Consider the following 72,089-nt stretch of genomic DNA (forward strand, 5'->3'; position numbering starts at 1 on the left):
CTTCCTGTTTAAAGGATGACATAGTGAAAGGCAGTGTTTCCAATGAGCATTGGGTGGCAGATTAATGTTATCCCTGTTGAAAATACTTGGGCTAGGGACTCCCTCTTTCTGCATGGTGCAAAGGATTGTTGTTTCTGATCCAACTCTCTGGGCATTATTGTGATACAAATATTTTAATTATCATAATGTATGGATTGGAGAAGCTGAAACCGAATTTAAGTGATTTCCGCGTTTTAATGACGTAAAATTAATGAGACTCAAACCTATGCTTTCAGCACTAGACTTACTCAGTAGCTGTATTCTGAAACCTAATGAAAACATTCTGTTTTCAAGAGAATATTGTTTTACAAGGAAGTTCTTAGTGATAAACCATTTGAAATAGCATTTTTTAACTTACTGTACTCTTATTACCCTGAAGTTTATTATAATTTTCTCATTCTTTTTGATGAAAATGGCATTTTATGTCTTAGCAGTTTATCTATATGTACAGTCCATAAACCCCTTCACGTTCCAAGTTCATAGTAGATTTGGTGAGATACCATGTGCCTTGGGGAACCTGAACAATTTAGTAACATCTTCACCCTTCATCCCCTTCCAAATCCGACAGTCAGAATTCAAAGTGAGAATAATTACAGAGATGCAGTTACAGCAGTTCTGAAAGACAGGGTAATATGAAGACTCCAGAGGAAATGTTAACAATTCTAATAGTTTCTCATAAAAGACAGAGAGACACTGTCAAACCAGAGGTTCAAACAAAGAGTAGGTTAAAATTTAAAAAAAGCAAGCAAGATTTAAAGGCCAGCAAGGGTCAGTTGAGCCATAGTACTGAGGATAAGCAGCCAAAAACTTGTTGTCTTAAATACTGATATCTTTCTAGCAAAAACAGACACATCTATTATCTGCCCCACTAGATAAGTCACAGGGGGACACAGAGGAATGAAATAAATATCTTTCACTGCTACCCTCTGAAATACTAAATTAAGGTTAGTGGCTACGTTTGACAAAGTATTTCATCTGTGCTACACATAGTGAACTACTAGTGTGACTGCTGCATTTATACAAATTGAATGGCATGCTATTGTCCATCATCTTTTTCTTTTCCTTTTTTTATTCTCATTTTGAATAATTCATGGAAAAAATGATAACTTCATAATGCCACAAACTCACAGCAGGCAAAACTAATTTTACATGATATGAAAACAGATTTTTATTTATTTAAGAGTAATATTTAAAGAAAACAACAACTTTTTTGACACCAGCTGCTGGGAAATAAATAGAGTATTTTATGACAGAAAAAACTCCAAATGCGTTAAAAGCTGTTCCTGAGAGATGGATTAAAAAATAAAATATAGAGGTTGGGCAGATTAAATTTAAACTTGCTGGTCACTGATGTAACTCTACTCCGTAGGGGAGTGAAGGCTAGTTTTATGGAGGAAAGGAAACTTCAGAGTAGTGTGAAGCTGTGCACAAGAAGTTCTCTGAATAGCTGGTGTCTGTGACTGGGGACAACCTGGGTGACAGCTCCGCAAGACCTTTCACATCCTCTAGACCAGATGGTTTCTTCCCCTCAAGAGTCTGTTGTGTGAGAAGCAAGCCTCCTTTTTTTGCTAGTTTTTCCATATCCAACCTCAGCAATTTAGCAGGAGGAAACATGGAAGAGCTAGGATGCGGTGTTAAACTACAGCAGATATGTATATATATATATATGAAAAGATATATATTTTTATATATATATATATAATATATAGAATTATTTTTTTTCTTGAGGTGGCTTGATGAGTGCTGCAAGAGGTATTTTGGAGGGGGGAAAAATATATGTATATATAAAATAAAATATGTCTGTTAATGGTGCTGTGCACTGCTTTTCCTTTGCGTTCTGAAGCAAGAGGAGGGGGAGCTGCCCCTCAGCACAGGGGGAACTCAGGCGGGCAGTGCTCAGGGTGCAATCATCTCCCCTGGATACTGGCAGCTGGTGTGGGGCTGAGCTGGGGCCACCGGGCTTCCTCACAGCTGCCTGAGGCTCCCAGGAGCAAGGGGGTCTGTGCCCAGTTTGGGCAGGGTGGGGAGGAGAAGATGGAGAGCAGGAGGAAAGCTGCGTGGTCTTTTAGCATAAGAGCAGTTGGAACAAATGCCATCAGTAATATAAATGTTGTTTATTGCATTTTCATGTAAAATTGTTTAACTTAAAAACTCCTAGTGACAGAGGGAATGTAAATCTGAGGCTGAGAGCCTGAGTCACCAGCAGAAGTTTATTATTATCCCTGATAACAGCTGAATTCCAGCCTTCCTGTGTGCTATAAAATGGGGCAGTTTTGTCTATTATTGGCGCTGGGTGCACTGCTATAGTTAAGGGTTTGCCAACAGTTCAACTCTAAGCCCCTATTTTCATGGGTTTATAACTCTCCTGTTCAAAATTCACTCCAGGCTGAAACTTGGCATACGAGATGAAGGCTCTAGAAGTTATGGTGAAACTTAGGCTGTCCTCAGGCAGCTTCCTGATAGTGTTGAAAGACAAAGTGTGTGTATGGCTTCTTTCAAAAGACAAGAGAGAGAGCAAGAACAAGGACACTCAGCATTTTGTGCCTTTCCTTAAAAAAGACGTTGTGGTTGGATTCTGGCTTAGAAGGAGCACCCCGATACCCCTTGGTGTTCTTGCATGTCTTAAATTGGAAAGACTTTTATTTAAATTCTGCATAACTTATCTGTCATCTTCCTTATTAGTTTTCCATGGAGAAAAATCCATCAAGCCATTTGTATGTGTTTATTTAAATAGGAATTAAATGTGCTGTTATTTTGCTATGCTTTAATGGTTAAACACTATTTAAGATTTCCATTTAACTAGCTGCCATTAATCAGTTAATATTTGTTCAGAGTATGGACAATATAACATGCTTTAACTTTATGAAGTATATTTTTAAGACTTCTAGTAATATATTCCGAGAGATGGATTTGAAGGCCGCAATACAGTTGCAACTGCTGAGTAGTTGTAATGATACAACATTTGCTCTGGCCGAACATGATCTGGTACAAGGCATGCTAGAATCATATGAAGAGTGTGTGCCTCGGTGTATTTATACACTCTAGTTCATCAGGGTATGAGGATCATCACTTTTCTTTTTTGAAGGGACGTTCATTTTTCAAATTGCTTGGATGCTTTTATGGGATTGTCATCTTGAAAGTTATGCCATCAGGTTACTTTTGATTTTGTAGCTGGTTATGGTGATCAGGAAGTGCCTTTGCTGCTGTAGACTGGCTGGAATCCTTTAAAGAAAGGAAGGGAATAGTGGTGACTCTTCATGTGATTATGCAGATTTATAAGTAGATTGGCCCAGCTGTGAAATCTGATGCTGACCTCAGAAAATTAAGCTTTCTGTACATTAGAATCAAAAGCATGGGCAAAAAATTGCAAGATAGAAGGTCTGTTTGAGGTGTACCAAGAAGCAAAGTCTAAAAAAACCCCAAAGAAGTGGGTTAAAAATCATTCTCTGATATATATAGACAGACGGTGCTTGTCTTGTTATCCTTAATAAATATAAAGTATGTATTTGAAATAAATGTGTCTGTACTTAGCACATAGAATTTTGTTTAGATTTTTTCAGCACTTGACCAGTTAAGAATCTAATTCTTCGCTCATATCTGTTGATGAAAGAACAGCACTAGAAATGAAACTGACCCAGTGAAACAAACTCTCTTATGCAGTCATAAATCAGAAGTAACCCCAGATTTACAGGTGTCAGTATTCTGGATTTACACTAGCACATATCTAAAATAAAAATTTAGCTAGCTATCTAAAATTTGGGAGTTTCAGTTCGTGTCATGGGGTAGCAGTTGGTTGGCATAGGCCTCCTTTTGTTGAGGTCATCTGGTGTGTCTGCCAACAACCGCGCCTGCAAAAAAATGTCATTATCTTAATATCCAACATTCTTGATGGATGACTCTCATACCTAACCTTGATTATCTCTGGAGAAAATAGTTAAATACAGTCTTCTGGGATTTGCTACCAAATATTTAAACATCTTATTGCATTGGAAATAGTAAATCCATGCAAAGAATTGTTACTGGCAGTGGGGCTGAGTGCACCTTCTGGATCTAGCGTTTTGCTAAACTTTGTTCAAATTCAGGCACTGTTGGCAGAGCATGTGAAAGGGCTTGAGGTCAAGGGGGTTCTGTGTGATCAGTCTTTGAGGTCTCAGTTTAAAAAGCATCATTAACTCAGTGTTACCTTTCAGTGCCTTTCTAAAATCTTTCATTTTAGACGAGAGGCCTGCGTGCAGAATTTAAGAGGCTTATTCTCTAACACAGAAATAATGCTGCTAAGCTGCTAGAAATCTCAGCAGCTTAATATAAATGTTCAAATAAAAAAGTTAGTATTTTAACTGTATAACCTTCAAATATAATTAATAATGAAATCCTAAGCAGGAGCCTGGGGAAAGCGTTTGGATTCTTTCTATTTGTGGAATAGGTGCAGGTCTCTAGTGTACAGTTGAAAATAGGGACTAAATATTAGCTGATGATTTGGAAACCACTAATGTGTGCTGCTGAATACAGTCATAGTTTGGAATATAAAGTAGAGCACAAGAGAAAACGAAAACAGAGGGACCTGGGCCACCAGCTTCATGCTCAGATAAAATAACAAACTTGCATAATAGGTGGAGGTATTCAGATGCAGAGTTTTTTCATTTGACCTTAGGATTAAATTATGTTATCCTGCCAGTGCAGGAATTAGTATATTATTCTTTTCTTCCTTCCCTTACCAGTGCCACCCAAGTTATAATTTGGGAGCATAATTATGGGAAACAAAAATCACAGTAAGAAGGTGTGTCATGGCCACCTGTATGATGAACCTGTTAAGATTTCTTGCACAGCCAGATGCGTTCCAGAAACATTGCCTTCCAGAGAAATAAGATGATGTCAAGAGTTCATTCGAAGGTAGTGGTCATATTCTAAGTTGCAAAAAGCAGAAAGAAGCTGTCAAGGTAATTAAGGGCATTCTCAAAAGCTGCATATGTTCTCCAGCGTGGCTGGAATTTGTTGCTCTTTCTGTGCTCTACTCTTTTCAGAACCTTTGTACCACTGGGGTGCTTGAAGGATGAACAGGAAGGCCACCAGTTTGCTCCTTGATGTAGTGTGTAAGCTCTGCAGTAGTATTAGCTGTAAACAGGAACTCTCTGATTGTGATAGAATTTCAGCGTCAATAATGAAATACACAGGGAGGAAAACTGTCTGTGGGTACCTCAAGCATAAGGGATGTCCAGACAATACTCTTCCAGAGTGCAAGTAGAAAAGGCAGGAGCCCTGAAAATGACTGGTTGCTTCTTATTTTCCAGCTCTGTAAGCAGCTTGCAGCATGTGCTGCAGGTCTGGTTAAGGTATGAATGAGGGTCAGGTTGGGCGTTACTACATTAAAGTCATGATTGGGAAGAAAAAAAATATGCAAGTGGAAAATGAAGTTTGGTGTATGCAGTAGTCAGTATTTACACATCACTATCACACTGTGTGACCTAAGGTATTGCAGTTATTTCCTATGTAGATATCAGTTGCCACTTTACTGACAGTTTCTGGAAGAGTGATGGTATTGGCTAATGGAGCAATCATACTGCTTTTTAGAGAAGAAAAAAATATTTTTAGACTTGTCTTTTATAACAACACCCTGAAATGGTTGATGGTACCTAAAAGGAACAACATAGAAGTCAAACTGTTACTTCACATAGCCTGTTTTTCAAACAGGAAGAAGCAAAAATCTCATAGAATGTGGAAAAGGACACTCTGCATTCACTCCTCGTCTGCTCTTCTAGACCCCCGTCCCCACCATGGCAGCTACCAGGGCTGCATTTCAGTCCAGGACCAACTCTTGTGTTTCGGGCTATGTGGTGGAGTACCCTATCTGTTCTCTTACAGTGGCTCAGTCATCCCTCCTGGTGCTCTCAGCAGCAATAACTCTTCGCTGCAGGAGCCGTAACCTGGGTTTTTGTGACTGACTGTGGTGGTTCTAAGAGAATCTCTGTTCTGTGCTGCCTTCTCCTTGGAAAAAAAAAAAGACCAATTCATTAATGCTTTCAGATGATACCAAATCCTTCTCCCACCTTGAGCAACTGAATGACTATTTAGCAACCTCAGATTGCTTATGTAGTCTTGAAGTCTTTTATGTAACCCTTTGCGTCGTGTCTAAATGTGCCTTGCACAATTAACACAGATAACTTGTTTGCTGAAGCCAGAAGCTGACTGGTTTGACGTTGCAAAAATTGAAATAAAGCAGAAATTAACTTTTACCTTACTCTGGATTCAGAAGAATGTTCTGGATATCTTAAAGCATTAGCGGATGAAGATACCAGATTTCTAAAATATTAGCAGATTCCTCTAACAAGGTGTTTTAGAGTTTTGTTTGAGACCCTCATTTTGTTTAGCAATGTTTGTTAAACCTCATATCTCCATAGGACATACAAATTGTTCATATTAGCCAAAATCAGATATTAAGCACTTAATATATCTGGAATGCAGGTCTAGTCTTCAGGACTTATATAGCTGTCAATTACAAGCAGAAGACTTTTTAATCAGAGTGGTGGTTCTCGATCATATGTAGTTTTTCTTCCACTTGAAAAGTTAATGAGAAGACTTCTTGTCATAGGGTTCATTTTTATCAGCACTGCTGACGGTAGCAGAGAAGAATGCACTTCCAGTAATTTTCAAGAAATAATTCACTCAGTGAGCACTGGAATTCATGAATCTAGATTTTCTGTGGATTAGTGTTATGGCTGATTGACTTGCTGCTTAAGAAGGTATGACCTCTCATTGAAGTATTTTCTGTTTTTTGAGGTGTTTATAAATCCAGTTCTGTGGTGCTTAAGGTATGAACTTGTACTGTTGGCTCTGCCTGAAGGGAATTTATGGTGTCTCTCTCTACCCTTGCCTTTATTTGTGGAGCTTGTAGGAATCATCTTTTTTATTCAGGATTATACCCCTCTAGTAAATTTGGTTGAAATGGCTAAAGTGAAAGAGTATTAGGGAGAGGATGTGTCCAGACAGCACAGTTTTACCCTTAAGGAGACCAAGAGAAAAAACTGGTATCCAGAGACAGAATATTCTTAGTTATTCCAGGTTTAACCAATGATTTGCTCTATGACCTTTGGCAAACCACTTGTCTCTTTATGTAGTAAGAAAATATTGATTGATTGAATCGATCTCTGCATGGGATGAGGACCATTTTCAGATTCCTGATAGAGGATCTCAGGGTTCTTTATTGCCAAATACTGAGAAAGACGAAGGTAATGGTAAACAGGCTGTCAGTATTTTCTTAAGATATGCTGACATATGTCTTGGTAATGATTCATACTGAAAGGTTTGAGCAGGTTCTGCTGGTTGAATAGTGAGGTGAAAATGTTTCTCTGAATTGAGAGCAGTTATGGTATGGGCTGTACAGCCTGAAGAAAGGCGAGCTAAGAGCATTTATAGGTTTGAGCGGTTTACCTGACCATTATCATTAAGAAAAAGATCTCCCCAAAATTAGGAGAGATTTGTTTAACTCTGCATGTACTGTCTATGATTTATTGCCAATTGAAACTTGCCATAAGAGAAACAGACTGCATAAGTTTACTTGCTTGGGTTTTTTTGGTCATACACTGGCAAATCTCTGAAAAGTGAAGAATCAAGGCTTCTTTTTCATTCCTTCACCTGTCTGTAATGCATTCTAAAGCAAATTCCCTCCTTAGTTTCTTATTTGATCATGTGACATAACATGTGAGTCATGCAGTGGGAAGCTGGGTATCAGCATCACTTAGAACAAATGAGTGTCTGGAAGACTGGTAAGTTAGGCCAGCTTTAAGCTTAAAAGCAAATCTTTACATTAACAATACAAAAGCCAGTAGTTCTTAATCTCTATTCGTTATTATCACTGCATATTCAAACAGTTGATTCTTAACAATCCCATTCTACATTAGCTGTGAGTGTACAACAGCAGTGATGCCTTGTGGTTGTCCTGCAGTCCCAGGTGGTCTTAGTCACCAAGGTTGAGGTCATCAGTCAAGAGCTTTTTTGTATGAGGGAAGTGACTTCTATATTCTACATTTCATTTGCTCTTCTTTGAGGTTTTTATGTTTCTCATTCCTCTTCCCCCACCAAAAGAGGGATAATCTCATCTTCTCCCAACATTGTCTTAAAGACAAGCACTTGCCCTAGTTCTACCAGGCAGTTTTCCAGCTTAATTTTCAGGATTATTGTGGTTCCAGCAGATACCTTTCCTGCTTGTTCTGTGTCCTTTTTCTTATCCTGCAGATTTTAGTACTTCTCACATTTTTTCCTGTACCCCCTTTTCTGCAGCAATAACACAAGTATCCATTTGCCCTTTTGAGATCGTATGTTACTTACATACTGGTGCTTAGCTGTATTACAAAATGTTTCTGCTTTTTTGTCCAGTTATGGTGTTAGTATTATGATCTTACAAAATATTATACACTCATGTAAGTGACCAATTGCAGTGTACTTATGTTTGGGTTCAAGGCAAGCAAGTATCAATTACATCCAGCCTAGCGTACTTCTCCTTTACGTGTGCAACAGCCTCTGCTTTGGCCACACTGTGGGATTTCCAAAAAAAAAAGAACTTTCTGCTTGGGTCAAGCTCTTGCACAGAATTTGTTTGATTTCTCTGTGGTGCTGTGGGAATCTTCTACGATGCTCCTTAACTAGGCAGGGTAGTGAGAACAACAGGTAAAGCTCTGCGTAGAAGATTGCTGGCCTTTAGTTGGCTATTGTGTAACCTTCAAGAGCCCCACATGGTTCTGATTAACTGAGTTTGTTATCCCTGTGGTCCTTAAACTTTGATTACTTCATGTGCACAGAGTTTAAGCTGTCTGTCAGGCATGAGGCTGATCGTTTGATGTCATACATTTCACGTTTCTTGATTGTATAATGAAATAAATGGTTCATGTTCTCAGAATTTGTTATAGTACTTCATAAAAGAGGGTGTTTGGTGTTAGTTTTGGGGTGTTGTTTTTCAGTTGTGTTGTTGTTCTGTGGTATGGAAAGCTGAGATGAAACTGCTTCCTCTACAGGGGTCTGTGACGTTACCAAATTTTTCACAATTACTACTGCCACATATGGTTTTCTGTACTCTCTGGTCTACAAGTCTTTTTTTTTTTTTCTATTCTGTGGGGAGTCTTCAGTGAACATCAGCCAGCAGGCATAATGCAAGAAATCTCAGGGGTCATCAGTCAGAAGTTACATTACACTATGCCAAATTATATCTATTTATTTTATTACTTTATTTATTTTATTTTTTTTTTACTCAGGACCTTACTTTATTTTTACCAACAGTTATTAAAAGAGGGCCAACTTGTCCAAGTTGTGAAAAAATGACGAGAAACTGTGTGTGACAAAGACCACATTAGGATGTCTCTACAAATGAGATGGGAAATCTTGAGCTATGTAGCCCTTACATATAGCGGAGAAAAATAGAAGGTTTCTTCTGGGCATCTCTGTAGACAGGGCTGGGAGGTGGTGCTGTAACAGATTAGTTTATCACCGTGTTGTTCCCGTGGCGTTGCTTATGCAGTGTCGGTGTAGCATGACACCTTTCTCAAATACAGAATAAAGTACTGATTATGAAGAGTTGATTAAAAACTATACATGTTGTAGTTTGGAAGGGAGGATCCTAGATGTTCTCTGATGTCCTTATTTTGTTTAGACCAAGTAGAAAGGACTGCTGCTTTGATTCTCAATGTACAACCCAGCTGACATCGTGTGACAGCATGAAGAACCATGCTACTCATAAGAGGGATCTGCAATGATGATCCACTTCATCATGTTATTGCTTTCCTTCACCCTTGGCACTAACCATGTGGTGTATTGTTTTAGCTTTTAATCTTCCACTAATGGCATTGACATTCTAGGGTGAGTGATACTTAACAGACTTATCTGTAGGAGTTTCACTGGCAGTAGCACTCATTTAATTCTTCTTGGATAGATACAAGCTCAGTTTTGGATCTTTGCACTTCGGTCTCCTTTTGAGAGAGTTCAGTATGATCAGAAAAAAAAGGAACAGATTATCGCTCGCCTCAAAATACTTGTCCAGTCTGGTTTGTGTGTCTGTGCCTCTTTCTTTCAAGTAATGATGGTGACAGAAATTATTTTGCTCTACTTTACTAGAGGACTTCTTAAAATCCTTAGATGATTACACATAGTTGCAACTCTATATTGGAAGTTCAGTTGGTTCTTTTAGCAAGATATGTATTTTTCCAAGTATTACTTAATAACTTGCATTAAGAAATTTAACAAACAGTATTTTGAACACCTGGAAGAATAAACATCGCTTTTCTGCTTAATGACTCCAACTTTAATATTCACTATAATCACCCAATGTTCTGTAACCACCAATCCAGAAGTTGTCCACCATACCTTTCAAGAAAATAGCATTGTACCATTCAAAGTGCAAAGGGAAGTTACAACAAAAAAGAAATATAAGGAATCTTAAAAAGTAGTTTTTAGTAAAGGAAACTATGACAGCATTGTATTTATAACCTGAACTGTGTGGATTTTAAGTTGTCTTTTATGAGCTGTATCTGATTAAATGAAAACATGAAATTTACATAAAACGTGACAAAATTTGGGATTGTTACAAGTCATGTCCCTCAGAGATGCATGCAAGGTTATGAAAAGAACACTTGCATTTCTTTTATATATGTACATATGTATCTATGTGTGTGTAAATAAAAATCTTTCAAAGCAAAAGTGCAGACGTTTCTTTTTAGTCTCCTTCCTCCCCCATCCCTACCGTACTTAGGCTTCTTTTTTACAGAAAAAAGGCACAGATTTCAATTTTTAGGGTTGCAAACTATTTTTAAAGATCCCTTCCACTTTAATATTTCTGGCTTCTGGCTTTCAAACAATTGCCATTTTACCTAAAAGGGCAATGTGTTTACATATTGTGTGTGAAATAACTGTTTAGAGTAGTGTTTCCTGAATGTCTCTATTTTTAGCATGGTGATAGCTCAAAGCTAAAGAACCCTATTTGTAACGGTAGTGGTGAGAACTTAAAGATAGTGTTCTTAATCTTTTTCCTTATATAGACACATCTTAATGTGTGATGCATCTTAGGAAATCTGGACAATCCTCCTCTTATTAATGGTTGCAAGGCTTCTATCCCCTCCAGGTTGGAATTACGTAGTTTTCTCTTTGAGTACTAACTGTGGTTGCTTCCAGTACAAAGTTAAATGTTGAAAGTATTTTCAGCTGTCCTTTTTTTTTTAAATGCAATTTGGCAACTGGGAGTAGGGTGAGCCAAAGCAATGTGACTTTCTGCAGGCCATCAGCAAGAGCCTCACCAGTGGTATATGGACTGTCATGCTACTTGAAGAGGAATGATGGTAGTGCATGACTCTTCAGGAGTCCTACAGATAAACTCTGGCCTGGAATGTTTTGTTAGTATTTTAAGAAGAATAAGGAAACACAGATTTTATAGGCTAATGTGTTTAAGTGGCCTTGGTATCATCAACACGGTGGGATTTTCTGCAGCATGCAGAGGTAGGAAATAGCTCTGTACACGTTTACTGTGTAAGACTTCCTCCTTTTGGACTTAATGTGGCTTAGAACAAAGGAGAAACAACTTTTCACCTGTAATTCACCAGTGGAAGAATCTTTTTTAAAAACATTAGAGAGATCTTACTTTGTCTCTGTGAATATCAGGGCCCTGCTGTACTGGTTATTTTTTATTAATACAGACTTCCAGTCAATGAGGGCAGAAAGGAGATCGCTGACTACATAAAATTCCGGGCTGGTTTGAGTTATAGCTCAGGATATGAAAAGTTCCTCTTTTGCCCCAGATATGAGGTTCAGTCACAGTTAGGAAATAAAAGGCCATAGGGCATTGTTAAAGAGAGCTAAAAGAGAGAAAAGCATGAGGGAGAGTTGTGTCAGATGGCTGCAGCAGCAGATCTGGTGGCTGGATTTCTGAGTGCCCCTCTAGCATCTACAGGTCTGCTGGGGAAATAGTGTAGCTGGTGTTGGCATCATGGTATCTCTTCATGGAAAAGAAAGTGTGTTGCTAAATAATTTTGAGAGTGAAAGAGGAAAGGCTGAATATGTTTGGGAATTTCTGTCAAGGTACTTTACCAACTAATTACAGGGACATTTGAATACATGGAGTTGAAAGCAAACCTCCATTCAATTGATGTTAATTAATACAGAATTTTACATAATAGTCTTTGTTAGTACACACAGATGCATAATGAGAATGTATAGGTGTATATAAACCCTAGAATCTTTTTCTTGTAAACTGTTGCCCTAAAGTTTGGCTTCTTATTTTATATCTATCTATCTATATATATGGGGGTTTTTTTAGAGAAAATGGGTAACAGAGTGGGATAGCTGTTGCTTCCTGGCAGGCTTAATATATTTTGCGAGTGCCTTTACTGTGCAAGATGCAGGTTCAAGTTCTGTTCCTTATGCATTGGTTAGTATTGGGGTGGAGGAAGAATGAGATGGTGCTGGCCTTCATTATTGCAAAAAGAGTCCCTCAGAATACAAAAACAAACTAAGCAGCTTCCTTTGTGTGGTATTTGTAGAGAACATAACTCAAGAGTGCTGAGCTCTTTCTGAGGGAGGTGCAGAGGAGGGAAGGAGGAGGCTTTTAGATCTTCCCTGCAAATGACAGACAGGTTCATCTTTGATAAATGTACATGCATCTCAGTTGTGATGTCAAAAAGTCTTGAAGGATCTCTGCTTTTCAATCCATCGTGGCATATTGAAGAATTAAATAGTTTAGTTGTATAATATGTAAATGATCCTTTTTCTTATTTGTGAATATTATTTTCACTGTCTTAGGAATTGGGCCTGAAATATTTTTCTGGGCTTAGTGGCAACACAAAGGCATTAGATCAAGAATGTTCCAAGATTCAGATTGGCTGGTATTTGCTTATATCACCATGACTGAATGTTACCAGTTTCAAAATGCTTTTTTGTTGTTCAGGAAATTTTAAAACAGCTTTGATTTCAAACATGAAACTTGGCAAGTGACTGGTCCATAATGTGTTCTAATCACTTCTGGTATTTTGGAAAAGACTTGAAAAAGATTGAAGTTGTTATGTTATTAGAAATCTAGTTTAAAAATGCATATTTGAACTTCTCTTCTTTACCTGGAACATAATTAGCTTTGGTCTTGTAGTCCTTTGCCCAGGATGAGTGGTAATGTGATGGAATTTAATTTTGTATTTTGCTGTACACAGTTTGTGTTAGATTTTACTACTAAAAATATATATACCAGTTTCAATTCTGTAGTTGAGTTGACCACCAGGGGGGTGCATTTGTTGTCATTTGTTTTGTTTAAACATATGTTATGGAACCAGTTGAATACCTTATTTTCCCAATAATAATAATAATTTATTGTATATTAGGGGTGGTTTGGGTTTTGTAGTGCAAATGGAGCTAGAGTGAATTTTAGTCTTGGTACTTTGAACAATTCAATAATGCAGAAGCCCTACTAGCCTGAGCTCATACCTAGCATGTAATCTTCTTATGTATTTGAAGCAGAGAATAAATATTGCATAGATTTAAGTGTGTGCACAGTATAGTTCAGGGTCCCTGGAATAACCACAAATATTGTTTCTATTCGATCAGGTGGGCAGGATGCTGAGGTCTCTGAATCCAGTCCTGCAACATATTTAGATATAATTTGCCTCCAGCAAAAGTAGCAATTCTTTTTAAAAATCCATTTTAAACTTATCTAGTAAATATGCTGTTGCTTTATTAGCTAGATTTTGCAGGATGTGGCTGCAGTATTAAAACCTTTTTGTTGTTTTTACTAATATTGCAAGTAAATGGAAGATTTTTTTTCTCCTTTTTTCCCCCCTGATATTATTTCCTGTTCTGACGCAGTGATCAGTTTGAATTGTTGCTGATATATTCTCTTTTTCTGTATTGTTTCCGGGGGAAAAAATGACAATAGAGCTTTGCCAAATCATAATGCAGGACCTGAACTTCCCTGAACTTTTGTATAGTTCCACCTTGGACTGAATTTCACTTCTTGTAGGATGATGTCTAATTAAATGAGAATGATATATCTGGACTTTACTGGGAAATATTTGAGAGCTCACGTTGGTGTTACATTAAAAGTTTAAGCAGCAGATTTACAATAAAGTCCAAAGGTCTCAAAGTACTCTGGTATAAAATTTCCAAAGATTTCTGAGATGAATGAAATTATGGGGTGGCTGGTAGCTTTGTCCCTGTAATATTGAATCTCAATAGCCTGTACAATAAGATATTGTTCAGTATCCTCCTTGGGCCTTGAGCTTAATATGGCAGTTACATAAACTGAAAGAATGTGAAACTTCTGGGCATGATTTGTGCATGACATTGTGCAAGATGAAGCTGGTTTTGGACTTCAGGTTAATGGCCAACTGGCAAAAGAAAAATGTGCTTAAATAAAAGGACACATCCATTTGTGCATCTGCACATGGTAGGATAAGTTAAGTCCATGCATAATCTGGAAGAGTCCTGTTGCCATGTGAGATGTACCTCCTTATATGAGGTCCAAACTTAGGCTGTAGTCTTAACTTTACTTTCTGTTAACTGTACTTTCTCTTAAAATGTAGCATGTCCCTTCTTCCACATCAAAATCTCAAGTTCCTTCCAAGGTCCTGAGTAGGTCTGTAGAGGTAAGTTCCAAAGGAAGTGGACGAAAGGCCTTTTTAAAAACTGCTTTACTTGGATGAAGTAGGTGGCTCCCTGGGGTAGAAAAAGTGATGGAACTCCTGTCCATCTAGTGTGTTCTGGGACGCTGAAGCCACACTTGCTGCTGCTCCTCTGGAAGGCTGCAGGGGGTATTGCCACCCCTTGTTCTTTCCACTCTTCTGGCATCAACTAAAACTACAAATTTAGGCCTCTGTGCTGATGCTGCTTCCCACCTTGTCTTTTTCTTCTATGAGAGGTGTGCTACACCTTCATCCTAATCCCTTCTCTCTCTAAAGCAAAGGATGCATGTATGAACATGAGAAGGCAGATTCTTGCGGTGCAGTCGGGGGATGGAGATGTGTGTCAAGGAGGCGGGGTTAGGTTGCTTTATTATAGATCCCGGGACAAGATCAAAGGTCCCAAAAATGAAGATCACAAAAGGAGCTGAATTACTAGGTATAGTCTCCTGAAGTCAGATTGCAAGGCAATGGACCATTAATGAGAAGTCAAGAAAGAGTTGTGACAACTCTCCAAAGTTTCTTACACTGAAAACTTGCAGCCTTTACTTACTTGTTCAGTTTGCTTTTGCCATCTCAAGAAAGAGGACAATAAAAGTTATTTTGTCCTTATTCTTGGAGCAGCATGATTAAGCTGAGGCTGTGGTGCTGGGGATATGTTCTCTGTACAAGGAATAAGAAAGCCTCTGTCGTAGTAACAGAGAAAGGGGCAGGATATAGTGAACTTCCTATCTTGCTGATATTGCTAGTTTATTCCTGAAATATTCAACTTCCATGTTTAATTGCTCAACAATTAAAGTGATATTTAGAATTCAAAATAAAGATTTATCACTTTGCTCTTCTCTGCCATGTGTCCCGTGAAATGTGTGTGCATTGCAATATGGTTTTTCATTTCACCTCAATATATGGTTTTTCATCTAAAGGCCATATCATCAATATACGGCCTTTCATCTATACGACCTTCATCATATTGCCTTTCGTAGACTAGGGTTGGGTTGAACTTCTTCAGGGCAGATCTGCGAAGGAAGGAGAGAGGGGAGTACCCATTAAACTGCAGGTATTGCATGCACACAGTGGCTTTGTGGGGAGTACTCGGTGTCATCTCCTGTAGTAGTAATCAGCAGTGAAAAGGATTTAACTAATATCCTTGCTCCAAGAAAAGAAGCCACAGGATCTTCCCTGATGATAATAGCTGCAATTTTGATTTTAGTTTGCTTTACAAGGGACCAAATTTCACAACTAGACCATATTGCTGCAGAGTAACATGACGAAGTCATATACTCACATAGTGAAAACCTTGTGTTTCTGAGCTCAGAACCAAGTTCTATGTCAGTATTCAGTTAACTTTTTTTTACATTTTAAGATTGAAATACTACATTGTTTTGGCTCATGCTCATCTCTGTTATATGGGTTTCACAATTTTGATTCTTTTTGCATTTCTTATTTCTAAATCATCAGTTTTGAATGCTGTCAACATTTACATTCATTTTCTCATCCTTAATGAATCTGTTTAATGATAATAATCCTAGCACCTGTTGCTCAGCATTGGAGTAGATTCATCTTTCTATTCTTATCTAATACCATTGATTAATAACTCATTGCTTCCTATCTGTCAGACAGTTTTTATCCACCTTATTGTATTATATCCAGACCATAATTTTCTAGTCTCTCTATGAGCTTCCTGTGTGGTACTGTGTCAAAGGCCTTGCTAAAATCCAAACAAATGATATCTGCCACATCTCCTTTATCCTCCCAGTTTGTCACTGCGCTGAAATACCCATCACAATGAAAAATTTATTGATGTAAGTTTCTGTGTTAAACCAGAATAAATGTGAAGGTTCTGCTGTGATTATATGATAGAGCCTACTTCTTAACAGGTATTATCATTTTATGCACTAAAGATAATTTGAGCCATGGGAGATGATACCATTCAACAGGAGCAGTGAGGCTGTGAAGATCAAAGCATTATGAACCTTGAAAAGAAGTGGGAGAAGCTTATATGCTACAGTAACTTGTAAAAGGCATAAGCAAAGTCCTCAAGCTTATTCCAGGAGATACTCAGAGAGTATCAGCTGTAGAGCTGCTTCACAAGATAGAAAAAAACCTGTCTTCAGGGAAAGAATTGTTTGGGCAAGGCCTCGTGAAAGCTGCATGCTGTCACTGTTCCTGTTCCTTGGGAACATAAACAGGATCTGGGGACAGCTTGTACAAGAAAACAGTTGGAATAGGGAATATCATGGTTTTCAGCAGCCAACTTGATTACCATCATCGCCCCCGTGTAGGAGGAAAGCTTCAAGAAGTATTTAGAGGAATGCTGGGTCCCACCTGGCTATAGCAGAACTACCAGTTAAACTGCACTTTAGGAGTCCAGATCAGGTCTTAAGTGCAGTTGTAACAAGACTAACTCTTCAGTGGGTTGAGAAGTTCAGCTTCTACTGTGCTTTCACAGCTGGGCTTCTCAAATGCTTGTTGCTTACTCTGTTAACAGTAGGAATAAATGAGAGGGGTGGACCATGCTGTTAAGAGATCCAACACCTTTAACAGGTATGAGGGCCCTTGTGGTGAAATTCCATCCAGTACCTGTTTTGGAGTGACTGTTAGGGTGGATTGTGCATTGCAGCTTTTATTCGGTTGAGTGTCTCTAACTTCTTGAAACCCAGATTTCAAGGAGTGTTAGTCTTTGCCCATTTTTTTCATATTTAAATGAAAATAGTTCAAACACTATTGGGAGTGGGGTGGGGTGCATGAAAAGTAACCCAAAATACACCTTTTTCCTGACTAAAATGCTTCTCTAGCTGAAACAGCCATGGTTTGGAAATTACAATTTGTAATGGATACAGTCTTCACTGGAAAAGTAAACTCAAAAGGTGAATGCCATAAGGAAGACAAAGTCTCTGTGGGCACAGAGCTTTGTGGTGAACTAATAACAGATGGAGATTTACGATTTTGACCATGAAACCTTTGGTCTCCTGTTGTCCATTACTGCAATGGCAGGAACCCTCAATCCCAGCACAGTGCTGTAGGTTGTCCTCTGCTCCTGTTCTACTAAATCATGAAAACCCCTAGGTTTCTCCCATCAGCCACCCTGTGACCCCAGTTAGAGTCACAGTCCTGGGATTTGGAAGAAACCCAGTTCAGCACTGCTATACCATACAAATGGCTGCAAGTTCAAAGGCAGAACTGGAAATGACCACAACTCCTGTGTGCTTTTGAAAGTGTGTAAAGGGCTCCAATTCAGAAAGACATTCCGTTTTGGAAGGATTGTTTAGGCACAGGCATTTTTTTATTGTTGTTTTACATTCTGTCCCCTCAAGACAGGAAACCGGTGACAAACCTGCTTATAGAGAACTACTACCAACTAAAGTACGTTCACCCTAAAAAAGAAGTAGTAGCGTAACACTATATCCATGTTAATAAGGCTTGTTCTTTTGCATTACCAATGAGCCTAGACAGAGCATTGTGCTGATGTGTTTATACTGGTTGCAATTTCAAACTTTGCTTATTTTTTTGTTAAATGAGGAGCCTGTGCAGCATCGACCTTCCTCTCTGATTTCTGTGACATAATTAGTCCATGGCCCTGCTTATGTTTTCAAACATAAAATGCCAAAAAGTAATCTGGGTTATATCCTGTGTCATTATTTGGGTTCTGAAGTGGGAACAATGTCTCTTGACTGGCCTCTGAGCTTATTTGAAAATTCTCTTCAAAGTAATGGGCTTGATTTTTTTTAGTTGTTGTTATTTTTCTGTGTATGTGTATGGTGTTTGCTTGTTGTGATTTTTCTTTGTTTTGTTTGTTTGTTTTTGTTTTCTCCCCCTTTCCCTGGTTGTTGCAAAGGGCTTTCTTGATGTAATCAATTAGTTCCTGAGTAAGAGCATCAGTATTTTACTTTCTGTGAACAGTTGTTTGTTGTAGTTCCTTCATCAGTGATTTGCAGTTCCAGAAGTTAGAGCAATGATATGAGCAAGAACTTCGAAAGTGGTCAGTTGACTGATCTTGTAAATTCTATGTAGGAAATTCAAAAGACATCAGTGAGTTTTGTGCTATATTCTCTCCTAGCCTTCCCTTTCCTCATAACTGATCAAGTGTATATGATTCTTATTCACCTGCTTCAGCTGTCTTCAGGTATTCAAGGAAAATCAAACCTTCACAGATACAGAATTTCCTTATTGCTAAGAGGCTGCTGAAGGTTGACATCTTCTGAAATGTTTTCCAGTAACAAATGATGCTGTATTTTCTTCTCTTTGATTTTTAGATAGAATGATCGTGGTTCTTATGAAAGGCTCTGCATAAACTTTATGGCAAGCAAGAATCATAAGAAAGCAAAGTGAAAGCCATTTCCCTTCTGATATTTGTTTTTAAAGCTTTTATGGAGCGCTAACACTTGCTCTCCTGTTGGCACTCCACTCATGTATCTCTTCCCGGACCTGCCATACTCCTCATTCTTGCAATTCCAGTGCTTGTGCCTCTCTCAAGCAAAAGTTCACTGGCTGTTCTCCAGCCACATGTCTTGCTTTCCACTAAGGGGTTTGGGCACTTGGATGAGACAGCACTCTCCTGCCCCACACTGCTAAGCACGCTCACCCATGCACAGAAATGCAGGCATCGTGCTTAAGAAGCTGCCTCCGTTGCCACCTTTTGCTCCTACATACCTACCTAAATTGTTTCCTCTTGAGGTCACAAGTTTCTCAGTGGCAACAGCTAGTATTCTGAGCTTAATAAGGCTTTCTGTAGGTTTTGCTCTGGGTTTAACTCCAACTTGTAGCTAAAACAGCTCTTTAAGATGCGCTATCTGTGTGTGTTTTATGTCAGGTGCTCTGTTAACTATGGCCATTTAACTGAAGCTTTTCAAGATGGGAGCAAACATGCTGACACAGTGAGCTGCTTCTGAGGCTCCATTTCTTTTAATGGGTGAATTTAAGTTCTTGTTGAATGTCAGGAAGTAAACTGCAGTTGCATGGTACCATCTCCCATGGTTCAAATTATCTTTAGTGCATAAAATTATAATACCTATTAAGAAGTGTGCTCTATCATACAATCACATCAGAACCTTCACATTTATTCTGGTTTAACACAGAAATTTCAGTCAACCAGCATGTGCCGGTTAGACCTGCCTTGAGGAGACGGGCAGCTTCATCTGCAGGCACAGTGCTCCAGTGTTTAACTCCCAGAGAAACACTAGATGTTGCCTTTCCTCCTGTTTCTTTCCAGTCAGAAGAATGCATGGAGCAGGAAGGACTTCACATTAAAGCTACTAGGAAAATAAAGTGAAAAGCAGTTCTCAGAATGGTGCCCAGCATGGGAAGGGGATGCTGTATCTTTGTGCTTTGATAGGAGAGAGCTAAATGTTTCCTCATTCTCTACAATAAAATTGGGGTTTTGGACAAAATTCATTGTGATGAAGTCCATGCAGCGATTTATTCCTATTTAGGTCATCAGAATAGGGCTTCAGTCTGTATGCTGGCTCCCTATACAGGGATACATTTCACCCTGAGTGAATGCTCTTTGTTTTGTCGGTTGAGGTCAGTTTTTCATTGCATTCATTAAAAGAAATAGCTTTGGATTGCAAATACTGCTGCCCCTCTCCTTCCCTGCCAGCAAGCCAGCATTATAGTCCTGGAGATGTTAGAAAACGTGTAAATTTGGAAGGGAAAGGAAGGGGAAAAAATGGAAGTTCAGAGGATGAAGCTGTTATCACTTACTTGGCAGTTGTGCTGTTGCCTACTTCTGACAGGCTTACAATTTTTTGGCCTAGATTTCTACACTGTCCATCTATCTGACTAGATGCCAATCAGAAGAAGGCATATATATATATATATATATATATATATATATATATGCACACCTATATATATGTATCTTGATATACAGATTATCTAAAGGATGAGGAACACGTTTCTCAAATGGTTCCTTCAATAAAAGCTTCATCCAAGCCTATAAAGATTATCCTGTGGCAGCATCATCATAATGCCTCTGTCTGGGGACTCTTGTTCCTGTCATTCAAATGTTCTAGAATCGGCTCTGTGTAAGTTTTGATAATTCCTGCTGTGGTATCCTGTTCCCTTCCATGCTCTCTGCTTTTCCTCCTGCTTTTCAGTACCTCTTATCCTGACCAAGTGGAAATGCTCAGCCTGAAAATAAGTTCTGAGCTTGTTCCCGTTTGCGGTGTACATGTGTGTCTGGACATGTCTGTGTGACGGTGTATCATCTGATACAGTGCATTTCTTTTTAAACATCTGCAGGGACAGATTTGGAAGGCTCATATAGCACTGAGGTCTGAAGAACTGGATTTTTACTCATGGGAGAACAAAAGAAAGATTTCACTTAACAATTGCCCAAACCTGTGTGACATCCAAAATCAGTATTAGATTCACACCCGGGATTTATTTGCAGATCTCTGTCATTGTGCTGCTCGTGAAGAGAATGGCTTTGACTTAGAATGGGGTAAATTAGGCAAGTTCTGCTGTCACCTTTAAAAATAAAATGTAATCAAGTTTTGATTTGTTCCTTTAATGAATCATCACTACATTATATGTGTCTGTGTATATTGCTGTATGGTTTGTTATTATGAGGCCAAATCCTGACAACTTATTGCAAAATCGTTTTAATTTATTATTAATATTTTTTTGTTTTTCTCATTTCTTCTGATTTTGGAGCCTTTATAATTAGATATAATTAAAACCACAGGTTTTAAACTCCAGTCTAACATTTAAACTCATATTTATGGTGCAACCCCTGGAGTTTTATTGTCATTCCAACTGCATTTTGAGAAAAAAGAAATATTTTATTTTTCTTTTTTTTTGCATCTGTTCAAATGCTATGTCTACAGCTACCACTTTTTAATCATCCTTTTTGCACAGTAAAATGACATTTATTTTACATGATAAGAAACCGTGCAGTTTTATAGAATAGCTATTTCGTATCCCCTGTCAAAAGGGTGCAAGGGACCTTATGCCTTGTACGCTTTTTAAAAACAGCTTTCTTGTTTCTGAACTTGTCTTTCTCTGCTCCTCCGTCCAACAGTCTGAAAGTGCTACATGCTGTAGAACAAATTAGAAAAGTTGTTGGCTGGCATTATGTAAAACCATATTTTCCCTCTTGGTGCGTATGTTCCGGTCATAGCAATGTCCTTGTTTTGCTGAAATTAACATTTTTTCCCTCACAGTCGTTGGTATGTGATGGTGTTTTTCCATCTTCTTTAATTGTGAGGCTTTTTTTTTTTAATTAGTATAAGGTTGATTGTTAAAATTAAGTGGCAGAAGGCTTCTTTCCAAGTTATTCAGAGATCTTTTGCTGAAGAAATATATTTTGCTTCTCTCAATTGCCTTTTTCTCCTTATTCTTTCATTGCAAACTACTCTGGGAAGAGCTTCTTTTAACAAAAAAAAAAAAAAAAAGGCTACGCTTGACTGATAATGCATTGCTTTGGATGGTGAAACATTATGAAAGTTTAATTTTTAATTAAATCTGAAATACCAATTATAACTGAAAGAGATTTTAACCTGTTTCTTTTCAGACTGCCTGAAGTTACATTGTAGATGCTGAAATCACTGCACCTTAAAAACAAAAAGATTAAGCAGCACTGTATTCCTGTAAGTAAAAGCTTTTCTGGTACCTTTTGTCCGTATTTTTCCTCTCTATGCATCCAAAGTGTTAGCACAGTAGCTGGTCTCGGATAAAGGTCAGAGTCCCCTTGAATGGGATTTAGAAGTTCAAAGGATGTTTTATTTAAAAACTAAAACCGAACTTACATCTTGCAGATCTTTAATTTCAGGCCCCTGAATAGATCATTCTTTTCTGCTTTGTTTTGAATATTATTAGGAACAGTGAGCATCTCTGTGTCTGTTGACTTACAGTTCCTGTCGCTTTGTCAGTGAGGATTTCTGCACTTCGGTGCAAAGATAACAGGAAGTAGCAGAAGATTCCTTATAGCATAAGATATAGTTTATTCTCTTTTCATGATGTCATAACAAATTTTTCTCCTTTATACAAGAAAAAGCAAACAACTTTCTGATGACATCACAGGGGGCCTCAGCTGCTTTAGGATGTGGATGAAGGCAGAAATGCCTAATTCATCTGTGGTGTGACACAACAAAACAGTCAAAATAATGTCTTGTGTCTCTCAGCAAGAAACAAGTCCATTTCCAAGAGCATAGTTATTCCATAAATGCAACTCAGGCTGTACATCAGTCTGATCTACCCTTATTTAGAATCTGTTTCTTGAATGTATTTGGGACAATAATGAATATTTGGAACTTCAGTGGCTGAACAACAGACACGCAAAAGAAGATTGGAAAATATAGTAGATTCACATACTCTGAACTTAATGAAATAACATATGAATAAAATTCCAGGAGCTTATAGAGAGTAGGAAAAAAAAAATTATTTTAGCTGGACAGTACAAAGCTGTGGAATATTACAGAGCAAAGTCGGATTGTTTTCTTGTTTAAGATCAAAATGTGCAGTCTATAATGAAATACAGAGCCTTCTTCCAAAATGGTACTTTTGTATTTCAGTGTTAATATATTTTAACTGTTACACAGGTTTTTTTTTTCTTCCTTCTCCCCTCTCCCCTTTAAAGAAAAAAAAAGAGAAAAAAGTATTTTAATGATTTATTTTAAACTAGCTGAAGGGTACAGTACACTGTGGGCAGCTAATGTGTGCCCCTTCCAGCATGGAGCGCCAAGCATGACTCAGGCAGGCAGATTGTGCCATTCTGGCTCTGCTCCATTGTGTTTTTACATTACTGGCAAGGGCCGTGCCATTGTGTTGTTTAAATATTGTGTATTAACGGCAGGCTGTGGCCAGTGAATGGTATTTAACATTTTCTGCTCATCATTCCTGAACATGAGCGGCTTTCCTGGCCACCAGAAGTTAACCTTGCAATTACACTGGTGAGCTGAGTTGAACACACTTGTGGATTTGTTGGGTCCAGCGGCAATTTCAAGGGAGGTATTGGGGGGAGAGTGGGGAAACACTTCTGAATCTCTGGATACAGAATTTCAAAGTTGTCTTGCATTTTGTGTGAGCAACCAGGAGAACTGTTTTTCAGAAAGCAGAAGTAATTATCTTTCCAAAATGCAGCAGCAGAGTGAGGAGTAAATTAAGGAATGTTCTTTGAATCCTCAGGATCCAGATGGTCAGTAAGTCCTGCATGGACAGCCCTAAGGCAAAATACCAGGTAGCAATATATGAGCTGGCTGGAATGGGCCTTTTTTAGTTGTATGAGTCTCTAGGCTTTGGAGAGGAAATAAATACACAAGTACAAAATTTGTGTATAGGAAATATTTTTTGTTTTTATTTTTTTATCAAGGGTGGAAAGCACCCTTGCTCAGAGTCAGAGTAAATTAATAGTCACACTGGGAGTGGAGCGTGGGATCATGCCTCCCAAGCCTGTTCTGTTCTGCCTGGTTTGTCTTTCAGTTCCATGAAGCAAAGGTCCAAGTTTCTAATATTTGAATGTCTTGCGTCATTTACTTATAAAAAAAAAAAAATACCCCACCTGTAAACTTCTAGCCGCTCCTAAGTTCGGTAGCGTTGCCATATAGCCCATCTCTGGAATACAGAAGCACAAGGTGGAGGAACTTCATGTATGCGTGTGTGTACTGTAAAAGGAGGATGTGATCCTTGCTATACCTTGTGTCTATGTATCTAGTAACTTGGTACAATAAAAATGGGAGCACCTTTTTTATAGAAAGAAGTATTCTTTAAGGATTGCCTTTGTTTCCTGTGTGTGTTTGCTGTAATTGCATCTCTGTAATTGTAATCCCAAACATACTGTGATACTGTGAAAGTGGACTTCCCATTATGGTTTTCCTGTATTAACCCAAAAGCAGCAAGAAAAAAAGGCAAGCCATGCTTTCGTAGTTTTCTGTTGTGGTGGGTGTTGTGCATGTTTGGGTTTTTTTTGTTGGGTTGTTTGGTTTTGTTTGGTTGGCCTATGTGTGTGTTTTTTGTTGTTGAGGTTTTTTGGGGTTTTTTTCTCTTTGAATAGGATTTCTTTAATTGAAGCATGGCAACCTTGCTTTAGGGTAGGGATGTCCTGAAAGCAACTGATTAATATAAGATGGGCCAAATTTTCAGCTGATACAAAAATATGCCTGTCTTGATACATGGCATTAAAAGAAAATATAGATTCACAACATGTGAACATCTGGCAGAAAGCGGCATAGAAACACAACCTTCTAAATGCAATGCAGGCATGTTCTTAATGGGAGAGGTCTGTGGGCTGGATTCTGCCTATGTTAGATGCTCTGACTGAGTTTTGCTATATACTAAAGTTATGTGGATTGATAGGCAAGCAGATCCTTTGAGGTCCATGGGACTACTCAAATACTTAGCTTTAAGAATGTGGTTAAGTACTTCACTGTTTTCAACTAACCCCAAACAGGATTAAGTCTAATATGAGGAGCTACCTCTGCTCACGTTCAACATCTACTTTATTTTAGAAAGAGGCAGTGACAATGTATGGTGGGTGAAAGAAAAAGATTCTGCACACATAACCTGAAAATCTACACAACAGACACACTGGATGTGCTTTCAAAGCCATGGTGTTAGTTACATTGCCATCATCTAAGACCAATAAAGTATATGACACATTATTTTTTGTTAAAAGAGAGATTTGACAATGTTTCAGCCTTATGCAGCCTTGTGATCTGATTACTGACCGGTCTTGGCAGATGCTGGCTCATTGAGTGGTATGGGACAAGTAATTTAACCTCGCCGTGCCTTGTTCAGCAGATCACTTTTTCAGTCTGGTTCAAACTGATACAGCTCTGTGAATGTTATTGAGTTTGTGTTAGCAAAGCTCTTAGAGGAGAAATAGTAACCATTGTTATTATTAATAAGTATATTGTGTAAACAAATCACCAGGGATGGAGATACAGCCACTCACAGGGGTGATCTTTCATAACTCACTTGTGCCTTTGTTTAATTCCATCACTCAAAGGTATCAAGGCCAACTCCAATTTACAGAAGTATTTCTCATGTCACTCTCCCCACTGTTTAGTATTTTATTGTTCACGTTCTCTCTCTGTCTGTTTCTCTGCAACTTTCCTCCATGCTGAATTAACCTTGCATACCAAACTTTATTTCCCTTTTTTGTATTATACAGCAGAGACATTTGTGTAGCCTCCAAATTACAGAGAGCAAATTCATTTTGTCTAGTGCTTGTTTGCTGATGATGTATGAAACAGACAGAAGACAGTTTGAATTTTCATAAGTTCAATTGAGCTTGCAGGCATAAGGAAAGGAAGAGGCAGAACCCAAGCCAATGTGACACAGTAAGCTGGCATCCCAGAGTGCGTGCTGCATGTGTAGCGTCAGGATGTCAGGCCTGAGAAGGGCTTCGTCCGTCACTGTTGTGCTTTTAAATGAAGGAAGAGTTTTGAAGCAACAAACAAGCTACCCTGCTGTGTTCTTTACAGCACAAGAATCCTCATGGTTCCCAATGGATACGAGATCTGTCCTCCTCTCCTGTAACTTGCTGTTTTAACTAGAATTTAATGTCTAAGATGACCTCTGAGCCCTGCAAATTCCTAGCCCCTATTCCTCTGACAAAATGTAGACCCTCAATAGTTTGTAAAGGTATTTATGGGGGTTTTGTGGCTTGTTGAAACTCTGCTGGAGAAAACTTGTACAAATGTGAAATGAATACGGAACTGTGCTGTCTTTGAACAAAGATCAGTGTTTTGGGGCTGGCTGTCACTGGGGGATTGTGTTAGTACTAACAAAGAGAATTAATTTTGCCTTTTCCCCTTCCTATACCAAGGCATTAATCCAGAAACTCACGAGGATGAATTCTGCCCTGATTTCTACCTGTGGAATCCCAGTGGAAATGTGGAGAGGTCAAAAATGTTTGTCAAGGTGGAAATTGTTCTAGGGTTAAAATTGTTGAGAAGGCAGAAATCGGTTGATTGTTATCTAGCCCAGGGTCAAGAGGATACATAGGAGCCCGGCATGGCATTATATGCGTCTAAAGTGCTGCTTTTGTTGCGTGTTAAGGAGAACATGAAAAAAATATTCTAGTGAGTGAAAAGTTATAATCAGGAGCACAGTGATTAATTGTTCTTCATTTTCACTGAGAGAAAGACCTAAAGAAATCAGTTCACTGAGCAGTGAGAATTACCAAGTTGCATATGAAGAACCGTGTTCTGACTGTATTGGTTGTAAAACACTGGGATGCACAACCTGTGGGTGCTGTGGAAACAGGGGAGGTTTATTTTTTAAGGATTGGCTTGGAAAACCATCTCTTGGGGTGTGCCAGAACTCACCATAAGGCAGAAGACCAGCCTGGATGGGTTCTGTTGCTCCCTGGTGTTTCTCCGATTCAGCGTACCATTTGGGAATGTTGGTATGTGGCTAATACATTCCTGATTAATAAAGCTTAATGTTCCCAAAAGATCCCTAGGGTTCTCATTTTTCCATCCTCTTATAACTGAAACCATACTGTCTCTTCAAAGATTTTATTGGGCTGCCAGCATTCTGCTTTGACCCTTCTTTTTTTAGAGAAGGACAGGGCAGGGAGTCGTGTAGACACCAAAGGACAGATTTTCAGTCACTGTGACTCTGTGGTGTTTCCTTCCAGTCAGTGCACAAATGCTGATTTGTTTCAGTTACTAGCTTTTAGAATTTGGATGAATGGAGACACTCCAGGTATTGCCTCATACAAAGGCCTCTAACACAGATTGTGGAGACAGTTGAAAGTTGCAGATAGGATTGATGGTCAGAGCAAATACGTAATGGGGCTGGAGTAAAGCCTGCTACAGAAAGGTAAGTGTCTCAGGAGACTGGGAGCTTTGTGATTGTCTCCGTTTTCTGATTTTTCATGGAAACATCCTTGAAAGACATTTTCACTTAGTGAAACTGCAAATCTCAAAATGCAGTTGGCCAGCCTGAAAATTTTGTTAGTTCTCAGGTTGGTTTTAATCAGTCCCATTCACAACTTAGTAAAAAAAAGGAGTTGGGAATGATTGTCAGTTAAGTCTCTTATGCCTTTTTTTTTTGTTTTCTTGCACGTGTTTTAAGTTTAGGGTTTTTTGAGGGGCGGAAGGTTTGTGTGGGACTTTTTATTTGTTTTTGTAGGTGCGTATGCTAAGAGCATCAGTTGTAGGGTACAAATGGCTAGAATCCTGACCTTTTTTTCATAGGTGCCAGCTCTTGTTTTTGCAGAAGAGCAGCCACAGTAGATGCAGGTAGGAAAATGACCCTCCCGTGTGTGGTTGCTTTAGTATATGAAGGAGTATGGATTGTGATTCACTCATATTAAAAAGACATGGGAATCTTAGCATTGATTCCCTGAGTAGCACTGCTCGACTAAGTTGTAAAACACTTCAGCATTTCAACACCTGAAGATGTTACAGTGAAAGTGGAAAATCTTTCAGTCCATTTATCAAAGCTTTTGCTGGTCGACTTCAAGATAAAAGAAAAACTAAAATTATTGAGCAAGGAAAGTTATCTTAGACCAGAGATGTCACCAGATAAGCTAGAAATGGGAAAAAGGCAACACAGACTTGATGTTTTCCAAGCCTTGGTACTCTTATTTTGTCCTATCCAAAAGGAAATTCTTCATCTAAACCAGTGTATAATGGGAGGGACTCCACAGAAAGGCATTGTGGTTCTTCTATATTTATATCAGCGTCCCTGAGGACACTCTCACTGAATCATGTCAGATTCCAGAGTCTGATGTAGGGCAGTCTGATGAATGTAACTTACCCACACTTTCTGGTCTTTCTTCATTAGTGTAAATGGTCTAGTTCTGAATTTTACTGTAAAGGATCTGTTTTTTCTTATTGCCGTCTTTCCCATCATTACCTCTGCATCTAGATAATAGATGAGAAGATATTTCAATCTCAGTTGTGTCAAAATTGGTCTGTTGTTTTCAGCAGTTTCCACTGGCACGAGAGAGATCAGAATATATGCTTTATTTATTTATTTTTTAAAATAAATCATCTACAGAGCTCTGCTGCTGACACATCCATCACTTTGGTGCCAGTGCACGCTCTGCAAGGCCTTCAGAGGTCTGACAGAGAACGCTGTCCTTCAAATATGTATTTATTTTAACAGTCCTGTGTTTCCTCATGACAAAAGAATTTCAGCATCTTTTGTTCTGTGTGTGCATCATCATCCTATAGCATTTTCATTTAAAAGGACTTAATTCTTGCTTCTTGCTTCCTTCTCTTATACCTCTCTCCTTTAAGAGCCCACAGGAGCTGGAATCAAGTCAGCCAGATTGGAGATATTGAGGACTTGGCAGATCAGTCTGTGCCTTTAAAGGCCATTGGAAAAGTATTTGGCTTTGCAAGATGTTTTGGTGTCAGTAATAACCGAAGGCAACATTGAGTCAGAACCTGAATTAACAAATTTTTTTTAAACCATTGCTTTCCCTGTCAGATTTTTTTTTTTTTTTACTTGTCTTCATAATGTTTCCTTAAAAATTTCATTTTAGTTCTTGTAATGTTCTCACAGAAGTTTTGAATAATGAAAATCTTTTGTAAAATGGAAGAGAGTTATGGCTTTCAAGACCGGCAATAAGGAATCAAGAATCCTGTGATTTTAGCAGCGGAACATTTTCAAGGAATTTGGTATATATATATTTCCAGCAGCAATGATATAGTTGTGCACTAGAACACTGCATGTCTTCTCTGAATATGAACTGGTGCAGGTCATGATCATGCAGTTCCAGTTCATTTGGGTAGGTTATAGTGGCACAGTTCCAGTGTATATAGTTCGCAAGACCATCAATGGGAAAATCTGCCGAACATCAGAGTCTGAGCCAGAGGCAGATGAATTTTCATCTCTCCTCAGTTTCTTTTTCCATTCATTAGGGTTTCAAGCAAAGAGGGTAATCTGTTTTGTCATATCTCTTGCCCTGTTTTAATACACAACTAACCTTCTTATGTCTGAGCGGCTGTCACTTCTCCAGTACAAGTGATGGTGGATTCCTGAAGCAAACAACTATTAAATGATCACCCTTTGGGGCAGGCTTAGTGTGTGTACATGACAGCTTTTGCCTGGATGCAGTTAACAACTAGAGGGAAATTCCAGCGGTTGGGGCATCACACAAGCCTGAGGAATGCAGAGAGACAATGCTGAGGCACCCAGAAATCAGATGACCAAGAGTGTATAGAATTACATTAGTGTATCAACCTGACAGGAAAGATAGCGTGATCAGAAGTGAAAAATCCCTGAGTCAGTGGGCAAGATTGCCATAGGTAGTGACGCTTGTGAGTGGCACCAGAACCTAAGAGTTTTGATTGTTTCAATCCTACAGGAAGGAGAGGATTATGCTTTTTATTTTGTCAGGGTTTGTTGTTATTAAATTTGTTCTAGTGCCTCTTGGCCATGTGAAAATCACCCCAGAAATGATAATGTTTGCTGTTTCTTTCTGTGTCACAAGTTGACATATTACTACTTCTCAGCTTCTTTGTGTGTTTGTGTCTTAGAAAATACTGATCTTTACAACTACATCTGCCCTTATTCTGATCACGCTTGCCATTCATTCGTTTGCTGTGACAAACTCCTCTTTGCTTTACCAGTATGCTGTGGTCTTCTCACACCTGTGTGCTGATGCATGTGACTCTAGAACTGCTCTGAAGAAAACATTCAGTTATTAGTACAACTCTAGATATCTAGAAAATATTCCTTTCCTCGGGATACCAGTCATGGTCACCTCAAGTGCCCTGTCCAGGGAACTGTCCTTTAGCAAAAGTTCAGAAAAATTGTTAATGAAGTAACATAATCACAACTACAAACTGAAACAAATATAAAATCTTCTACATTAATTTGTATGTTTTCAAAGTAGTATCGAACCAAAGCCTTGGATTCAGATAGTCCCTGAACTTCTGGTATTCTCAAAATTTCATTCTTTCCTCATCTTTGAAGTCTGTTGCACAGATATGGAAATTTATGATGAAAGGCCACTTTGCTACCAGGTCCAAATCCTTTTTAGGGGCTTTAAAGCTAGATGCAGTAACACTTAGGTGCTTGACTCTGACTGGAATTTAAACCCCCGAGTCAGGGTCTTAATCCGATATTTGAGACAGAGTAAGGGCAAAGGGAAGAATCTTGTACAACCTAGATGCAGCCAGAGGGAAGCTCTAGAGGCTGGGTGATTCTTCCATGGACAGGATTTCTTACTAGTAAGGAACACAGAAAGGATCTTTTCCTTACTGTAACCATTAGTGTCCCAGAGAATTCCAAATGAGCCAGGTAAATTTTACTTCTCATGAGATTATCAGCTGTTGAAATATGTTTTGTATCCCCCTGTAGAATTTGCCTTTCAGTAACATGAGATAGGCATAGATTTCCTGTGCCTTATGATGGTGGAAAACATTCCTGATGTCCCTGCATTGTCAGACTGTCAGGGGCAGAGCTTTCTATGTGATTATCTTTATTATTATTTAATTACATTTAAAAGCATTTAATTTCTAAAAGTGTCTCACACTGTCTTCTGTCACAATGTTTAGAATGTATCTATACCATACAGTAGTTATTCTTTAAGCCTCCTTATACCTAGAAAAACCTTGTGAAAGAAATATACTGTATAGCAAAATAGATGTTCCTTATTTAATACTGAAGCTTAAAGCTGAATTGTGATTACTCATGGATGTACTGGTGAAAGTTTAGAAAGAGTAATAGACATTTCCTCCTGCTTTTTTCCTCTTGAGACGTTAGAAAGCCCAAGTATCCATATTGTGAAAAACTGAGTCTCACTTTTACTGCTGCCGGTACTTCAGCCCACTGTTCAAGTGGGGTAGGGCTTTGCCTATAATTCCCCCTGTTGCTTCCTAGAGCTGGCAACTCAGGGCTGTTGAACTCAGTGGGATTCGGGGCTGCAGGTGAGCGATGTGACAAAGCAAGTTTCTTTTGTAGGCCCTGGAGAGGTTATGCCAACATGGTATCGCCTGCAATCCCCACCAGAACCCTGCACACTATTTCTGCACTGAGTGCAGCTGCCTTCTGATCACTTCTTTTACAGATAGAGAGTGGAATCCTGGCTCGAATAAAGTCAGTGGGATTCTTCCACGTTCCTTTCAGTGGAGCCAGGATGTGTTGTAAATTTGTGAGCTTGAGCAGCTGCCCCTTGGAAAGGCATGGGTTATGGTGTGCCTGATGCATTTACATGTGTACATCTGTTCCCACCTCTCCAGCAGTGCTGCCGCTGCTGAGGGGCAGACACCGTCTGCTCTGTCTGCTCTCATGTCAGCCTCCAGGTACAGGAGGAGACACAGGATTTTCCTTAGCTGATGTAAGGGGAAAGGATTTACAGTAGGAAAGTAAATACATCGTGCTTTCTGTAGAGAGATTTTTTTTTTTTTTAAACAACTAGATTTACCCTGTTTTAAAAGTTGTCATATGCATGGTTTTGTCCAGTAGTGGTTCCATGAAGGTTTCTTTTGTTTTTATCTAATTTTAGGTGATTTGGAGTTCTTTTGTGAAAGTTTGCAAAGCTATACTGATTAGAAATCATTTCCCTCTCCCATTTTATCTAGCCCAATTTTAACACTAGCTTACAATACAGTCTGTGGAGCTGATGAAGAACTGAAAATATGGTATGTGGTTGAGGCAAACTGGTCCTCTGCTGGGCTGGGGTTGTGCTCTTGCTTGCACTGAAAGCAGGTGTAAAATTCCAAGTCTCTGTCTCACTTTGGCTTTTCTACTCCTCTGCAGCACCAATCTGCAATTGGAAACTCCTGTGCTGATCTTTTTCAGTGCTGAGAGCTTTCAAACCCCAGTCTGTATCTGGCCTGGATTTGTATAAATAAAGAGAAAAATAACAGGGCTTGTTCTGCAGATTTGAAATCCTAGTCTTCTCACTCAAAGCTAGCTAAAATATTATGTGTATTTGCAAGTCTAGCACTAATTCATGTGGCTAAATTGACAGTAATGGATGAATATTAAAGATGGATAGAATTGTTGCCCTTTAAGTAGGGCTTCCATTTACTTCAGGGTTTTTTTCACCAGTTTCGATGCTTGGAAGGTCAGGTTTTGTGTCTTTTGCCAATTTGCTAATATAGCACTATTCTTTAAATTCTTTCCCAGCTCATTCCCAGCAGCCACATGATCAGGACCTTAGGTTATAGTAAAATTTTGATGCTGTGGAGGACAGAAAATGGTATGAAGCTGAACAAGAAATCCTACCACAAATCTTGCCCAATGCAAATCTCACCTAACATAAATTACAGGAATTGGCATCACATATAATGGCATTCTTGATGTCTGCTCTGCTTACTGTGGCTGCTCAGTTTACTAGTCCAAACCAAATTTGCACTCCTCTGTCCAGTAGATTTAGACCAGTGGAGAGGAAAAAGGAATTGTGTCCCTTCACCTCCCTGCTCTCCCCACTTCATAACTACAATCCAAATTATCTTGTCAAAGAGAAGTTTTTTATGGGGAAAAAGGTAACGTATCACCACAATAACTTCTGAATATATCCCATGCCTCAGGACTTGATGTGGCACAGAAGGTCTTATTTTACCTCTAGGCCCTGTACAAATAGAAATACCTCGAACTGTGAGCCAGCAAAATGCGAAATTAAATAGGGGTAAAGTACATTTGGTGTATAGTCACATTAATCAAATGTATCATTTTTCTTCAGAAATGACTGTTTCAACAAAAGCAAAATTATAGCAATTAAAAATGTAAGGACGAAAACTAACACTGATATTTTAGGGTGTGTGGTTTTGTTATTTTTTGCATAATTTTGTGATGTGTAAGTAGTAACAGGTCTTACTGCACATCAGTCTGTTAGACTGCAAGAGACACTCATGTTTAGGAAAGGTGAAGGTTCAGTAAGTACTAAGCTAATGCTTAGTGACTTTTTGCATTGCACAAACCACTGCTGGTTTATCTACAGTGACGTGCAATAATGCAGATATAGAAATAGAAAAGAATGGAAGGGAGTTGTGGTTTAACCTGGCAGGCAGCTAAAGACCACATACAGCAGTTTGCTCACTTCCCCCCACCAAGTGGGATGGGGGAGAGAATTGGGGAAAAAAATTGTAAAACTTGTGGTTTAAGGTAAAGACAGTTTAATGGGACAGAAAGGGAAAATAATACTTATAGTAATAAAAGAATATATAAAACAAGTGATGCACAATGCTATTGCTCACCACCCTCTGACTGATACCCAGCTGGTTCCTGAGCACCGATCCCCTGGCTCACTTTTCCCCTAGTTTATATGCTGAGCATGATGTCATATCGTATGGAATATCCCTCTGGGCAGCTGGGGTCAGCTGTCCCAGCTGTGCTCCCTCCCAGCTTATTATGCACCCCAAATCCTTCCCCATCCTCCCTATCCCTGCCCCTGTTGGCAGGGCAGTACGAGAAGCTGAAAAGTCCTTGACTTAGTGAAAGCACTGCTTGGCAACAACTAAAATATCAGTGTGTTATCAACATTATGCTCCTACTAGATCCAAAACGCAGCACTATACCAGCTACTAGGAAGAAAATTAACTCTCTTCCAGGTGAAACCATGACAAAGGGCTTACTTGGAAATTCTAATACACAGAACTTTTAAAACTTTTTTTTTTTTTTTTTTAATTGTCTGGAAAGGTTCAGTATCACTTCTTTTTGAACTCTGGCTTTGAAAAGAAGCGAGAAGTCAAAATTTCTGACTTTACATGTAGCTCTAAAATGCCACAAAAGGCCTGGTAGCTCAACAGGAAAAGTAACAGATTGCCCTAAGTTTAAGCTCCTTGAGGCATAAGAAACAAGATCTGGGATCTGTTGCTTTTTGAAATTTTATAGGGATGAATTGTGTTCTCTTTGCAATGCTGCAGGCTGCAGCACTCCAACTTTCTCTCTAATTTTCCACCATCATTCTTGTGTCTAGGTACATCTAATTCTTTGTCTTCTCTTGGGTCTCTAATAGAAGAATTAAGGTGACAACCTCCCTTTTTTGCTGACAAAGGCTACTATAATAGATAGTTGAGTATTTGTTGTGAGTGCCAGGAGGAATGACTGTTTTGTGGACAGATATTGTAGTAGACAGAAGTATTGATTTGGTTTCATTGTAATAAACATTGCCAGATGTTTTCTCAGTGTGTACTGTTTGCATTAGTAAATAAATAAATCCTCCAGAGCACAATTATTCCCTATAATGTTTTTTCAAAAGTTTACTATTGTCTCCTTTTATATGTCTAAAGTGAGCTTCCTCTGCTTTCTGTGCAGCTTGAGAAACTAATGGGGACATGTGAAGCTAATTGTAAAATGCAAATCCTGCTCTAGGTTCAGATAACATGTCAAGGCCAAATCTGGCACGCGTATGTGATGGCATCTTCACTTCGGGTACTCTTTCTTCATCTGAGAATTTCTCCTGTAGGAAATATCTGAACAGTTTTGGTTGGTTTTTGTTTTGTTTTGTCTTGTTTTTTTCCACTGTTGTGTTACTGTCCATACTGGTGAATATCTTGTCATGGAAATGTCATGGTAAACGTCTGTGTACTTTGACTTTTGGTAAAGATTCTTAGCTTGTGGGTCGCTATGTCCACAAAATGATGATCAGATTCCAATGTATGTGTAGTCACTGAAAAATATGGTTAAATGCCAGTACTTGCAAACCCAATGTGTCAGTCATCCAGTAAGTTAAACCAGCTCTGAGTAAGGATCTAAGCTTCCACAGAGACCAAGAATCATAGGAGTCCAGATTCACCGATCAAACTATGAAAATCACATTACATCAATGTGAAAAGCAGCCAGGTGCTCAGCACATTATCATGGTGCTCAGCACATCGTTAAGGTGCTCAGGACATCACTGTGGACCTGTGTGCAGCTCCTGCATCTAAGCTTTGCTAGTGCTACCTTTTTCCTTGCAACAGGCATGGAAGATTGAGGCATAATTATGTTTTGAGTTCTCTTTGATCCCTGGTGTTATCAGCTCTCCTAAAAATACTGACCAAGTTTACAGGTGTTTTTTTTGAAGTGTAGTCAATGTCCATAGAAATGAATGGTAAATGAGAGCTGAAATTCTCTGCTGGGCATTCTGAAAATGATTTATTTTTATTTTCAGTGAAGCCATACCGGTTTCACTGAACTAGTGGTTCCTTGCCCTGCTGGACTAAACCATCTTGTAATTTATGATTTTGAGTCCTGTGTGTTGAACATTGGCTTCCACAGAGCTACAGGTTCCCTTGGCAAGTTGGGTCATTCTGGAGCCTCCCTAAAACTTAACAATTTTGTGGGTTTAGAAAGATGCAATGTGTATTTGAAGTGTCTGCCAGTGGGATCAGCTTTATTAACTTTATGATTCCTAAATTAAATCATCATTCTGTGTGTCACATCCAAATTTTAAGTTCATATAAAATGTCTTTTTTTTTCCCAAATTTGTAATAGTTTTTACTAGCTGTTGTTTGTCTGCTTCTTCCAGTTTAACAACTGAATTTAACTGCACTTATCTATTTAGCTACGTTTGGATTTTTTTATTCATTTTATTGGAACTTACTGTGATAGAAGCTTTTACAAGTTATATGTGTGTAAATATTTACAGGTATCCTTTTACAACTTGGAAGGCTACTGCTTCTCACAATTCTTATTTTGGACAAAGACTATCAAACCCATACTTGGTCATATTTCATTCAATAGTGTCTTCCCTTTTCTCTTATTTTTTATTGGCAAGTAAGGGAAAGAAGAAAAAATGAAAGAAAAGCAAAGGAAGGAGAAAGCACCTGACCTTGCTACCAAGTTTTCCTTGTTGTATATGTGAATACTTTCCTTCATGTCTCTTAAAACTTTGAAGACAACTACTTGCTTCCAAAAATCCCTATGTCAAATTAGGAATACTTGGCCATTAAAAATGCAGCTCTATTTCTCATTTCACTTCCTTTTGAATAGTCAAGTGCAAGGCCAAGCAACAGCCACCGAAGGAACAATTTCAAGTTGCATGCAAACATGGCTCATCGGATGTGCATTTTTTCCTGTTTCTAAGGAATAAAGATCACAAGTGTGAAATGAAACATAACAGAGAGGCACTGGAGTGCAGATCTGAAGGTGGAATTTGCATTGGCTGCACTTCAGCACAGATGGCGTAAAAACTTAAATCTACTCTTGCGCCCTGAGACCTTTACCCCCCTCAGGTTAGCAAACGTATATAAGGGAGGAAGCTGGAATAGCTGAATTCCCAAGTGATTTTAATGATTTATGCTTCCTAAAAGAAGGAGCCGTGGGAAATGTGCCTGAACATCACTATTTTGTTGGATGCTATAGGATATTTGTTTAGTGAAATAGCTTTGCTAATAGCTTTGGTAATCAGTTGTATCCCAAACAATATAGAAAGTGCAACACAGCCCTCCTCAGGTTTGGTCTTCTGCAAAATTAAGCACCTCATTTGTTGCTCTTATCTAGGCAGGAAAAGTACAGCAAAGAATGACCAAACTCTGCAGTTGCTCTGTCTGTAGCCCTTTTGATTTCTATGGGATAAGGAGTACATAGGCTTGCTGCTTCTTACCCAGGAGTTATGATGGAAAACCTTTATTACCTCCTCCTGCTCTCACTGTCTCTCAGCTCTGAAGTGAAACAGGGACACACCATAAGACACTTCTGGTTTTGAAGAAGGTTAGGACTACTGAAGTCTTGGAGAACCAGTTCACATTTCGGGTAAATGTTGCAGCACCTAGCTGATGTGACTAGAGGTGGCTTGGTTTGTTTTCTGTTTGGTAGATAGGTGTAAATACGTTCCCTTGTGCTTTCCATCTGCATGACCCAACCCTGTTTCTTCATGATCAGTTCTCAGGACGAGGTGGGAAGTCTGTCTCCAGGACTAGTTTGGTTTTTGGCATCTTCTCTGTTACTGTGTGCAGAAATGCCAGTTCATGCTCATTGAAGCAGTGGATTTGCGATTCTGGTTCTTGGCCTGAATTGGATTAAGATTCATAAAAAATAATCTCAAAAAGCCACCATGGGAGGCTTATAGCTTCTGTGGCTGTCTCAATTGGGCTAGATTTGAATCAGCAATCAGAAGGTGAATGGTTTTGTTCTTACCCCACTGCCAATTTCCTGAGCTAACGTCATCTAAGAGTGTGTGTGTTACAAAACTTTATTTTCCAGTTGAATGCATCCATCCTTTAAAAACAGGTTAAAAAAATAAGAGACAAAACGTAAAGGAAATTTAACATCCAGAAATACAGAACAGTGCTCAGGACTTTTAAATATATGTAAACATCAGTTCCTGCCAAGTTAGTCATTACTAAGAGTTAACAACACGGGGGATTGATTGAGAGAATGATTGTTGCTGTAGAATGATGATTTAATAAGAGAAAATCTGATAGATTTGACATGCTACATAAAATGTTCAGAACCATTATTCTTTGGTAAATTGCAACTTTCCTTTGTACCCCTTAGAGCTGTGTTTGTTTTGTGCCTTGCCATGCTCCCCTTTTTCCCTGCTATTCTCTTCCATTGCTAGAAATCCTTAGTATTCACCGTTGTTACACATTGCCCAGAAAAACATTTTCCTTCCCCATCTTGCCTTCTCTCACACCTTTGTGTTGTCTGTTCTCCTGTGAACACCTGTGGTGCTCAGTAGGGCTCTGCAAAATGTCCTGCTCCTTGTCTTGAAAAGATGGCTACCAAGAGCACTTTCTCCATATGCACCCACTCCTGGTTATTATTCATCCATTCTTAGTCCTAACAACATTCTTGGTGCTTTATAAGCCAGAAAATGAAAGCTATCTCAGCTGAAGGAAGTTGTACAGGACAAATAGATGAAACAGCCTGGCTATTGTTCCCATCATTACTGATGAGTTGTACTCGATCCTTCCATTTCTCAGCAGTAATTTATGAGAGCCTGTGGGTTTTTTTTCTTTTTCTAAATCTGAAATGCCCAGCAAAGATCCTGCAGCAAGTGTTGTCAGTGTGTTTGGTCTTCTGTAAAGCCTCGTGGTTCATGCAGGCCATGCCCAAGTAAAAGTAGTCACCTTGACCTAAGCTGTTGCTGGGCCCTTTGTTGCAGATAGGGTATACTGGTGTCAGAAGCTCGACTACAAATGGTTGTCTGCTTGCCTCAGAAAAATGTAGGGCTAGCCTTGGTTCTTGTACTCTATGAATAATAATAATAAAAAACAATCCTAGAGTCTGATTACAACAAATAAATTCCATAACACCCCCTGCACTATATCTGCTGTCGTGCCAAAGAGCATAACATAAAATGACTGAGAACAACAGCAATTCAAAACAACAGCACACAATAGTGTAATTGGACTCTTAGCACATAAAAATAATGTTTTAAAAGAAAGAAAAAAAAGCCAAAAATGGGACTGTGGACTGGCATCAGGGACAGTGTCATGAAACTGTGGTAAGATGCATGAGCCTAGTAGAAAGAAAAAGAGAAGGGGGTGGGGGGGGTGAGTTACTTATGAATCAGTACAACTGTGCTTTGTTCTGCATGAGTGTTTTAATAGAGCAAGTGTAATATAAGGATCAGGTGGGCTCGTGGGAATGGAACAAAAGGTTTTGTAAAATTAAAGCAAAATAATTATAGCTCTAGGTGTAGAGTGAGCACACTCCAGCAGTTGATAGCAGGAACCTGCTCAGAATGGAGAAAGGAGGAGGGAGGAAGATGCAGTTGGAAAGGTTTTTTTGAGTTTCTTTTTTAATATATACATGCATAGACATGCACATGTAGATACATACACGTGCATATATCATGTAAACAGCTTTGTATATGTACATTAACAAAGACTTTAAATCAGTGACAGTTGTACACAACTTTACAAGTGACTAATGTACCCACACATGAAAATGCATTAAAATGAAAATTTAAGGAAGAGTCTCAAATGAATTAATTAACAACAAAAAAATCACAGCAGAACATTGTATTTCTAATGGAATAAAGGACTAAAGTCTAAACCAGAGACCATCTTATGACATGGGATTCAAAGATGATATTGTAAAAGGCCAATGAGAAATACATGCAGAGTGCCCAGTACACTATTAAACCCAGCCTGAAGTTCCAGAAATAAATGTGATCTTCTGTGGATCACAAGAAATCTGTCAGCAATGTATTGTGTTACAGAATCTCCTACATTTGGGCAAAACATCCTGCTGTGCTCTCTTGCAGAAAAAGCTGTTTCCCACCTGAGTTTAAGAGTAGTTTTACCAGCAATATGAGAGCCTGGTTGATCACAAGGTGGCCTCCCCATATCTACTTGTGTTCTTTTTCTTTCCTTTACCATCACGAGGATGATGTGTGAAAGTGGGAGAGAAAAAAAACAAAACCAGAACAGTTTCCTGCGTGTACACCCATTTGCTCTCTGAGTTGCTGATTGTCCTCAAATATGCAACTAAAGAGGAGATGCCCAGGATCCAGGAATAGAGAAAGACTGAACTCAGGTGTGCGTCCTTCTCTTTCCAGGTATGTTGTGTTAGGTTCAAAATGTTCAGAGTCTGCTCCTGTTTTGGGCAATGACTTCCAAACAAATATGATATTTTTTATTTGTGTTGAAAAAGAAACTTTAACGCTAGCCCCATTAACTCCCCACAATACCCATGGGTTAGGATGGGTTTCCTTCTGCTTACACGCTCCTATATGGAATGTTGTAGGGAATATGAGCAACTACCTGCGATAAAATGGACCTAAAGCCGGAAACTGGTTTTGTTACAGGCCTCAAATTACTTCTCTCCAGGTTTCTGATGGGTGGGACGATTGCCACCTCATCGCGGTGCAGGATGTAGGCAGTCTGTGGAGCCCACAAACTGGAGTCTCAGGCACAGCTACTACAGATGGCTGACATGCGAGATAAGGCCTTGGCAAAGGAGGAGGGCGATTAGCCTGCCTCCCACCACATTTCCCCTTATTCTGTAGTCAGATTTCCCTTATTCATTCAGAGTTTGTTCGGGATAATTGTTCACAGACAATATATTTTTGTGCTCACGGTGCAATCGGAGGCTGTTCTCGCTTGAAGCAGAGCACATCTCTTAGGTAGTGCTTTTTGCCAGAATGTGGAGGCAGAGATCAGAGTGAAGCTTTATGAGCTCCATTTGGTGCTTTTTACTTCCGTCTTGTTTCTCTCTCTGCAGGGGATGTGAAACTAGATTTGTCCTGTTTCCACAGCAGGGTTTTGGTTTATTTTGTTTTTCCAAAGCATTTCATTCGGTGGCGCAAATCCAGAGGAGAGTGTGTTGCAGAGATGGATTTGAATGTCAGACAGAAAGAGTTCTGTTTAATAAACTCTTTGTTGTAAATTACAGAAACTAGAGAGCAGGAGCCCCCTGTTTAATACAAACACTCTGTGGTTAAATTATTGCTTTAAGTATTTACCCCTGAACATAAAGAGCAATGAGACAAGGTAACTTTGTTTAAGGGGTCTGAGCCTCAAGACTGAAATTCTTTAGTTCTGAATGTTCCTCTGAAACCCCTTTCACCTTCCATCTTTGGTATCTCTGAGAAAATGATATTATGTAAGTCACGCTGAAACTGAGTTCTTATATACTGTTTTTCTACCTATAAGAGGACGTATGGTGGTTTGGAACAACTCAAAATCCATCCTCCATGCCCTGCAGTGGTTCAGTATTGTGTCCCACTTGTACACCTGCTTTTGTCTTTTGCCTTGGAGGTAGCCACCTAATGAAACAGCGTGAAAGTATAGGAGTAGTTTAAAAAAACAAACCAGCAAAAACAAACAATATGATGCCTTACTTGAATATGATAGCCCAACAGACAAACAGTAAACAGTTGAACATGTAGCTCCCCTCATGTATGCTACTACTGCTCTCCTGTGCTCACCAGCTTTTGAAAACTCCTTTCTGTCTGTATTATAGCATGAGTTACGTATCTGTGTTGATCTAATTTCAAACTGGTTTGTTAACGTGAGCCTATTATGAAATTAAAGGTCAGTAACAGGCCAGACACTGAAAAGGGAGAGATCAAGAATAGCTAATTGCATCCCAAGTGTTCAGAGGTGCCTCATGCATTTTGTTGTTTAGGAGCAGAGATGCTGTAAATCTTCAGGGTCGAGTTCTCATTCACAGCAAGACACGATATGCCAGTATCTGTTGCATTCCAAGTCCTTGCAACGCTATTGAAGTCAGAGAATTCAAGTCACAGATTCTTGGCTTCTTTTGAGATCGACTCATTTTCTTCCTTGCCACTCCAGTAAATCCGACATACATACATGCACACGCATACTCTTATAGACATACTGACGTTTTCCAAAGCACGACGTTCAAAAAAGGAACAAAAGCATGGGGTTTTTTCCCTTGTCTTTTCATTTTCTGACAAAAAGTAACTTCATAAGTAGTTTATATTCCAGCTTTAGTTTCTTCCATTCACTTTTTGCTGAGAGCAAAGTCTAAAGGATTAAGACAAGAACAGACCCATATTATATCTCTATGTCATTATAAATTTGTATTATATATGTTATTTATGGAATAAAAACCTGTTCTACATTGTACTAAAAAAATACGGTGATGTTCCACTTTTGCTCAGAAAGAACCGATGGAACACTGCTCACGTTTGCCCGATTTCCTCTAGCCTTCCATTTATTTTGGAATTCAATGAGCAATAACATACAGGCATCAGTAAAGACTGCTGTCCCTCCCTCTGCTCTTTTGTCTGATTTTTTTTTTCTACTCTGTAGGAGAATGAATTTAGTCTGCCTAGAGACTTTGCACCCTGATTTTCTCATAAGGCATATGAAGTATTTTAGATAACAGTAGGGGCAATTTTTGGTCTTATTGAAGCCATTGGCAATTCTCCAGATGATTTGTTATGAGATTTGGCCTTGAGAAAAAGGATCAGTCACACTCATCTCCTTTTTATTCTGAACTAGAATAACCCGTATCACTACCCAGTGATGGCTGCCTAGGATACTAGCAGTGAATTTTTGGAAAATGATCAAAAGTTCAAATATATGCAAGAACGCATGAAACCCATGGTCTAAGAGACCAGAGAGAATGCAGTTGGCCGCAGCAAAATATGTGATTAAATAGAACTAAATAAAACTGAAAGCTTCTTATGAAAGATCATCTATGTCCATTTTATTTTCTATAAAATATCGTGTTAGATGAGACCTATAACAGTTCTCTCAAACCTAAACTTCTGTATATGTCTTTCCACACTCCCTAAAACCTTGTGGTTGCAGAGCAGTATAAATGGTGCAAAACGAAGTCTCCTTTCCAAGTTCCCTACAGTGAACAACTTAGGAGCTTTTAGTTTTAGCTTGTGTTAGGACTTCATGTCCTCAGAGGACAGATTCTGGCCTTTTGATCTCTAGATATAAAAATCACTGTTTCCCAGTGGCCACCAAAGATCACTGGGGACCCTGAGAAAACCCAGAAAGATGTGGGATGAGGACTTCACAGCTCCAGTCCATTCCCAGCATTGCTGCTGACTTCTTATATCATTAGGAAAAAAACAGTATTAGTGATCCCCTGTTATCCCTGTTTCTGAAAGGAATTTAAAAGTACTTATCTGACTTAACAGTGTGGATTAAGAAAGCAAAAAATGAAGAAATAGTCATAGTCTAACCTTAACATAACTTCTTTAATGTTTTTATGTGTGCAGGTAATTCACAAAGTAAAGTCACAGGCATGTGACTTTATAAGTCTGTATCTCATGCAGTGCCCCTTCCTATGGGAAAGGAGTTGATCAAAACCAGTACTTAAATCCATCAGTTTTCCTTGTCTTTTTGAGGGAAGGAGAAGTAGTGGGTCAAAGAGAATATAAGATTTCATTACAATGCAGTTATGTCTGCAGCTGAAAGCATTTCACTAACATGTTGCTATCCAGAGTTTTCACCATCAACGTTTCTTGTAGGAGGTGAATTTTCCAGTTGGTTTGACTTTGCTGTCAAAAAAGTCAAGCTGATTTTTTTTTTCTTTGATTAAGTGAATAAAATGTTAAGAGTAATTAAGCCAAGGAGAGTTTTAAATCTGGGTTGTTGGTTTTTGGTTTTTAATTTCTAACCTGGTAAACGAGCTGCTTGTATCCATCTTTATGGAAATATTTTAAAACTACTGTGCTGAAAGTATAGTATAAAAGCACCAGTTCTCACTTCAGAGACAAAAACACTTCGATGACCTTCAAAAACTCATATGTTAAACTCACAAGTAAAAATCATGTTTTTAATTATTCTTGTTACCTCAAGGTTACTTCAGGGCTAAGGTTTCCTGTGAAGATCAAATGAAGGTGGTTTTTTTTCTGTTTTGCACATCATCACTTATGCCCAGATTATGTCCACTGTGAAAATACTAAACCGCAAACTTTGTGGCCTTGGAGCTGAAGGGGAGGAATGCTCAGTGTTTTTAAGGCTCTGATCAGCAGACCAAGAGAGATCCGGCTTCTCCTCTCTAGCTCAGTAACCTTGGAAAAGTCACTAATATATTTGTGCCTACCGTTCCCCTCTGTAAAAGAAGGAGTTGCCATTTCCCTGCCGCACAGGTCCTTTGAAGATAAAGCTGCTCTCCAAAACAGATAATGAGTGATGGAAAATACACGCGTGGGTCAGGTTCTCAGCCTGTGCCCTAAGCAGGGTGTTTTTCCCTTGCAGGGTGCAGGGAGTGAACCTGCCCAGCCTGACATACTATGAATTTTTTGATCCCCTGTACAGGGTGAAAGTGGCTGTCGAGGAGCTGCAACGTAGCGATTCTTCTGAGATTTGTTATCGGCAAATGCTAGCATTCCCGATACGCTGCTTTTTTAAGTGTTTTGCCGAAGCCTTATTCACATAGGCTGATCATATGTGCCCCAGATACAAACAGGAAGACAAAGTTTCCAATTCCATCTGCTGCAGTCTAGAACAATTTTATCCACCATTCACTGGGGTAAGAAATTCTGATTTAAATGGCATGTAAGCTGTGTGTTATTAGTCTGACAAAGTAAAATATTAAGTTCTTTTTATTTTTTCTTTCCTGGTGGGTTTTTAAGTCTGAGCTGGAAATAAGTGCACTGCATTAACTGTTAAATGGAGATGTCTAAAACAAAGAAACAAAAATTTTGGAGATGTTAGAGGCTAGAACAGTGCATCAATAATGTCTGCTTAGCACCTGGATTGTTTATTAAAATCCCTTCTGAATGATTCTTCCACCAAAGTACCCCACCAAAATACTTCTCCAGCCACTTTCAGTAGAGGTAGACAGGAAACTCCATCAAAAACAGCCGAGAAAATGCAACTCCCTCATAGCCACCACTGTTTGGAAATGAGCAATTAACAAATGCAACCTCTTCACCAAGTCCCTAAATTCCTTTGTCACTTAGTAACAGCCTGTGCAAACTACGCCTCCGTACCTGACCTAAGTTATATCATAGTCATGTTGTGGAATAATCTATTGTTGAATGGGTATAGAGAATGATTTGTAAGATTTATTTAGTGAAAAAAAATAACTTCGACATAGAGACCAAAATAGAAAACAAGTCCACGTGCCACGCTCAGACTGAGACACATGTCACTGCGTACCTTCGTAGCTGCTTACTTCTGCTAGAAGGGAATAGCGATGGGGTTTATCTCTTCCAAGAAACCCTACCCGAAAAAGTGCTGGGCTGCAGCGGACCTTGCAGTTGCCAGTGGGGGTCTTTCCATTGCATGCTGTTTCAGACTGACTGCCTGGTCAGTCTTCCTTAAGGCATCACTGCTTTGGGGCAGGTGTGGGGCACAGTCACACCTTTGTAAATTTGTATTAGCAGTGTTGATTTTGGCAGAAGTAGCTGAGGTTTGTACTGGTGTTGCTGATGAGATGCTGGTCTGTTGTTTTTCAGTAGGAACTTACCTGGATAAAGATGTAACATGGAGCAGCTGAATTTTAGCTGTTCTGGATCAGTTGAATCCTTTATGTTACCTGGTTAATGTACTTAAGCGTGGGCTTAATTTGCTGGATTTTTTTCTCTTTTCTTCATAACTAACATTTTCTTTAAGTTTACCGTTTGGGTTTCTACTTCCTTCATTTTTAAGTAGCCAAGGATGCTGAGCTGTACCTAGTGTGTAGTGGGTGGTACATGTTACATAGAGAATGTGGAGAGTTAATTTAGTGGGGAGAAGGGATGGAGATGTTAGCACCAGCAGCCTTTGTGGGACAGAAAAAAGCACTGAGATGTTTCAAGAGCGATTTTTCTTGCTAGTCGTCACTGCAGAATGCCTGTCCGGCTTCGGAAAATAAAAATACCTTTGAAAGCGAAAGCAAAGAGGTGCTGCAAGCAGGGAGAAAACAAACGTGAGGTTAAAAAGTGGAGCGACCACATGCTCATTTTCCTGTTAATGGGATTTGGAAGGGATTCCTACCAAAATGTGCACATTTAGACACAGGCCCGTGTTCAGCCCCACTGCTAAAACACGTTGCCACGTGAGCAGTCGCTCGCCGGGCCGCGCAGAGAGGAGGGACGGCTGCGCTTGGCCGGCGTCCCTCAGGGAACGAATGCGAAGGAAGGAAGCAGATCACAGCCTACGAAGTCTGAGAAGTGACAGCGTTTTGCACCGAAGGCAGCTGCGTGAGGTTACCTGAGGACAATGTCTGGCTCTATGAGCCGAGTGCTTAAAGCATTTAAAAAAACCAAAACTCACACACACAAAAAACCAGTTAATGGGGGCACCTCCTAAGCAAACCAGATATCCCTTTTACCACGCAGTCCCTGTTGAGAAGAGCGTAATTTTACATTAATTACACTGGATAAGTAAGAATTTGTGATGCTCTGACTTTATCCAGTAAATTCCCATTTAACCCAGTTGTCTCTATTAAGTGTGTCAGCTTTTCTTGCAAAAGCTCTGCTGCGCAAAGACAAATTAGTATATTAATGTGAAAGTACGTAAAATTAGGGAAAAAACAAAATTAGGAAACGCTTATCCATTTTTTTTCAGAAAGAATTATTTATTACAGAATATTACAACAAACTCTGCTTGCTTACAGCTGTGTATAAAAATTACATTTATTTTTGTTCGTACTGTTTATTTTTCGCTTCTGAGCCTTAACAACAGAATTATACTTGTCACTTTCGTTTTCTTTAATGTACTTTAATTTTGTTTAAAGTTGATTTAAGTTTCCTGTTCAGATTCTCATTGAAATAGTGAAAATTTGACCTGAAAGTACCTTCTAAGACTCATCTACTCTTCTCTGTCCTCTACTTAAATTGTACATAACATATACTAGACAATTGTCAGATTTAATTCTAAAATGCTTTGTTTGTGTCACTTTAAGTCAAAGCCTAAGGGAAAACAATTAGTTTACCTTGCATACAATTAGTATGTAACTCGGTTTAACCAAGGCCTGGTGTATTTTTAAAGACTTTCCCTCACAGATGGTCATTGAAGAGCAGGTCCACCGCTGTCTTCTTGAAACCCTTGATAACTCTGTTGTTCAGATCAAAGGATACAGGACAGGCCCTGCCCAGGCACTTGGAAGTTCTCCTGTTTTGAAGGCACTTGTACAGCTGGATGTATTAGCCAGCAGGTGTAATTTTTTGTGCCCTGTTTTTAGAGCTTTCAGAGGAAAAGCAGATTTAGGGAAGAAAGGGGCAATGCACTCAAAGTGGGGTTTTCACCTTTCACATGCTGTTTCACATGCCCTGTACTATTTAGCTTTTGGAGAGTGCTGTCTTGTGTGGAAGAGATGGTTGGTACCCTTACAAAGTTCACAGATCTCCTTCTGTTACGTTGCTGTTTGATGGGGAGGGATTGGGAGGAAAGTTAAATCATTTTGAGCATGAACTAACAGTCAGTTTGGGCATATGGCACTGGAAGATATATGTGTTCAAGAATCCCAAAGATGACTGGGTTGTTTAGGCATGTTTCTAGCTTCTCTGCTTTTTAGCAGCTGATGTATAGGATATGCATAACATAAATGCATTTTATTAGGGATGTTTGATGTCTCTGATGCTGTTTGTGCCCAGAACACAGTATTTTAGAATGTGTATTTGTACACAAGGAATTATTATTACATTTTATCATCCTGTCATTTGAATTTGTGAAAATTCCATGGTTTTCTACAGTATTACGGCATCATATGAAATGCACACAGTCCTTCTAAATGCAGTAGAGTGTCCAGGATCTGATGTTAATTTTCAATTTTAGGCTCACAAGTTCTTTTCACCCATGTCAGATGTAGCTAGACCCACTGATTTTGACAGATGATGCATTTCTATCCTAAAATGGATTTAAATGGATTCTTTATCATACCATTCAATCCCAGGTGGGTCATTTTTTTCTTCTACTCCCTATTAGGGTGTTCCTGTTTTGTATTTCAGAACCTAGGTTTTCATTTAGCAATTAATGTGAGTGATTCAAGTCACTCCTTCTGTATTTTATTAATTTTTGCCAAATATAGTATTTCTCTGCCTACTGTTGATTGAGCAGAATGGAACTTGCCTACACAAAATTTCTTAGGAAATACAATTTGCACATCCAGATTTCTAACTACACCCACTCTCCCCATTATTGCAAGGTGTTAATCTAGTTGTATGATGCTGCCTGCCCAGATGCATACATACATACCCTCTTTAAAAACAGGTTATGTGCCTACATCCTTATTAGAGGGCTCAGATACTGAGTTTTTTCTGGGTTTGTGTGCTCACTGAATAGTTAGCCCTTGTGGTTACTGCAACAGAGTTTTTGCGAGGGCTTTTTCCATGTGTTTTGAAGGTGCTTTTAGTAAGTAGTTTAATCCTAAGTAACGATGGAGTTCTTTTTCAGCAAAAGCAGCTACTAATTTTAAAAGTAATTTTAAATTTACACATATCCATTTTAACAGTACTTCTGGTTTGAGCAGTGCTCTTCTAGAAATCTACCCTGGAGAAAATGTTTTTAATCAGGTTAAAATGGAGGCAAGATACGAAAAAAACGTTTGCTGTGGCTTGACTGCAGCAGTGCTAATGAGCTCTGCTCTAATACATGAAGTAACATATGGCCCCCATCTGAATACAAACTGGACACAAAGCAGTAATTCAGCTGTGATGTCCTGAATATTGTAAACTGGGTGAATGTGGTTGAAGGTGTTTATAAACGGTGGCTGAATCCCACACACTGACTCACTGCCTTCTAATGTCCGGGGCTCAAGGTGCTATTTGTAAGAGTATAGAAAATGACCAGTAGAGGGAATTCTTAATTAATGCTAACAAAATAGCAAACTGAAGTGTTGTGTTATGGAGAAAAGACTTCTTGTGCTTGTGACGCAGCAAGAGACGGATTATGGAGAGGGTGAGTTAGAAGAAAAATCACAGGACAAGCAAATTGAGTATTTACTGGCAAATAATTGCTCTCTTAAGCTGTGGCTCTCTTCCTAAATTCTTGGCATTCCTGAGCACTAGAACCATTTTCAAAAAATGCATCGTTGCAGAGTAGATGTAAAAAAAACTCTCAAGGGCTGATGGTACAGACTTGTGCAGGTAAGAATGTCCATATTACTGAATTTATTTCTTCTGAAGCTTTAGATTGTCCGTCGTTTACAGGATTGCTACTTTCTTTGTGTTTCTGAGAGAACTGATGTTTTGGTTTCACAGCTATATTTCATCTAACAGTTGGAGAAGTAGAGATAGTCTTCTAGGCTGTAGTGTATACTTTTCTATCAGCACAGATGTATCGATGTACACGAAAACAGAACAAGCTTGTGGGAGAAAGTATACAGCTCGTAATTATTTAGTTTAAATAGGTTCCAGCTTTTCTAGAAGTACCTCTAATAAAAAGCTATACATCAGCCTAATGTGGGGCAGGAACATATTGCCCCTATGTGCTTGCATTGCTATTAGGTCTAATTTCAGTGGAGGAATGCTTGTGAGATGCTGCAGGGAAGGAACTTTTTCTAAGCCACTCTTGGGGACTGCCTGCATCCCTAGGGCTTCCCTAGCGGGGGCTCCCCAGGGAAATGAGCTGTTGGGGAACCCACTCTGTTTGCTCCTGTGTACAGTTTGCCTACCTGCCTCCTGTTCCTTTCCTTTTTGAATTTGGCCACGTTCAGCCAAGTTCGATGGGTGAAAGTCTCCAAGATACCTAAGCTTCCACATGGCTTTTGGAAGCAGGCAGCTGGTTAAAGGGGAAAGGCTCTTTTAATGACCATGCTGAGGGAGAGGTTGCCTCACAGTTACACCCAAAATCGCACACCAGAGACCAAGCATGGACAGAAATCCATAAGAAAGGATGTGCGTTTGGATCTCTGTGAGCTGGCTCAAATTCACCAAGAATTTTATTTTTGTTTATTCCACATGCAAACTTCATTTTCTAATAGTAAAAAGTCTGTTAGGGTGTGAAGATGTATAGGTGGTTAAGAATACTCTGCCTCAAGATATGACTCTTATTCACATCTTAATCATCATATAACAAAACATTATCATTTTTTTCTCAAGCCCACAAAATGTTGTTCTTCATTTCTGCACCCCATTTCATCACGTGCATCAACAATCTTACTTTTCACAAGTAAATGAAAATTGCATGTACTCCTGAAAAGCAAAAACATGCTTTTGATTTTATAGAAATCTGCTTTTGGTTATACAGACCCTGTCAGGTCAGGTATCCATGCACACTCAATTGATGGGCATATACGAATTGCAGACAGCCCTCTAAAAAGCCACACAGTAAGCATCACAGAACCCAGTATCAGGTCTTTTGGAAAAAATGCTTGAGTTCCCAGTAAAGAGTAATGATGATTTAACCTTTCCCACAGGGGTAGTTTCTCCTTAACAGATATTAAATTGAAGTTGGCCTATGTCTTTAAACACAAGCAGTTTTCAGTCCTTGTACTTTATTGTACCATAATTGTGGATATTCTGTTTATTCAGTACTATGCTAATTATTTCTATAATTATAATATATTTACCATTATTATAATGGTTTGTATTATTGTTATTATTATTATTATGACAATAATTAGTCCTTTTTAAACTCATAAAATCTTGGCCCTTCTGATGTCTTGGGTACAGAGCACTGCAAGTTAATTATGTAGTATGTGGATGAAAAATAATAATCCTTGTATTGGTTTTAATATTCTGCCTTTTAGTTTTAATGACTGTCCCCTCTTCTCTTGGGAGGTCAGATTTATTTTATTTTCTCTGTGCAGTTACATTTATATCACTTCCACTATGTTCAGTCTGTTTCATTTTCTCTGTCAGTTTGAAGCTTTCTAAACTTTTCACATGTGGAAAGCTCTTGAGGGCTTTAATGAGTCTTTTTCCTCTCCGAACCCTTTTTGTTTCTTCTCCGTCCTATTTGAGACGATCAGGGTTGGCTGCAAAATCCGAAGCGATGGCATAACACCAACTTACGTAACTGCATTATAGTATTCTCAAAAGTGTTTCCTTTGGACCCCCGCATCCGCGTGAGGTGCTGAGCAGCCCCAGCAAATCCCTGCGTTTCCTTTCTCTGAGTTGGGTGCCATGAACTTGACACGCACTGAAAGATGGAAGCAGCGCAAATTGTTTCTTTATTTCTGGTAATGGAAAAGGGTAACTACAAAATCCTAGTGAAAGCTTTTGTTTTTTTTAAAAAGTCAAAAGAGAGATCTGTGGAGAAGGATCCTTGTACCTTGTGTGCAGCAAACTGGAAGGATTCCATAAGATGGGGATGGCTGACATGGGAAGGAAGTACAGCTTGTTCTGTGGCTTCTAGACCATCTGCAAATGACTTGCAAGAGATGAGAGGGTGCCAAACAAAAGCACAATTGTGATTTAATGGAAGCATGAATCAGTCAGTGGTCTACTCTTACTGGAAAAAACAGGCAAAGCCTGGGACTGTTCCTTGGGTGGCACTATGACACTTCATTCTTTTGAAAGATGTGTGTTTCAGGCACTAATTCAAGGCCAGCAGTCACTTTAAAATGTCTGAAAAAGCTTTTTGTTTTCAGTTTAGATTGTCAAATTCAATTTTTTTTATTTTCTGCAGATACATAGAGGCATGTTTTAGAAATATATAATATGAAGTCCACGAGTCCAAGTAGAGCATATCAAGTTGACTTTTGCTGGAGGCAGCTGAGTTTTATTCCCATTCCTCTTGTCTTGCTTCATCCCCCTTTCTCCCTTCTTTTGCTTCCTCTTCTTGCCCCTCTCTGCCTTCCCCCTGGAATTTTCTTCCTTAGTAAAAATTCTGCCTGGCCTGGTATATTTTACTACATTGTAAATGATCACTTTCAGCATTAAGGTGATAAAACATACTTTATGCCTTCTTGGTTGCCCAAGAGATAAAAAATAGATTTTGAAAAGCAGATGGTTGACTAGAGAGCCCTGAGGTATCGCAGAGCTAACTGGTGCAGCTCCCTATTCACGTTCTGCAATACAAAGAAATCCAGTTTCCCAGACAAACCAGGAAAAAAACAAACAAAAAGTAGCAGTGAAAAGATTAACTATATTTCTAATTTATATTTATGATCAGTGATGGTCTGTACACTGAAAGTAGCCATCCAGTGCAAAGAACAAGGTAAGCCTAGTGGCTAAAGCAGAGTGCTGGAAGGTGGTGGTCTGCACTGAATTCTGCCATGGCCATTGACTAGCTGGGTAACTTGCATGAGCTCCTTTTACGTCTGTTTTCCACACAAAAGCAAGACCAGTGTATCCTTCCACAGATCATTGTGAACGCTGCGTGGGAGAAGCTAAGGAAGGCAGAGTGTGTTACTATTGAAACACTAGATACTGAGGCATTTCAAAACATGTTGCAGAAGTGTGTAGATCGTTCAATACTTCAAGCAAAACAACACATGTAGGTAATTAGCAAAGAAAGAAAAATCATACCATTAGTGTTGCCTCTTTCTAGTTGTGTTTGTCCTATCTTAAAAGGTTTAATGTGGGGTAAAGTGTGTAGGCAGCCTTCCCGTGACTAGGGAACTGTGTCTACACTTCTTCAGTTCTTCACGTTTTGACAGAGCTTGGCTTCTTGTGAGCTAGTGATAACTTCAGATTGCAATTTATTCAGGGTTTTGTTCACACTGCTGTTAATCGCAATTCAGAATGAAAATGGCTGGAGAATGTAAATGCTTCATTATTAATAACAGCAATAAGCCCTAATTTTGTGATACTAAGCTTGTGCAGTCCAACAGAAATCTCTGGCATGTGCTTACTGAGTCAGGGCCCCGGTGCGGGGCTGAGAGCCCTTCATTGTCACAGGTGCTCTTAAGCATATTTGGTCTTTGGATATCAGAGAACTATGAAGTTGTGTAAACTTTCTGTAGAAATGAGAAGAGTTATCTCTGCAGAAGAAGGTGATTTATACAAGGCAACAAAATTACTTTCTGGGGTTGCTGAAGGTATCAAAAACAGCGATCCTAATTTCTAGCCTTCTGAGTGCTGAAGAATAGGGTCTTCTATGTCAGGGCAAAATGAAAGTAAAGGAAACCAAGAGGGTAACTAATCAGAATTTTAGCTAGCAGTGAGAAATTTGTAAAGGGCAAATAATGAGCATGTGTTTCACTGCCCAAGCAATAAATATTCAAGTCTTTAAATTCTAGATTGCAAGGGAAGTGTTTCAGTCTGTTTAGTCCTATTAGAGAACAAATTTGTAATAACCATAATCACATTTTAAAATCGATGAGTACAGGAATAAGAAGCTATTATAGATCGATAATCTTATGCAAAAGTTTTTCTAGGAGTTATGGAAGCTGGTACATCATACTCTCATTTTTTTCTGTAAAACAATTTTCCATTAGTCATCAGATTGGAACAAAGTTTATAAAAATTGGAAAAACAAGTCATAAGAGCTGTAAAACATTTTGAAAAGTTAAAATGAAAAAGATGAACAGGCTGGAAAACATTTTGAGCAGTTGGGAGAAAAGGAAGTAATGGGGAGATTTTTTTCCTGCTTTTATTTAAAAGATGAGGTCTTGATGGAGAGTTAAGCAGGGAGAATAGTGTAGCCAGCTGTGAATATATGATACCATTGGATGAATATATGGTACCGTTAGGAGAAAGATTGCACTCCTGTTCCTATTTTCAGACAAAGTGCCTTGGTGGTCCCAGTCCTTTGGTTCCACACAATTATCAGCTGAGCTGAAGGAGATCTCCCTATAGCTGTGAGCAGTAATGAGGCTTTAGCATTTCTTTGCACATTACTGCTAGAATGTGACCTCTCTGGCTAGAAGGCTCACCTTTTCATTATAAAGGTGTTACTTCTTTTCTGCATATTTAAAGCATCACTCAGGTTACTGTACAATCCCTTCACTCTGAAGCAGTAGGAAATTCAAACAAACAGAAGTTTCAGAGAGCTTCTTTAACCTGGAATGTGAAGGTTATCAGTGATGGAGGTTTCGGTATACCAGGGCAGGAGCTTTGAAGAGGAGCAAAGGAATGGTTATGTTTAGGATTCTACTTGAAATATTGTATAAATGATGCAGGAAACACAAAGAAAAGTCACAAACACATCCACGTATGCTGATGTCAGAGATGGAATGAGAGCTGCCATTCAAAACTGTGTTGACATCTGAAATGTAAATAGATGTAAGGCAGTGATAGTGTCCTTTTATGAAGCCATTTGTTCTTTCCATGATGATTTTCCCCCTCACACCAGTTCACGTGCTCTCCTGTGACACAGAATTGATGTGACTTCATGAAATTCTAAGAAGAATGGAAATCACACAAAATGGATATTTCTACACGGGGAAAATTACCCAGTCCCCTTAGAAGTAAAGGACATGGTGGAGGGAGTCAGTCCTCAGAAAATTATCCATGAGTTGAGATGGATAGAAGTTAGTTGGGCACAGAAGCTCTAAGTGGTGTGAGGAGGTGACACAGTGTGGCAGATTTACCCAGGGCTTTTCTGCTGGCAGGAGGGCAGGTTTTTGGGGCAGGAAGGCTTTTTATGATCAAGCAGTGTAGACAAAGCAGCATTGGTTTTATGTGTGTGAATGATAGACAGTGGTGAAACAGAGTACAGCAGAATCCTAAACCAGGTGATTGTGACTGGGCAAATTATAGGGGAATTTATGCTCAGCATCTATAGCTCAGATGATTGGCTATGCTTTTTCTTTTTGTCACCCTTTCCTCAATTTATTTTGTATTATATATCATGCCTATAATTGTGTTCTCTGTTGTTTCTCTCCTGACATGTTTAATCCCGCAACACAGTCTAGTCTTGATGTTTTCCTTCTCTTTCAAAGAGTCCCAAGAGAGAGAAGCAAGGCAGGTAGATGTATTTGACTTTGGAAAATGAGTTGATGCCAGCTGCAAAAGAAATGAAATATATCACAGGGGTCTGCTGCAAGGTGGGGAGTGAAAATATTGCTTGTTTGTGACAAAAGATTGCCTTGAAGACTGCTTCAGCTTGATCAGTCTGAAGCCCATGTCTTACTGTTTCCATTACAAAGGCTTTTATGTTCCTGTTTCTTTTGGAAAAGGACTTCATCTATTTTGAAATAAATCCAAGGCTCCCCAAATGTACTGTTTGCTTTCAGGCCCAGCACATGAGAGCTGTGAGTCGGGGGCACATTGCACAGGAGTTAGGAGACTATACATTATTTAGGTTGTGAGCCAGGACAGCCAAGCAGCCCGCATGTGACCAGCCCCACAGCAGCAGAGGAGCCACAGCGCTAGGCTGATGCAGTGTGGTTTAGTTCTGTGAGGACTTCGGGTGCGGGGACATCTGATCAGCGCAGGCGTGTTGCAGTACAGAGCCACGACTCCTCCTCAGCCCTCGCCCAAGGGATTGCAGGACGAGGGAGAAGCTAAAGCGCTCCCCTGTGCAGCTGGTGCAGTGCTGCAGTGGGCGGCTGCAGGGCTGGAACCGTGTCAGGGAATCTCAGCCTGAACCAGTGAAACTGGGACTTCAGGGGCTTGTATTATGCATGAAGGCAGAACAGTATTCATACGATGCCTTCTGGCTTTCAGGTCGGTAACTCACTGCTGATCATTTCTTCAGAGGATCTCAGTCTGGATATGTTCATTGGAGTTGATCATTACAGAGCTTTGGTACATTAATGCAAGTTCTCAGCAAACAGTGGCTCGATATCCTCACCAAGCTCCCTATGGCTTCCTGTCCTGAAGACATCGCTTTCTAAAATATTTTTTCTTTCCCTACTCCTGAGATATCCCTAATCTCTTCTGAGCATAAATCCCCATTTTTCAGCTTGCAACAGACAACTTTTTCAGTGCATACCTATGGAGCTCATTGCTAACCTATCATTTTGATATTAATAGTCTAACCTAGTGTTAAAATACTGCTACAGTCCAGATGCATAGAAAGAAGTAAAATGCACCCTCTGGAAAGGGATAGTACAGTCTTTAAATTAGTGGTGGCCATCTCTGGTGGTGTCCCTGGTGATGTGTTTTGAAGTTCAAGGTCTTTTTTTCTTCTTGTTTTTCTCTCTTTAACACGTTTCTCGATTTGCACCAACTGCTAATGCTTTTACCTTAGATATTTTTGTTTAGTAATCTTACAGGTTTTTTAAGAATTTATGTTCCTTGAATTCACCTTTTAAAAGAAATTATTAAAAAATAAAGAAAAAAAAAAAGAAAAACAAAGCAAGCAACTGTCCTGTAAGATTAGCTCAAGTGAGCTGCTGCCAGCTGGTAATTTCTTTGTACTGTAAGTGGACTTTATATTTCACATGGGCAAACCATCGTGGCCTGAGTCCATGAATCCAGAAAAGTACGAGTAAAGGTGACAAGGTGTTCACACTGGTAAGTTATTGATATGAGAAGATGCTCATTTCTAGGAGACCACTGTTCTCCTTCCTTGTTAGATTGAAAATGTCTGGTTTTAAGCAAGCTTGGCAGAAGGGTAGAGGCTGCAATGAAACCGAATTCCTACAGGTTTTTTGAAAACCAGAAGTGAGGCAGAGGCAGAAATTCCTCCTGCCCTGCTCGAGAGCCTGCAGCGAGCACTCCAGAGACCCAGGCAAGGGTGGTCCTGCCAGCAGGGCCAGGCAGCTCTCCCAGGCTGGCCTGGGCATCAGCTCCTGAGCTTCTTGCTCCTGAGCACTTGCAGGGTGCCTGGCCACTCACTATGGAGGAGGGAGCTGGGGGTGCTGTGAGCCTTGGCCAGAGGGAAGAGCAAAAGATCGTGGGAGGAAGAAATGCTAGAGCAGGAGAGGGCAGTCATAGCTGTGGATGTCATGGCCGGGATGTCGTAGAAGGGGAGAACCCAAATCCAGAGGAGGACAGGTCTCACTGATGCTGTTCCTTGTGGGATGAATTGCTCAAGGCAGATACCCTCTTGTCTGGCACCATATCCAGAGGTATTTTAACAAAGAAGCATTGCTTTGAGATTAAATACAGGAAATAGAGGGAAAAAGACACAAATTCTGGTCTTTAGATGATATGTGTGAACTTGACAAACTAATTATAACATCTCTGTCTCACATGCTTTATCTCTGAGAGAAGAATAAAAATACATGTGTGTTTCAGAGGGGAGCTGAGATACTTTATCCATTTAGAAATTATTTTTCTCCTTCAGGAGACAGATGCTTTACCTTTTCCATGAAAAGTTGTAAATGTTTCAGAAACAATTAATGAAGCTTCCTGACATCCTCTTGGGCAAGGAAATATGATTGCTGTGGGAAAACTGAGGCAAAAATCTGTCATGTGAATATTTTATTTTAATAGTTAATGAACAGGGAAAAAGAAGGTATTACTGTAGAACACATGGGCAAGATTGTGGAAAACATTGGCAGAGAAAAGTGCTCAGATAAATTCTGTCCTGACTGGCACCTCTTGAAGGTCAAAGTGTCTACCTAGTGTATAAGGCAGGATTTAAATTTGACTCATAGTGTAAATATAATCAGAAGTCTTGCCTCTTGGTATACTTAATGCACATACTGCATAAGGCAAGCTTGTTGAATAGAAGTAAATACTTTGGAAACTGGCTACAGGAAAAGATAAACTTCCTTTGGTTTCACGTCAGCAATAGTACCATTACTTTTTACATGAAAACCTCAGTACTTTGGGGTAAACAATACCTACTCTCCAGATTGCACCCCTCTTCAGTTGCTGGCAAAAGGACTCGATAAACATTCACCACACCATCTCAGAGTTGTACAATTAGCATTTCCTATTTAAGGATTTGGAAATCGAGACACAGAGAAATGAAGTAGGCCACACAGCAAATAAATAGGCAACTGAGGAAGAAAAAACAGATGCGCTGACCTTTTTCTCACTGTTTAAATCAGAAGATCCATAGCCCTTGGAAGCACGCATATGTCCTTATGGTGAAAGCAGATTTTTGTTCTTGCAGGCTGTGAGTTGCCCCAGATGGTTTGATTGTTTTGACTCTCTATCCCAAGACTCAGGTCATCAAATCAATAAACCCTAGGTAATGTCAGTTCTCCACTAGGGCAAGCCTCCCTTTTTTAATTCTCTAGTAGATCTCTAGAACACATGCCAAGCAACATTTTGAACTGCTTTCACATCATGTTACTGGCAAATTGTAATTCTATGGATATGTATGTCCCAGTGTGCATTGAATAGGTAACTGTAATATCTGTGGCAATCACTTGTCCTCCGTTAGACTTCTATACCTTTATATCAGTTCAGTATGTAACTGCATCTGTTAATCAAGCATATTATAAAAAAAGAAAAAAGAGAAGCTTCAGCTGGTAGGAAATAAAAAATTTATGGTAAGAAAAGACAGGACCACACGTAAGCATCAGATACCTGCTGACACTAAATGATTATTTTAGATTTCTTGGGGGTTTTTTAGGGTAAGCCTCTCAGAAGTCAGCAATGACTTAATATTTTAAGTCCACGGAAGTCAATGTGGGCTTTACCATACACTTAAGCTGAAGTAGACCAGTACTGCATATTGTGAAAATCTCATTCCTAAATAAAGCCAGGTTCATATGAAAATAAAAACAAATAACCCAGCAACAACTGAATAACTCATACCTACCTTTGCTTTTGTGTTCCTGAAGCAGATAAATGAAGACAGTAAACAGAAATGGGCATTATTTCATATCCAGGGAGAGCTGGTGCTTTCTAGCATACTAGCCTTATTTCAAAATTGCTGAGTATTTTGTCTTACAGCCCACCTCATCTGTGCATTCAGAGGGTTTTCCTCTGACCATAAAGGTCCATAACGTTGTTGAGTATACTAGACAAGAACCCTTTCTCTTTCTACATGCTTATGCTGTTCCTAACTGGTAACTCGAACAGAAATAAAAAGCTAATTCTGTGGGGTTATTCTAGGGGAGGAAGGTAGGTGAGGAGAGCACTCTCTTGCATTCTGAGGTCAGAAATCACGGACTAATTCCCCAGCAGAGTCACAAGGTTTGGACTGTTTGGTTCCTCTCCCTGGGCAAGGCCAGTGCTCTCCAGTTCTGAAGTTTTCTAGATGCCATATGTGCCTGATCCCTGATTAATGCGGTGTGGTTTTAGTTACAACACAGAAGAGCTATCCTGGTTTTACTTTATTTCTGTTGTTCAAAGTATGTTAAATGGCCGTAGTTCCCTCTGGCGCTCAAAAGCTGAATGATCCCTTATTTTGTAGACAAGAGAAAAGTCACTTACTGGTGGTGTTCATGACAGAAGTATGTGAACTGTCCACTTCTATTATGGCCGTACTGGAGTCTGGATTCTCTAATAACTATCAAAAGCAGGCTTAAGATGGAGGAGATTTGGCTGCCAACTGGTCTCTACTCGCCAGAAATAGACATTTGCATTCTTTGTATCCCTGAATTGGACAGTCCTCATTCTGAGTGCCATGCTTATTCTCAGCATGATATGTGTGGTGAAGAAGGCATTGAAAAGAAAGCATTACAGCTAGGATAACATCAAAGAAAATGCCTCAATTTTTATTCCACATTCCATGGTGGATTAATTAAAACAAAATGAAATGCCAGCTAACTTGAAAATAAAAGCAAATGTGTGTATGTATCCTATGACAGTTTATTCTAAAAATCAAAGTAAATTCTTCTCTTCCCCAAGCCACAGCTCTACTGATGGAATCTTTTACCTTGCTTTCTTTGACGTACATTCTCAAATTCACTGGCCAGCTCATGTGGCTGCTTTGAGAATTTTGATGTGCTGTGTCACTTGGTTGGCTTTCAGAGCTAAAACAGGTAATGCTGCTGGACCTAATATCTGCTGATATTACATTGCGCTTGGCACAGGATGTGAAGGGATGTTACTTTAGTGCACTAACCCTCTCACTAGGCTTTGAAATAGAAAGTTCACACAGGGTCCCCACTGAGCACTCAACACGCGTAGTGGTAGTGACTATAGGAAAATGGAAAGTAGCTTTTCAGACAGAAGGACTCTAGGTAGACAACCTCAGTCTGTGCCCTCCTTTGAATTAAGGTTGTATGGCACAGTATCCTTGCCATCCAAAAAACACTGTCTAATGCTTTTATTATTTTTTTTTCTCATAGCTTGGTGCTTTATTTTATTTTACAATGACTACACCCTGTATAACAACATCCTGCCCAGCACGCAGACATTGCTGCTGAATGCAATCCTAAGCTCCGCTAAACCATTCCCACAGTCCAGACAGGGCTGCCTCCTGCCTCAGGACACACCGAGATAGTCACAACATTGAATTTCATTCAGCTGGCACTACGAGATGCTTTTAATAATTGAAAAAAGTAAATCCGGAGACTAACTAAATGAGTTCTCAAGTAGCAGTCAAGGTAAAATATCTGTGAGTAAAAGGGGGAGTAAGAGTAAAATCCCAAGTATGTAATGTGGAGGCCAATTGTAATCAACAGCGTGCTTTCCACATATTCAATGAGGAAACATTTAATTGTTTTCCCAGCTTTATGAGGCAAGGTGCCTCATCGTGCATTTTTCCCATGCGTTGTGAGGCGAGTTGGGCTGCCAGCTGAAGCAGACGTTGTGCTGCTGACTTCCTCTCTAGTCTTGGGCAAGTTAGTGATTCTGTTTGGATTTTGTTGGCTCAAACAAGTGGTATGGGTTTCTGCCATAAACAGCTTGTGCAAGTTGTTGATATGTTAGGGGACCAAGCACATTGATCTGAGTAATATATTTGTCGGAATAAGTGCATCAGAATTCGGTACATTGTTATTAACACCTTTGTGTGCTCTTCTCCTTTTCTTTCTCAAAGACAATGTGCATGCATAGAAATAAACCTACATGTTCAACTTCTGTTTCAGTGGATGGACATGAGGACAGAGGAGAGACATCCTGTGGTACATATCTGCTAAATAGGTCCTCCATTATTAGTTTTTTTTGGACCCCACTGATTAGAGCATCACACATAGTTATTACTGAGGATATCAGCTGTAGGAAAGAAACACTCTCTCAGCTTTATACCGCATATCCCATTCTTTTGTCAGCTTACATTATAAATAAATAACAAAGCAATTTGACACATGCCCATTGATTAAAAATAAAAGTTGTCAGAGTGAGAGGAGAAAGACAAAAATATGAATTATTAATAACAATATTAAGCAATGCAAAAAAGATGCTTAACATGCAGGAAAGTCCCTGAAAAGTCACTTAGTGAAGGGGAAAGAAAGGACAGCCATGAAGGCCTTCTCTCCACTACAACTTTATGGTCTTTTCTTTGCTACTTGGGCCCTTGGAGGTTAGGACGACTGTGTGAAAGAGAAGGATGATTCTGTTTATTTATATAACCTTGTTTACCTCATCTCAGATATTTCTAACATGCACTACCTGCAATCATGGAGACAACACGCAGGGAATTAAGTCAATTTATGGCGATCACATTTCATCATGGTTGCCATTGGCCATTTTATGTTTTTGAGCAATCTTCCTGGCTGTGAGGTTTGAACAATCAGTTGACAACGCTGACACATCAGCTGGAGAAACTAAGCTGATTTATGCTCTTTCTAAATTTTGTATACTGCACACACTTGTGATTTAGTATGCAGATATTAAGGCATGCAAAAATGCTGGTAGTAGTTTGTGTTCCGTGTACTCTGTGATGCTCCAGTTGATAAAACCTAAACAGTACCCTAGTAGCTGGCATAATTATGCATTTCTTTTCCCACCTTCTGTCGCTTATTTTGGTTGCAACTATTTAAATGCTTTAATTTATCAGGCCAGTTTGAATGGCTGTTGGGTATATTGACCATCCTGGTGATACTTAATTTTCCATCTGTGAAAATCAAATTTCTTTTTTCACTGAGGAGGAAAGGAGGAAAAGGAATACTTGCAAAGGGCAAGAGACAACTGCACAATTTCCACAAAAGCTGTAGAAACTCCATCGAGTGATGGTCCTGCTGGCTGAGGAATGTTCTTGCTCTAAAGCAGGTCCAGTGTGTGCTATCACAACAGAAGAGCTAATCAGAAAGTTTTCTCGGTAGGGTGGCACCAAAGGTCCAATTGGGGTTAAAGTGATGATGTCTCCATTGGAGCATCCTATATTAGACTTCTTCGTGGCCATTCTGAACATTGTATTATTGTAGCTGGAAAGACAACATCATCTTTTTTTTAAAAAAAAAAAAAAAAAGACTGCAGAAGTGGTAAGGCTCCTACCCTGTGCTTATGATGTTAATGTTTCAAATTAACATGAATTAACAAACTGTTAATGAATTCACAACATGATCTCCCAATTATTGTGCCTTAACTCTGGAAAGCTCCTTTTTATGCATCTTTGGTTCAAGTAAGAGCTAAGCACTTGTAGCTTGTGTGGATTTCATTAGATGCCAGAAAGGCTCAGACCTTCTGAAAACCACAGTGAAAGGATCTTCTAACTGGCATTTAGTTGCATATACTGCAGGTACCTCCATCCTCATTTGGACTCCCAGTCACTTGGAGAATATTCAGCACTTCAAGGTGTGATTCACCCTATCAGAAGCAAAGGCATCTGAAATCAACCCTCATGCAAGGTCTTATGTCCCTTCATAGACTATAAGCCTGATTGAAGACTGTTAGGGAGTTGTGCTAGAAATGTTAGTCTTTGTTTTTCTATTTCTCTGTGTAAAATGGAGGCACTATGCTGCTTTGCAGCGTACAAGAAGATGGGCTTCCCTTACTTGGTACATAACTATAATGATGAGACTTCTTAATAGCTTCTAAATGCTAAGCATTTACATTTTATAAACTCTTTTTAATATCACGTATACTATGAGTAAAGATTAGCACTGAATGGATATGTCTGTTAGTCTCAGCCTGGGTACATTATGCTACTGCCAAATTTGTCTGTATATGAAATTATTGGTCTCTCTTAAATATTAATTGATGTAGCTTGACTCCCCTTAGTACTTATAATCTACTACATCTGATCCTCAGGGTTTTGGTGAACATTAATTTGTGCATTAAAAGACTGAATGTAAGATAATTTCTTTGGTTTGAAGAAGTTACACAAACCAGTAGTTTCTTGACAGAGCCCAAGCGAAGACCAAACCGAGTGAAACAGAATGGCTTCTGGGGCAGGACCAAGATGATGGAGAGGGAAACAGCTGCCCTTTCTCACATATACCCAGAACCATCAGCTGAAGTCAGATAAAGACATGTAAAAAGATCCTAGCATATTATGCCACTTTCTGTTGGGACTTGAAGGCAATCATTTAATAAATTGTTTTAGTCTACTGGTATCATATGTAGCCTTATTCTAAAATCCTGCACAAATGTCTGCAAGGAAATCTTCAGACGTTCAAAGAATTTTGTCCTTCGAAATAGAGATCCTTAAGAAAGTGCGTAGGCTTTAAAATTCAGCAAGGAGGGTTAAGAGAACCTTTGATAAGGGATTTAAAAAATCTGGGAGAAAGCACTTTAATAATACTGTTATAGTACTTTTCATCAGTCTTACTACACCCATGTGCAGTATTTCAGCTCTGTAAACTGAAGCATATTTATGTTAAATGATTTGCCCAATATCTTATCATGGGTAAGTGGCAGGCTAGAAATGGAACCCAGGAGTCCTAATTTGATTTCTTGTTGAATTCAGAGACAGCATACTGCCTCTGAAAGAAAAACACTCAAGAATTCAGCAGTAGCACTCTGCATGAGGAGTCTCCCATTTCAATAAATGTGTGGTTATAATATGTTTGTGCTCACTGACCGAGGTCCCTGAGGTTGCTTTCAGTCCAAACCCATGTCTCCTTTGTGGGTGCACATTGCACTACCAAATCTTTCAGTGCTCTAAACCAAGTGTCTTGTTCTTAATGGACACATTGGGGAAAATACAGCCATCAAGAAGTGCCACCACTGCCAGTAAAAAATGCAAGTATGGGTGAAATAAAAAGAAACTGTAGAGTCATAAGAATATAGGCTGCGGTTTGAATGCTTCTGCCAGTGTTGGGCTTCTTGGGCTTCTTTTTTTTAGACTAATGAAGATGAAACAGCAGATGATATTATTTATCTTAAAAACCCTGTCTAATAGTATTTACCATCTCAGTGAGATCTTGAATAAATATGGATAAGTCTCTGTGTTTTTAAATTCATGTTTTGAAATTGGGCAACGCACTGGGTGAGCTTTACAGGGAAGTATTTCTATTTTTTGAGAGAGTGTCTTCATGTCTGCTTGTCTTCCCAGCAGCTTTCACAGTGTGTGAAGAAGGAAGGTAAGAACAAGAGCAAACAATACCGTCCTTCGGCATCTGGGCAAACATTTGAAATCAATGGGTTAAGTGTATTGGCTGGTGTCAGAGACCAGCATAGACTCTGGATCTAGTCTGGAAAAGCCAATCTGATAATCTTGAAAGGAAAATTTAAGAGTCAGGGGAAATGCAGGCAAACGTGATTTGTTCCGTTAGGCCTTTGTTTGTGAATTCCTGTCAGGATTGAGCTTGGTGTATTTATAAAACGTAAAAGTGATGTTCTTTCTTAGAATTCTGGATTTCCCCTTGGTCAGAGAAAATTTTGCATGTGTTACAGCCAGTTTAATTTACACAGTATTAATTTCCTCAGCCAAGACATGAAGGGCATAAAGTGAAGGTTTGTGAGCAGATTTTTTTCATTAATATCTTACTTAGTGTTTGGCCAGAAAGAGAAGGAATTTGATTTTCTCTCATTTGTGCTGAGGATGAGAAAGTCTGAAAGCAATGAGTAGATGGGAAGCTACACATGCACTCTGTGGAAGGAGGGCTCAAACACAAGTATTTGGTACCATGTGAGATGCTGTAGGACACACCTCTTGGCCTTCAGCTGCTGTCCCAAGAGACAGGTATCTAAGAAGTGGTAAGTTGTATCAGCCAGCAATGTCCATATGTGCTTAAGCCCTAGGGCTATTCAGATGGCACTTAAAAGCTCTGTTTAAGCAAATGCCTTGAACCCTGAAAAACAAACTTTACATACTTGTAACTGCATTTAGCATATGATTTATTGATGGTAATCCTACCATATAGTACTTTAGGATAAATCCTTTTATAGCAGTTATTAGAGGTAATGTCTGACTCTGTTAAAATTGCGTATCATATAAAGAAGGGAGGCCAGATCTCAACCAGTTGATTTCATTAATGCTGATTTGATTACATCAATGATCCTGTGACAATTTAGATGAGCCCATAGACCAAGATTTTTATCTATAAATGCTCATTCTAATTGTACCATATCCTGGGGGTGTGATGGGCAGTTAAGAGTAATTAACATATAGTTTAACTGTTCATATACCTGACACATTATAAAAGACCCCTCAGCACATATACTGAATGGTCTGAATATGGCTTGAGTTCTCAGATTGCCATGCCTACCAATTGTAGAAAAATTTACTAAAAATTGAATTGTTGTGTTTAACTCTTCTATATTAATTGCAATACATATCAAAGTGAAAATCAGAATTTACATACATTACTGCAATTTGTGCAAATTAAAAAGAAGGAAGCATTAAATACCCAGTTCATTAAATTCTGCAATACAAAGGAAAAATATGTATTATCTGAAGTTACTCAGGGTGTATACCATATATTTTAAACAGTTGGCTTATAATTCTTGATAGTGTATAGCATGAGTTGATCATTTCCTGTTCTACGGGTACTGTTAATGACATTATTTCTTTTAAGCCGGTAAGAGAAGGTTACGTATCATGTCAGATATCAGCTAATCGGACATGATCACTCTGGTCTGCTGAATCCTTACTCTGAAGACATAATCCTTATTAGAAGCACCAGTGTGAAGTCTAACCCTTTTTCTTCCATTTCCTTCACTGATATTCTTTTAAAACTATTTTCTAGCATGAAAATAAGAATAATGTCATTTATAAACTCTCTTCTCAGCCTTTTGTCCAGAAAAGCTCCAACTTCAGTAAGCATTTTGCCTAAGTAGAAACCAAATCAAAAGTAAGCAAAGTGCTTCAGGATTTTGCGCTCTATTTAGAGGGACTTGAAAGGATAGATTTCTTTGATGATGAAATCTGAGGAGCTTCTGAATATTACCAGTCCTGTTTATACTTTTCCAGAAAGCAATCTATAGACAGTGTTCAGCAGAAACGTGTATTTTGTTGGTGATCAGCACTGAAGAGTTTAGTTTCATGAAACATCACCTAGAACCATACTTGAAGAATTGAAATTACCAAGATCAGTTTTTTTATTTTATTCACCAGTTTGTTATTCTTCCACACTGGACAGTGTCATTTGTTGCCTGGAAGCATAGCGTGGAAGAGAGAGACTGTAAAGCTGCCTAATGAGTGGAATAACATCCTGTTACTCTGTTGAACTTGGTGTTAATTTAGGAAATTGTAAATCATGCTTTTTCTTTTTTCCATTTTTGATATTTCTGTTTTTCATATGCTCTACCTTGGTAAAGGCAAAGATGACGACCTCTGCTTACTCTAACAAATTGATTTTGGTTGTGCTCAGTACTCAGTGAATTTGGGGAAGCCACCGTCACTCAGCTTCATTACTTGATGATTTGTCTTCTGGTTAAGACTTGGGATAATGAGATAAGAAGAGTGAGGATCACATCTCCCACTATCATCCAGGGTCACTGAGTGGACTCCAGCCAACCATTTCCAGTGCAGAGGTGGTGGTAGCGTTCATTAATTCATGATCACAAAGTGCTTTGGGCTCCTGGGATAAAAAGCAGTGCAAGAAGTGCAAAGTATTATTAATAGGATGAATGTTTGACATACGTAGTGTACGATATTAAATATCATTTGAGGATGGGTACATTATGAGAGTGTGAGTGACTCAACTGAACGTAATTATGGTTATGTCTCTAATTGAGGAAAACAGATTCTTAATCAGTTCATCACAGTTTCAGCCCTCATGATAACTTCCTGGTTTATGGATTGATTTAGTCCATCTGACTAACATATGGCCTAGGAACTGGATGCTGACAGCATATTCTGAGTTTGGGGAACATATGCAGTCACTTTTGGTATTGATGGCTGGGAATTACTCTTCCTCTTTTAGCTGGACTTATCCAAGCTTTCAGCTATGATTTAATTTTAAAAAGCGACATCATGCTGCAAGACCTATTTTCCCCTTTTCAAGGTGGTTGGAAATTTATAGTTCTTTGGGAACTCTGTTCTGCTTGTATTTACGCTGGGACAAATCTTGCTCAGTTGACAGTAACATGAAATTTGCCACTGTGTCCCCAAAGCCAGGAATTTGGCATTTTAGAGTCTGTTCCTATGTAGCAGGAAGCACTTGTTGATTGACCACTTTGTGAAATCACGCTTATGTTACAATATGCAGATTTTCTCCAGAGCAACTCACAACTACAGGGTTCTTTTTGTGGAATTTCAGTGTTTGCACATGATGTGAAAACCAGAGGGATATGCACACCTAGATGAACGTTTTACTTTGCTGGCAGTGGTTACAGTTTTACTGAAAGTTGCATAATAGCTGATGTTTTTCTTAAAGATTCTACTCTTGAAGTAAATAGATAATGTCAAGATCTTTGGGTTTTGTTTGTAAAGTAAGTTTGTAGTCCTCATAATCAGAAGGAAGACACTGCATTTATGATCAAAGCATGATACAGAGACTCAGAAATGAGAAAAAATATCGAAATAAAGGCTGGTACTTATGGGATTGGTTGATAATATTTTAAAAACATGTTAGAATTTTCAGAGGAAAAATGGGGGGAAATGGTGAAAAACAGGAGGCAAACAGCATGAGATCAGGAGCAGCAGTAGTTCATTTGTATTTTGTTTTCAGTTTGGTCTGAGGAATAGTTTAGTGGTCTGAATACTAGCTTTGAAATCCCTGTGCAAGCTGAATCCGTAGCTACAGTATCAGCAGCAGAACTAGGAATAAAATTCTCACCTTCACACCTCTACAAAGAACAAGCATAGCAGTGAGATTTTATTAGATATTTTGTTAGCCATTTAAACAGTGAAACTGTTCTGTCTGGTATTACTTATCTATGCCTTTATTGGTTGAACGGGAAATGCACTACTCATCATTCATCTGTATGACGTTTCTGTGCCTCTGCCTGTTCACTTATTACAACAAATTTCTAAGGAATTTTGTGATATTCTGCTGGTTTAACTCCTTAAATTAAGATTTTATGTGTTAGTAAAAGGTCTGTGCCCATTCAGACACTATTCATTAGAACTGCTGTCGGAATTACTGGGTTCTTTATTGTATGGGAATCAGACTGCATGATACTGAGGGTCTTCTATGGTTCTGAGAGCTGTGAAATAGCTTTCAAGGCTTAAAATGAATGGTTTTGAATAATTTGAGGGTTTTTTCCCTCTGTAAATTCAATTACAAAAATAACAATAAAACTGCAAATAAAATTGTTTGTTTGCCTAGGCAATTGTTTAGTTTGTTGTTTGGATTATAGTACTACCCAGTCCTCAAACAGAATTAGAGTTTGTTTCTAGTAAATGTTTGAGTAGTAGAAATTAAGAGATTGCCCCTGCTTTAGATCTTCATAATCTACATCAGAGATTCCTACAAATGAGAGGAGACTTTGCTACAGGCAAAATGTCGGAAGACATTTTGGAGATTATCCTGTTGTAGAGATGGGCCAAACTATTATAAATCATATCTGAATTGTTGTAGGCACAGGACTGTTCTGTGGATGAAACAAACCAGTGTAAATTATTACTTTCTTTTTTGAAGGCAAAAAATTTTAAAGGAACTCTGTGAGAATTGACTTTAGAGAGAATACTTTTGATTTTCAGCTGTTTTCCACAAAAATTCTTAATGTTTTCAGTAAAAGCATTTGTCTTGCAAAAATCCTGTTCAGCTGCAAATAAAATTTTTATTGATGTTTTCTTTTTCACAAATACATTTCTTTTTTTGTCAGTCTTGTTTGGGGAACAGTTAGAACCTAGTAATATCAGCCTGTGGCTCACCAGTTTTTGTGACTGCTGTGGCTTGAAAACTTGTTGAAAGGAACATAAAAATGTATATGGCTTCCTAAGGGCAAATGCCAAGTCACCCTCCATACAGTTTTGGAAGCTGTTGAGATTCTTGCTGGGTTATTCCCCATAGAGTCTAACCAGAAATGGCATTGTCTGCAACAGATTTTAGGCCGAGCGTATCTCAAGAATGTGAAGGTGGATCCTAACTCTGTTTTGTTGATGGGAGAGAGAAGTGATGTTCTTTCTCTTTTCTTGATTTTCCTGTTTCCTAAACATAATGACTAGTTGCAGAAGAAAGTAAAAAGAGATATCCATTGCTTCTCCCTGCCTCACTTCTGCTCTCAGATAATCTCCTCTATTGAGTAAATCAGCGCAGGTGCCGGGAATGCTGCTTCCCCAGCTAGCAGCATAAGGAAATTCTCTGGCTCTACAGAGCAAGTTTTCCCAGCTCTGTGTTTATTAACATTGTGAGGAGAAGCAGGAACATTGGAAGCTTTTTTGAAACTTAAAAACAAAGCAAAACAAACCGAAATACATCAGATGGCATTTGGTGTTAGGGATTTTATACAATGCTGACACCTAACCAAAACCTTGAGACTCTGTTTTTATGCAGTAAATTTTAGGAGCTCCTTGAAACTTGATTTCCTAGACCACTTTAGAGCAGTTATAAAGCTATTGTCTTTTAAAATTGTATTGTTCTGTTTCCCAAGATCAGGTATATTTTTTTGGACCCTGAAGAATAAAGGTAAAGCTACACAGAAAATTGCGAGTCTGTTCTGTAGATATGATGCAGTTCGGGATGGGGGCAGAGCTATGTTAACAAGTCGTAAACAGAAATCTCAGTACAGCCACAGAAAGACAAAGGACACCATAATATTTAAATCAATCTGAATTTCCTCCAGCTAAAAATAAAATAAAGGAAATGGTGCAACTTGGCAAATACATCTTGACCTCATCCTATTTTTACAAGTCAGACAGATGTGCAGCCACCAATAAGCTGGTACCCAGAACGAGCTATCAGATCAGAAATCTGTGGACTCACTCTTCAAATCCCAGCACTAATCGCAATGATAAAGAGCTACCTTTCGATTAATCCTGCCCTGGACTTTAGACGAAAGATACTGCAGTTTAATTACTGAGTGAAATCCACTTTGTCTGATCTGCCAGTCTGCACTGTAATGTCATAATATAATCAGCCTCAGCCCTGTCTGAAGCTCTAGGGCTGTGAAGTCCAAGGACTTGTTTGATTGGAAGAAATAAAACGATGTTCAAACAACCACCAGCCACAGTACTGTAATTACCAAAATCTTGTTTGCATCTGTCTGTCATTTTCACCATTGGTTTTTTATGACACGAAGAGGCAAGGAGAGATTGTGGTGGATAAGAACAGCAACCTGACAGGTGACAAATAAGATGTGGGAGGGTTTGCTTGTAGAAAATAATAATTGTAAAATATTCAGGCTAATTAAACTGGGTCTCTTTCTTACATATTTCCCATCGGCTTCAGTGACACATGCTGGTTCAAGCAAAGCCAGCCATCGGTACTGTCATCTCATAATTAAAACCTGTAACTGATCAGGGAGTGTCTCCACCAGAGGTTCCAGTGCAGGGACAGAGTCGTGTGAGTGTGAGAAATCATATTTCTACCCATGTGAGAGAGGCAGCAGGGCAGCCCAGTGTGAAATGTTCCTCCCCCCACCCCCTTAGGATGTATTAGCCACAATTCGGAGGGAGTATTTCTTCAGACAAAGGAAGAGATCCTGGCTTACTAAAATGCACTCCTTAATGTGCCTTGCACAGGTGTGTGGCTCAGTTCCCACAGCAGTGTGGAAGCTCATTGCAACAAGTCCCACTGAAAGCAAGGGGAGGATTTAGGATGCTCCTGATCTCTCAGTGTCAGGCTTTCTTTCTCCCTGACCTCCTTTGTTAAAGGTGAACCAGGGAGCGGCAGTAGCAATTTCTTTTCAATGTATCATGGAGACTTCTATTCTGGGGAAGTTCATTACCTTTTCCAAGCTCATCTCACAGAGCTCACTGCGTACCAGTGGCTTCCTGCCACCTCTGACCTCAGCAGAACAGGATCATTAACACGAGGTGAGATGATCCAAAGTTGCGAATACATGCTTTGTTTGGATATTTTTCTGGCCATGCCAGGGAGGTTGTAGTAGTGGTATAGAAAGAAGAATAGCTGACAAAGCCCTCAAAAATGGTTTGCTTTCGAGTTTTTGCAAGACGTAGATGATAATGACAAGGAAAGGAAACACCATTTTTATCTAGCTGCGGCTTTTAGAAAGGGCACTCCATCCTGTGCTCGTTGGGTGAAGTCTGGTTGAATTTGCTGTCATATTTTTCAAAGCTTAGGATTTCTTTCCCCAACAACCCCCCAAATCCTGATTTATCTCATCTTACTTTCTCATCATTCAATGTTCTCTGCTTTTTCCTTTGCATCTTTTAGGTCTTTCGACCCTTTCCAGAGAGACCCTCCTTTTCGTTCTTCTCACATAATGTATTCGGTACAACCCATACCATTTCAATTGCACTTTTGACTCTCTATTCCACCCTTTCAACATGGAGATCTTGTACTGTCACTCTTCTCCCCGCTTCTCTCCCTTAAAAGCCCTTGCAATTTCCATCAATATCCATCTGTTTTTGTAGAATGAGCTGGTAGACCGTTGTAGTGAATCAAAACCACAGTTTGATGATGCTCCCTGTGCTGCTTCCTCCTCACAGAATGGGCTTGTTCAGCACCTGTGACTAAAGACACTAAGTACGGGGTAAGACGAATACTCTCTAGGTATCATGGAGTTATAGCCTGTGGGTATACTTCTGTGCAAAGACCAGTTCTCCCTTGTATCGCAAAATCAGAGCAATGTCTTGGGGCAGAGACTGGGGATGAGGCAGAATATCAGACAGCAGTTGTTAGCAGTATGTGTCTGTGCCTTAAACTTGCAATGCATTTACTTTCTTCCTTTTCCTTTTGTACCCTGTAGCTGACAGCGGTGCCTAGCATTGCCTGTCAGCAGGAATGGCATGCAAGGTGTTTTGCAATGGAAATCTGGCTTTAAACCTAACTGGGTTTGTCACTAGTGTTTTAACTTCTGAATGGTATTTAAACATTACAGTCTGCAGACTCAGTTCCAGCAGGATCTATCCAGAGGAGTCTGTGTAGAGCATCTCCTCTGAACCAGCTTTGACCAGCAGCAATAGCCCTAGTGCTTTATTTGTACAGTATTTTTGCCCTCAGTCTAATCCTATGTTTTAGAAACAGAAATGTCAGAAGGAAGATGTGCACAGCTTCTTTTAAATCCCAGGAGTAGTTTTCAGCATGAAGGAGTCCATCTGCTTACATGGCCTTGCTAATACCAGTCCGCTGCACTGATGATCTTGCTTCCCGGGGGAAAAATGTCAGGGGAACAATAGTTGT

The sequence above is a fragment of the Nesoenas mayeri genome (genome assembly GCF_963082525.1).
Source record: "Nesoenas mayeri genome assembly, chromosome: 1".
NCBI classification, from domain to species: Eukaryota; Metazoa; Chordata; class Aves; order Columbiformes; family Columbidae; genus Nesoenas; species Nesoenas mayeri.